Consider the following 72,089-nt stretch of genomic DNA (forward strand, 5'->3'; position numbering starts at 1 on the left):
CTAGAGAGAAGAGCAACACCATCCCAGGAGGGATGAATACCATCTCTTTTCAACAGGTCAGGTCTGCCCCAAAAACTTTTCCAATTGTTTATGAATTCTATATTATTTTGCGGACAGGAAGGGGGCCAGAGCAAATTACAGTGCCTGACATCGTACTTGCGAGTTCACACACCTCTTTAACATTAATTTTGGTGATCTCCGACTGGCAAAGTCGAACATCATTAGTGCCGACGTGAATAATAATCTTAGAGAATTTACGATTAGCATAAGCCAGCACTTTTAAATTTGCTTTGATGTCAGGCGCTCTGGCTCCCGGCAAACATGTGACTATGGTGGCTGGTGTCTCTATTTTCACGTTCCATGTAATAGAATCGCCAATAACTAGGGCACATTCAACAGGATTCACAGTGGGTGTTTCACTGAGAGGGGAGAATCTATTTGTTGTGGTAATCGGAACAGAAGAGCGGTGTTTTGTCCTGCGACTACAGTGTCTCACGGTCACCCAGTTGCCCTGCTGCACGGGCTCTACAGCCGGAATCAAACAATGTACAGAGTTCGCTAAGCTAGTCGCATCCAAAGCAGTATCTAAAGCCCTTGCATTCTTACAATTAACCTTGATTAAAGTTTGGATGCGAGTCTCTAGTTCTGAAATCATCTTCCGCAGCCTGACTGTCTCCCTGCATTTATCACATGTAAATCCTTCATTGCTGACAGAGAAGGCTTTACTATAGCCTACATGTGACACGAAGTGTAAGTGACAATAACAGGAGAGGACATGACTCACCGTGTTTGTTGACTTATCCTACTCACCACAGTTGTTTGATAGACTTGTAAAGTTGCGAAAAAAAGACGGCAAGCACGGATGGCAGGTTAACAGGCTAGCGAGATACTAGTGTGTTGTGCTAGCGATAACGATTTAGATAAAAGCTAGCGATGTCAGATTAATGTGATAGGCAATAATATATGTTGATGAGTAAGTTAAATTTAGCCTTAGCTAAATATATAGTTCGCTTTAATTAAATTATAATATAGTTAGTATATTATAGTTTAGCTTTACTTAGTTGTATGTTTTAGATGCCGTCAATAAATAGATATTCCACATTTCAATGTTTATGCAAACTTAGAAATGCAAGTGTGCTAGAACCTCACTTAACATGATTATCTATAAATAAATAAAGCATAAAATAGATTTTTTTTTTGGTAAATGGTGATAGTCATTCTCCTCCTGCTGCCTTGAGATTGAAATAAAATGATAATAGATGACAGACTCTTGAAACAGTGGAAGTTTACACAAAGTCCAGGACATTTTCATAATTTCTGTGATGTTGATGTTTTGTTTATATGTGGCAAATATATGTGTTGAACTGAACTAATACACATGATCCACAGATCCAGGAGAAACTGAAGTCAGTGTGGCAAGTATTATGTGATGATGATGTTGTGTATATGTGGCATTATGTGTTGAACTGAACTAACAGACGTGATCCACAGATCCAGCTGATACAGCATCAGAAACTGAAGTCTGTGTGACTGCTGGATCATTATACAGAGGTACGACACGTTCATTTATACTGACAGCTTTATAACATTAAACTATCAGTCAGTCTGTAAATGCTTCATCAATAACTGTTGATAGTTGAATACCCTTGACTTCAGTCATGTACAGTTTCTCTTCTTCCTCTCATGTTTCCTGCAGTGATTGTGAGTATTGTTGAGATCGCAGTGTTTGCTGCTCCTACTGTGATTCTTCTTCAGATCATCTGTGTAAGAAGAGCTGGTGAGTATTGAGCCGCACACAATCTGATGATTCACACTCATCTGATCTGGAACAATCTGCAATCATGATAAAAACACATACGAGAAGTCAGTCAATGCTTTTATTTTGCAGGGAGGAAGGACTCGAAGCACCCATTGGAAATAGAGATGCTGACAATATTAGAATAAAATACTGATGAGTTTAGAGCCAATCTGCAGCAATATTTACAATAGCAAAAACTTACAGAGAATTTTTTTGTTTTATTTTCTTCTCAGAAAACGGGAAAAACTCTGAGCACCCTGAAGAAATAGTGACTATCAAGTTTAGATTAAAATATTTATGCAAATAGCAAGCAAGATTTATTTTCATTTATATGAATGAATGAGGCATTTCATTTATATGGGTTTTATGGATATATTTGCCTACAGTATTCCAGTTCATTTTCTTGTGCTTCATATGTAAACTGTTTTACATATATTATTAAATACGGTTAAGGACAGACTCAGACTGTATAGAGATGTTCTGTATACAGAACATCTATATGTTCTGTGTGATGGAACTGGTTTGGTGATTCTTGTATCTTGTCTGTTCATTTCTTTTTTAGCATCTTTTTTTTTTTCATTTTGATTAATTGATTTTAATTTTCTTAATAAAACCTCTGCAGTTGTTTAATATGTCTCCTTTTCTGAGATGTTTGTTACAAATATGGTTATTCTCTAGTCTGGCTATCACCAGACCAAGCTCAATCTTTTAAGATTGAACATTAGTCTGGAGAGTCTGCTCTGTATTTCTACTGCACAAGAGGCGTGATCAACAGGCATAGTTCAAATGACTCTGTACGCAATTGGATAGTCGTTCAACCAATCAGACCAACGATCCAGGTGACGTACTTTGCAGCAAAAACTCCAGGCAGGAAACGTGTCAACAAAGTGTTGGTTTGTAGCATTGATCAACGGTTTGCAGCATGTTTCTTTCCTAAGAGTGGGCTTTAAAGCTTATTTGTTAAATGTAACAAATAGTTATGTGTCTGATTGTCTCAATCATTACAGAAGAATGTACAGGTTTCCAGCCTGAGCTGCAGGGTGAAATCAAATCGCCGGCAGATTGGGCTGGGTTTACCCAGTCTAGTGATTCCCCTTAATAAGCTTGTAATGTATCGTAACATAGAATAGTAAGTGTGAATATTAATCGGTCAAGTGTTGCAGAAAAAGAAGCATCTTCAGCCATTTCTTGAAGATGGCTAAAGCCTCATCGGCTCAGGTTGAGTTCGGCAGGTCATTCCTCCAGCAGGAACAGTCCAGGTGAAGGTCAGTGAAAGTGATTCTGCGTCTCTTTGGGATGTTGGCACCACAAGATGCCGTTCACATGCAGAACACAAGCTTCTGGAAAACACGTAGGTCTGAAGTAGTGAGTTTTGGTATAGGAGTGCAGAGCCAGTGGTTGTTCTGTAGGCAAACATCAGTGCCATGAATTTGATGCGGGCTGCGATTGGCAAACAGTTCAAGTTTATGAGGACATGCGTCTCTTCGGCTCGATAAAGACACTCTTGCTGCAGCATCTTGATCAGTTGCAGAGTGATGCTGGAAGGAGAGAGTATTACAATAGTCCAGTCTGGATAGACCAAGAGCTTGGACAAGGAGTTGTGTAGTTCCGATAGGAAGGGTCTGATCCTCCGAATGTTGTATAAGGCAAATCTGCAGGACCGGGCAGTTCTAGCAATGTGGTCTGTTAAGTTCAACTGATCATCAATCACAACTCCAAGGTTCCTGGCTGTCCTGAATGGAGTTATGGTTGATGAATAAGCTGAATGGAGAAGTTATGTTGAAGTGTTGGGTTGGCCGAGACCACAAGCAGTTCTGAAGGTCCTTCATCCAGCAAGAAATTTCTGTAAGGTGAGCAGTGAGCGGTACCAGAACTGAGCCTTGAGGCACTCCAGTAACAAGATGATAACAGAGATGGGATAAACCATGTTTCTGAATGACAGATCCTAGTGATGACATGTAGATGGAGAAGAGAAGCGGTCCCAGCATTGAGCCCTGAGGTACTCCAGTAGCTAGATGTTGGGTCTTAGACTCCTCACCCCTCCACAACACCCTGAAGGACCCACTGAGAGGTAAGACCTGAATCATTGAGCGCTGTTCCTGAAATACCCTTCGTCTTTATGTTTGACAGGAGGATCTGGTGGTTAACTGTGTCAAAAGCAGTAGACAGATCCAGCAAGATGAGTACTGATGATTTGTAAGCTGCTCTTGCCAGTCTCAGAGGTTCAATAAATGAGAGCAGAGCAGTTTCAGTTGAATGACGCTTTTGAAACCAGACTGGCTGTTGTCCAAGAGGTTATTAACCCTCTGAGGTCTGAGCTGTTTTCTGGGCCCTGGAGGTGCTCTGACATGCTCTGACATTTCTGGTTATTTCTGTTACTTGTGACATTTTCATGGCTAAAGTCTAATTACACTGTATTCAGCACAAACTCTGCTACAATAATATATCAACAGCATGTATGTAAAAGTTTGTAGTTTTGAGATTATGACATTTATGCGTGGTTTGTGAAAATACAAAAAAAAATTCTCACTGAAATAAGGCTATGAAACCCATACTGATTATTTCTTCACAAGACTTTTGAAAATTGTATCACATAGCCTAGAATATTTGCTCTAAAACTATGTGAAAATCACCCTGACTGCTCATTCAGATAAGACAATATATTGATTTAAAAATTTTACGACGTGTTTTGTGTGAAAAAGCCTTATGCGAGAGCTCATTAATATGTAAGCTTTTCTCACCTGAGAAAGACAAAGACCCTCCCCTAATGGCCCTATTAGGAGCTATCAGGCCCTGTAATTCTGAGCAACCTTGCACAATACTGTAAATGAGGAGATTTAAAAAAGAATGGCTTTTAAATTGTTTGGATTTATTTACAACACAACATAGTCCAAAGATACACACAGCAAATGCCAAAAAAACACTTATTGAAAACAATGATCCAAAGACAGAGACCTTTGTGCCATTCCTAAAAACATTGTACATACCTTTCATTTCGAAGGTGTTTGATTTTCACTTTACCATGTTCATGTTCACTGAAGTCCTCAGTGGCATCTGGGCCCTGAAAAAAAAAAAGTGAACATACTGACATCAAGAGAAAGGCCTGCACGATTTTGGGAATAAATTTTAGATTTTTCTGGTTAAAATTGCTTTTTAAAATTCACAGAATACACACACACACACACACACAAATGTTTCCAACAATATATAATATAATGAACAGTGAACACCAGGTTTGTTGTGCCTTGTAGGCATAAGCTATGCGCAGTGCTGGATAAAATATGATACATTCAAACGTGATCACGATCCAAAATATGATACATTCAAACGCGATCGCGCTGCAAAATATGATACATTCAAACGCGATCGCGCTGCAAAATATGATACATTCAAACGCGATCACAATCCAAAATATGATACATTCAAACGCGATCGCGCTCAAATATAAAACATTATGGTTACCATATACATATCTACGTTTGAGCAGATATCCACAAACACAGTAACAGTAAACACGGGTCTAAATATTATAATATTCACCATATATCTAGCAACAGTTCAACTGCAATGTGAAATTTATGCAACAATAGCAAACTAATATGTAAGTATATAATTTCTTACCTTATCTTTCTTGTCTTCAAATCGGGTTCTTCTTCTTCTGATGTAAATCCAATGTAAGCTCAGGCACGTCTTTCAAACTCGACGAAAAGTGAAGTGAAGTGTTTTAGTGTTTTGTTGTTGAGGTAATGAGGGCGATCGCGTTCCATGTGGAGATTTGCATGTGAATATCTTTTGCGCGAGTAGGCGTGGTAAATTAAAAAATAATTAGGAAGCGTTTGAGAAGCTGGACATCTTGTTGGTTTTATACAAATTACTTAAACAGAGAATATTTGTTTTCGTTTTGAATCCGATCATTTAAAAGTACACACTTAAATGTTTATAAAGGTGTATGGCTCATAAATGTGTGACAAGTATTCGCTGAGTTTTGTTTCAGTTTATAGACGTGCTCAAGAAAAAAAAGTTCACCGCGACGGAGAGGCAGAACGCACACCCTGTCTATTTTCTTTATTTTACAAAAGCACAATGTTTTGATTTGATTGTAAGTGGACACATACAAAAGTAGAAATATCACAGATTCTTTTTTTATATTTCTTTTTTCTGTATGACCATAAATGACGAAGAAATTTAAGTTTATAGTGCTACAATGTGGAGAAAATCCAGCAAAACGCGCCCGCGCGTTTGTCGACCTCAGAGGGTTAAGTGTAAGAAAGGTAGATAGATCGTCGAAAACGACTCGTTTAAGTGTTTTAGCAATGAATGGAAGAAGGGATACCGGTCTGTAATTCCCTAGAATTGCTAGAACCCTAATAGCAGTGGGGTTACCCGAGTCTGCTTAACCCCCTGGGGTCGGCGGTCGCCAGCTCGCTTTTTTTCTTAGTGCAAAAGAGACTCAAAATACTCCGTTGATTTTGATCTTACATACAAGTCTTATACATCATTCAATTCAACTGGTAAATGTTTTATTTGTATACACTCATAATAAAAACAAAATGTTGTCTTTTTCATAAAATTAAGAAAATAAACATGATGCGCGTTCTGCCATCTCTCTCAATGTGAAGTTCATTCTGAAACGCGACAGAAAATGATCTGTAATTCAGTGAATGCTAGTCACACTTACATGAGACATATATGTCTTTACAAAGCTTGAAGTCTCTATTTTTAAATTATGTAAATTATATCAAAAACAAATATTCTCTGTTTAAGTAATCCATATGAAAGCAACGACAATTTCTCAAAAGCATCCTCATTAACTCTAATGTGACCACACCCACGTGTGCACGAGCAATTGACATGCAAATTGTCCACGTGAAGGAACGCAGACCTGTAAACGCCCTCATTGCCTCTAAATAAAGCATTAGACTTACTCAGTCCTCTGATTTTCATTGAGTTTTGAAGACACGTGTTTGTCCTGTGCTTTTCTGTTTACCTTGGATTTACCTCAGAAGAATTAGAAGAACGCGATTTGCAGATGAGAAAGATTTTTAAAGTAAGACATTTCCACCCATAATAGTAAGCATGTTATTGTTGTATAAACTTTACATTGTAGCAACTAGTCAAACTGGTGGCAGACTATGAAACATGAAGCCTAATGTCATACATGTATATAAATTTAGCATTGAAAGGTATAAATTTGTATACATGTACGACACAAGGATGTTTTTATGTACAATAATAGAACAAAGCATGATATAAAAGTAGGCTAGTATGAGTGTTTACTCTAATATGGTAAATATTATAATGTTTAGACCTGTGTTTACTGTTAAATACTGTGTTTGTGGATATCTGCTCAAATGTAGATATGTATAATGTGGTAACAATAATGTTTCATAGTTTGGAGCGGCTCGATCGCTTCAGTAAATGTTCTCTGCACGCGCTGTGAGTTTGAGTCAGTCGCGCTGCGCGTTTGAAAAGCAAAACACGCCAAATATTAGGCTTCATGTTTTTACTCAACACTGTTTTTACTTTTGTTTTTACTTTTTTTTACAGGGACCAGATGCCCCTGATGAGTCCTGCTGACTTCAACATTCACATGAGTCTCTGTACATAAACATGGTACAATGAAAAATCAAACATCTTGGAAATGACAGGTATGTACTATGTTTCAGGAATGGCACAAAGGTGTTTAACTATTCAAGTCTCTGTCTTTAGATCAGTGTGTTCAATAATGTGCTTTTTTGTCCTTTGTTGTGTATCTTTGGGTTATGTTGTGTTGTAAATAAATCCAAATTATCAAAAAGCCATTCTTTTTTAAATCTCCTCATTCTTTTTGTGCAAGGTTCCTCATAGTGATAGGGCCTGATAGCACCTGATAGGGCCATTAGGGGAGGGTCTTTGTCTTTCTCAGTATTCATAATGATTCACACCTCTTACATAAAGCTTTCTTACACAAAACACGTCTTACAAATGTTAAATCAATATATTGTTTTATCTGAATGAGTACGCAGGATAAAGTTTTGGAGCAAATATTCTAGGCTACGTGATACAATTTTCAAAAGTCTTGTGAAGAAATAATCAGTATGGGTTTCATGACCTAATTTCAGTGACAATTTTTTTTAGTTTTTTTTAAAAACCATGCATAAATGTCATTATCTCAAAACTACAACCTTTTACATACATGCTGTTGACATATGCTCACTCTTCCACAGTTCATACACTATACAAACTTTGAGATCATGTATCCCATAAAGCATCGACAAGGAGCCCTTAGAATGTAACACGGCCTTTTCCTACAAAGTAGCGAATTTGTATTTTTGTTTCACAAGAAAATTTTCACAATTGTTGCCCTTACTTGCTGCTGCACTATTTGTGTCTGGTGTTCATGTTTAGATTGAATTTTTATATTTTATACATAGTATACATTATATATATATATATATATATATATATACATACATATATATATACACACATATATATATATATATATATATATATATATATATATATATATATACATACACTCACCTAAAGGATTATTAGGAACACCTGTTCAATTTCTCATTAATGCAATTATCTAATCAACCAATCACATGGCAGTTGCTTCAATGCATTTAGGGATGTGGTCCTGGTCAAGACAATCTCCTGAACTCCAAACTGAATGTCAGAATGGGAAAGAAAGGTGATTTAACCCTCTGGGGACCAAGGTGTTTTTGGGGCCCTTGAGATGTTCTGACATGCCTTGACATTTGTGCTTTTTTCAGTTATTTATAAACATGTTAATGGCAAAGGTGTAAATTCACTCTATATAGCACAAACAGGGCTACCATAATATGCGAGCAACTTGTATGTAGATGTTTGTATTTTTAAGAGAATAATGTTTATGCGTGGTTATTGGAAAAAATTAAAATGAAAGTTGCTGAATTAAGACCACAAAACACATATTAAATATGTGTCCACAAGACTTTTGACTAATGGATGTTGTCCCTTTGAGTTCTAGCTTCAAAATTATGTGAAAATAGTCTTGCTTTATCGTTCACAAAAAAAAATACATTGATTTAAATGGTGTAAAACAGGTTTTGCTTGGAAAGCCAATATGCGAGGGGGAGGAGTAGTTTACACCCACTCTGCATAATGACTCTGCCTAATGAGCCATTCTTTCAGGTGTGACACTGACTGAGCCACAATGCAAGGACAAAAGATGTATTTAGAAGAAGACTTATATTGACCATTTAAGATTTCGCTTACATCTCTCTTGTAAATATGTTTTGCTATTTTATTAAAAATGTTACAATTACAACAATAATTACAATTTCAACAATATTTCAAGTGTACTCTTTCTTTGTAAAAAAGAAAAAGAAAAAAGATTATAGGCCTACATTTTATCATATGTATTCATTAGTTTGAATATAGCCAACATTGGAACATCTAACATCTTAGTCTATGACTTTATTTTTGACAAATATATATATATATATATATATATATATATATATATATATATATATATATATATATATAACGTTAGATATGAGCAGAAATTGCTAAACAAAAGCTTATTTGATGTGGCAGTATATTCTACAGTAGCCTAAAAACTGTACCCAAATCTAGTCAACAAGTGACTGACTGTAACGTTGTTTTTATGAAATATTAGGGCATATAAATGCTAATTTGCAGTTTAATACGTTGCTTATACAAATACATTTTATTTCAACATATTCCAGTCGATTTTTACTCATCTCAGTAGGCTATAGCAAAGCAGTTTATTCTTTCACACACAGACGCGCGATTTATATTTAGGCTAAACAGTCTTTACAAATATGTACCCTTCATTCATCTCACAGAAAGGCGAGTCATATTATAGAAATGCGATTCATCTTTTTGCGGTTTGCATAGGCCTACACTAACGTTATTCCATAACGTTAATCCACACTTGAGAAAAGAAAACAGCCTACCTCACTCCTCAGCGGGATCTGCTCCTCATATCAGGAGATATTGCTCCTCATATCAGCACTGTTCTGAGGAATCTTTTCTCCATAAGGTAGGCTATATTATGCCTCACTCGATCGCGACGCGCTTTGTTTACAGCTGATGTGGGCGTTTCACAGATCTTCAATAGTTCTCAGAATTTGCGTTTGAATAGCACGCGCTCTCCGGGGAGTGGTCACATTACTGTGAATGAGCTCGTAATGAGCTCGACTGGAGTCGCTCTCTTTTTATACAGATTACAGAAGCTGAGAATATTTGTTTTTTATATAAGTTACTTCATTTAACAGATGCGATCTCAAGCTTTATGCCCGTGGGTCTGTTTGCCTGTTTGACTGAATTTTCGCGGAGTTATAGATCATTTTCGAACGCGTTTCAAATGGGAGTTTACTGACAGAGAGAAGGCAGAAATCGCATCATGTTAATTTTTCTTTATTTGTCAAAAAGCAAAACACTTTATTTTTATTGTGAGTATACAGAAAAAAAATAGAAACTGAACAGGATCGATTGATGTATTACACGAAAATGAAAGATCAAAATTAACAGAGCATTTAGTGTTTATTTTCATTGCTAAAAAAAAAAAACGAGCAAAACGCGCGGGCGCGTTTTTGGTCCCCAGAGGGTTAAGCAATTTTGAGCGTGGCATGGTTGTTGGTGCCAGACGGGCCGTTCTGAGTATTTCACAATCTGCTCAGTTACTGGGATTTTCACGCACAATCATTTCTAAGGTTTACAAAGAATGGTGTGAAAAGGGAAAAACATCCAGTATGCGGCAGTCCTGTGGGCGAAAATGCCTTGTTGATGCTAGAGGTCAGAGGAGAATGGGCTGACTGATTCAAGCTGATAGAAGAGCAACTTTGACTGAAATAACCACTCGTTACAACCGAGGTATGCAGCAAAGCATTTGTGAAGCCACAACACGCACAACCTTGAGGCGGATGGGCTACAACAGCAGAAGACCCCACCGGGTACCACTCATCTCCACTACAAATAGGAAAAAGAGGCTACAATTTGCATGAGCTCACCAAAATTGGACCGTTGAAGACTGGAAAAATGTTGCCTGGTCTGATGAGTCTCGATTTCTGTTGAGACATTCAGATGGTAGAGTCAGAATTTGGCGTAAACAGAATGAGAACATGGATCCATCATGCCTTGTTACCACTGTGCAGGCTGGTGGTGGTGGTGTAATGGTGTGGGGGATGTTTTCTTGGCACACTTTAGGCCCCTTAGTGCCAATTGGGCATCGTTTAAATGCCACGGCCTACCTGAGCATTGTTTCTGACCATGTCCATCCCTTTATGACCACCATGTACCCATCCTCTGATGGCTACTTCCAGCAGGATAATGCACCATGTCACAAAGCTCGAATCATTTCAAATTGGTTTCTTGAACATGTCAATGAGTTCACTGTACTAAAATGGCCCCCACAGTCACCAGATCAAGAAAGGCTTGGAATGTAAAAATCCAGAAAATCACATTGTATGATTTTTAAGTAATTAATTTGCATTTTATTGCATGACATAAGTATTTGATGCATCAGAAAAGCAGAACTTAATACTTGGTATAGAAACTTTTGTTTGCAATTACAGAGATCGTACGTTTCCTGTAGTTCTTGACCAGGTTTGACTGCAGCAGGGATTTTGGCCCACTCCTCCATACAGACCTTCTCCAGATCCTTCAGGTTTCGGGGCTGTCGCTGGGCAATACGGACTTTCAGCTCCCTCCAAAGATTTTCTATTGGGTTCAGGTCTGGAGACTGGCTAGGCCACTCCAGGACCTTGAGATGCTTCTTACGGAGCCACTCCTTAGTTGCCCTGGCTGTGTGTTTCGGGTCGTTGTCATGCTGGAAGACCCAGCCACGACCCATCTTCAATGCTCTTACTGAGGGAAGGAGGTTGTTGGCCAAGATCTCGCGATACATGGCCCCATCCATGCACCAATACGGTGCAGTCGTCCTGTCCCCTTTGCAGAAAAGCATCCCCAAAGAATGATGTTTCCATCTCCATGCTTCACGGTTGGGATGGTGTTCTTGGGGTTGTACTCATCCTTCTTCTTCCTCCAAACACGGCAAGTGGAGTTTAGACCAAAAAGCTCTATTTTTGTCTCATCAGACCACATGACCTTCTCCCATTCCTCCTCTGGATCATCCAGATGGTCATTGGCAAACTTCAGACGGGCCTGGACATGCGCTGGCTTGAGCAGGGGGACCTTGCGTGCGCTGCAGGATTTTAATCCATGATGGCGTAGTGTGTTACTAATGGTTTTCTTTGAGACTGTGGTCCCAGCTCTCTTCAGGTCATTGACCAGGTCCTGCCGTGTAGTTCTGGGCTGATCCCTCACCTTCCTCATGATCATTGATGCCCCACAAGGTGAGATCTTGCGTGGTGCCCCAGACCGAGGGAGATTGACCGTCATCTTGAACTTATTCCATTTTCTAATAATTGCGCCAACAGTTGTTGCCTTCTCACCAAACTGCTTGCCTATTGTCCTGTAGCCCATCCAGCCTTGTGCAGGCCTACAATTTTATCCCTGATGTCCTTACACAGCTCTCTGGTCTTGGCCATTGTGGAGAGGTTGGAGTCTGTTTGTTTGATTGAGTGTGTGGACAGGTGTCTTTTATACAGGTAATGAGTTCAAACAGCTGCAGTTAATACAGGTAATGAGTGGAGAAAAACTAACAGGTCTGTGAGAGCTGGAATTCTTACTGGTTGGTAGGTGATCAAATACTTATGTCATGCAATAAAATGCAAATTAATTATTTAAAAATCATACAATGTGATTTTCTGGATTTTTGTTTTAGATTCCGTCTCTCACAGTTGAAGTGTACCTATGATAAAAATTACAGACCTCTCGCTTGCTTTGTAAGTAGGAAAACCTGCAAAATCGGCAGTGTATCAAAAACTTGTTCTCCCCACTGTATGTGTGAGCTGAGCAAAAATCTGGTGTTGTCTTCTGCAAAACATGCTCTGCTTTTTTGTAAAATAGTCTAATAATCCTGGCATCAAAGATCTCTGAGAAGTGATTTTTCACAAAAGAGAAACCATAAGAAGAGCAGATATGAAAGATCACCAACTCACATGACCAATGTTAGAACCAGCAGAAGGGCAGTCTTTACATCCGTTCCCATCAGTCTAAACTGGGTTCAGAGATGACCACTGCTCTGTTGTGGTCAAACTGTGAGTTCTCACACTCAGCAGTAACATTTTCCCAGACCTCAACAGTGAGAGCACAGCTATGAAAACACTACGGCAATCATGTAATGTCATACTAAGACCACAGCCCACAGACACCTCGCTCAATTAAAACCAGACAAAAGGTTACGCATAGAGTATAAATACAATACACAGAATAACAAAGGGAAAGGAAATATTATATGTGAAAAATACAATCCTTCATATATTGTCTTAAACAGGGTTTAGAAGGAAACAGTACAGACTTGTTTTTCGTTGCATTGAAATGACTGGTGTAGTCCCGAACAAATGACTCTGAAAAACAGAGATTCTGATTATTGGACAAAAAACTTCCTCATGTAATAATCTAGAATACTGTCTAACACTTGATGGAAGTCTTTGTCGTCAGTTAGGAACCTGGGTGTGCTCTTTGATACCAATCTTTCATTTCATCTAGTATCTGTAAAACCGCATTCTTCCATCTTAAAAATATATCTAAATTACGACATGTACTTTCAATGACAAATGCAGAAAAGTTAGTTCATGCATTCATGACATCAAGGCTAGATTATTGCAATGCTCTTATGGGTGGTTGCCCTGCATGCTTATTAAACAAACTACAGCTGGTCCAAAACGCAGCAGCTCGAGTTCTTACCAGAACCAGTAAGTATGACCATATTAGCCCAGTTCTGTCTGTTCTTGGATCTTGTCTGTTCATTCCTGGTTTTAGCATCTTTTTTCATTTTGAATGATTGCTATAATTTTCTTAATACAACCTCTGCAGTTGTGTTTAATAAGTCTCCTTTCCCGAGATGTTTGTTACGAATATGTTAATTCCCCTTCATGAGCTGGTAATGTATCTGTAAGTCCACTGAACCGAGTTGTAGTTGAGAAGCCGCTTCAATAACCGAGAGCTAGATATTGGGTCTTAAACACCTCACAACACCCTGAAGGACCCACTGAGAGGTCAGACTTGAAGCACTGTTCCTGAGATGCTCTTCTTGGTGGTTAACTGTAAGCAGCAGACAGATCCAGCAAGAGGAGAACTGAGGATTCGGAGGCTCCTCTTGCCAGTCTCAGAGCTTCAATAACCGAGAGCAGGGCCGTCTCAGTTTAGTGGCGCTTCTGAAGCCAGACTGGTTGTTGTCCAGGAGGATGTTCTGTGTGAGAAATGTAGATAGTTGGTCGAAAACGACTCGTTCAAGTGTTTTAGCAAAGTGGTCCAGAAGTTCAGGGAGGCTGAAGTTAAATCAGTGGTGCTTGAGAAATACATCCCAGATCTTCCAGAGCATTTGTAGTGTTGATAAAGGAGTCTGGATCTGATATATTTCTCAAGGCTGGAGAGAGTAAAGCAGAACGTTATAATCCATGTGTAGAAACTCCCTGAAGACAGTTAATATCTGCTTTACAGACGCTCATGTGCAAATGCAGGTTTATTTGACCAAGCTGATGCTAATAATTACTTTACAATACTTTTAAAATCTGTTTTATAATTCAGGAGTCATGGATAGTGGAAACATTTTCAGTAATGAAACAATTTTATCACTAATAATTGCAAGAGTTTACTTCTAGAGTTTAATGGCATGCAGGAAACTGCTAAACTAAAGAAGTGAAAGTAACAGTAATGATAAGAATAGCTTATAAACTGTGGGACCTAAAGTGAAGAGTAGTGTAGGGTTAGAATAAGAATAGCCTGTAAGGGTGGATTTCCTGCAGGGGTTCAGTCTGCAAGACTGCCGAATGACTAAAGATACGTTGTCAGCAAGATAGTAGAAAACTGCACATTTCTTGTCTATTCCACCCACTGCCACTTATACCAACGACGGAAATAAGCGCAGTTACAATAGCTTAATATGTGGGAGAGCGTTGCTGTAGAGAGGGATGATATTGTATTGCAATATGAAGCACTACAAAGTCAATACCAAATCAAAACTAATTAGCACATTATTTGTAATTGAAAAGGTTTAATGACAAAATATGGTTATGGTTACACTAAAAATAGTTACAAAATATATGTATGAGATGATTATAACTTGTACCACTAATTGTACCCAGCATATATGAAATATGTAACCAGTGAGAGAGTGTGTAGAGAGAGAGAGAGAGAGTGTGTGTAGAGAGAGAGTAGAGAGAGAGAGAGTGTGTGTAGAGAGAGAGAGAGAGAGAGAGAGAGAGAGAGTAGAGAGTAAGAGGAAAGAGGAGGTAAAGAGAGAGAGAGAGAGAGTGTGTAGAGAGAGAGAGCAAGAGGAGAGAGAGAGAGAGAGAGAGAGAGAGAGAGAGAGAGAGAGACCCAAGAAAGGGACCCAGAGAAGAAGAGAGACAGAGCAACAGTTGCAATCTTATTTTATCCTTTTCCTGACCATGTGACTTTAAAGCTGCGATTAATAAACTATTTAAATGTACATTCATACATCTTAAATATTTCTATGTTCTGTATCACTGTGTTGTGTTTGTTTCCTTTTTCTGTTTAGAAGATAACTGTAAAATCTCTTTTGTAAAAGCTTTACAAGGCATAACTAGTCCTCACTTTAGATGAGCTCACAAAAAAAGTTAAAGCTGCAGTCGGCAAGTCTGGCAGATTGGGTCGACTTAGCCAAAATTTTGAATGTTTACAAATGTGTACATGTTTCTCATGCCCCTCCCCACTACCAGCACCCTCCCATCGAGGTCCCATGCGTTTTGCACACCTGATTTTCTGTGAACGCGTCCGTCTCTTCAGCATCGATCAACACCATGGACTCGGAGGTACTGTGACAGGCATCTGCTAAATGACTAAATATAAATGATTGGCTCGCCATGTCCAAACCACAGACAGAGCATCCACGGCAGGGACAGATCAGGATTCAATAGGGCAAAGCAAGAAAAACAAAAAACCCGGCCTTGCAGAAACAAAGCCAAAAATAATCATTATCCGGCTGTTTAATAATCTGTTTAAATTAAATAAAGTGTCAGTTTCATCACTTTTGATTTGGCCTTAATCCAGATAGTTTAATTCTTCTTTCATGTGTATTTCTAACTTTTTCCTGTTCGTCTCGATCTCTCTTTCCGTTGGCTTCGATTACCCTTAAAGCGAGACTTCTGAGGATATTTTTCTCTAAAATAATATATTTTCAACATTACGTAACATTGCCTAAGAGAGTGTGTAGAGAGAGAGAGAGAGAGAGAGAGAGAGTGTGTGTAGAGAGTAAGAGGAGGTAGAGAGAGAGAGAGAGTGTGTAGAGAGTAAGAGGAGGTAAAGAGAGAGAGAGAGTGTGTTGAGAGTAAGAGGAAAGAGGAGGTAAAGAGAGAGAGAGTTTGTAGAGAGAGTGTGTTGAGAGTAAGAGGAAAGAGGAGGTAAAGAGAGAGAGAGAGAGAGAGAGAGACCCAAGAAAGGGACCCAGAGAAGAAGAGAGACAGAGCAACAGTTGCAATCTTGTTTTATCTTTCCCTGACCATGTGACTTTAACCCAAATGAGAGACGTTCAAACTGGCCAATCAGATAATTACATCTCCCCCCACCGCACTAAACGTGGGACAGTTCATCGACCCCGAAGTACACACATCTTGGCCTACAGGCCTTGATCACTATCAGCCCCTCTGTGCCTTTAGGAACTACAAATGCTCCTTGTGGGAGAAAGAGGGGTGGAAAACAGTAAAGCAAATGTCTTTGTTCATTTCAGATATCTTGGATTATTTTCAGTCCTACACTGAATATCCGATTCAATCACTCCGCAGAAGTAGCAGTGCTTCGCCTTCTGAGAATATAGTTCCCAGTGTGTGTACGGTTAGAAGAGGCTGTGTCTCATGTGACCTTGTTATTTGAACACGCTGTGACTATACAAATCACAACATGTAAATAGGAAAATGTTGGCGTTATTTTGTCACTTATTGGGAGCAGTCGGGACATTTATTATTTTATTTTTACAGATCGGGCTCGGGTCGGACTCGGGCTCATTTAGCTTCTCTCCTTTCATCATGCTCATAATATACGTGCAGAGCACAGGCTACTGTATGAAATATTGTTATATTGATAATATTATAAATATGCAAGGCAATATGCGATTATGCGAGTGCAGTGCATCAGGTGACGGTTGACCATGCAGAGCATCAGGGAGAAGTTGGAGCGTGGGGAGTTACTAAAAGTTCCCAATGCTTCAGGAAAAGCTGCATTTTGAAAGAGTTTTGATTTGATTACCACAACAAACAATGAGCCTGAAGCCTTCAACAGTGGATGCTGTTCTTCTTCTTCACAACACTCGCGAATAAACAGCGAATGATGACCAACGTACATGCAGCCGACTCAGTTCAACAGAGTTTTATTTATTATATTTTTAGTATTATTTAACGTTAGCCAGTTGGTGAAGAGTTCTTTGAAACCTTGTTCTTCAGTAAAGTTACTTAACATCAAAGAAAGGTCGGCCATAAATCTTTATTTACTGCTGGATCACATTTGGCTGTATAATATTCTCCACCGCATGCTTATGCTTCTCTGTAATGGACAGTCTGTATTAATATTTGTGGCCATAATTGTTGGTGGTGGTAGTTATGTTTGAGGCCTATAATAAAATTGTACCTCTTAGTAGCGTGCGTGTGTGTGTGTGTGTGTGCGTGTGTGTGTGTGTGTGTGTGCGTGCGTGCGTGTAGCAGAGACAGCGCGCGTCAGAGAGAGCTTACAGTGATATTGATGTTGGTCTCGGGTCGGGTCGGGCTGATAAATTGCAGACGTCGTCTGGGTTAGGGCTTGAGGAAACTTGAGTTGGATTGAGTTTGTGTGTGTGTGTGTGTGTGTGTGTATGAGTGTGAGTGTTTGCCACATTGAGAATGTTGTACAGGATCACCCCTTCATTTGTGTGTATGTATGATATGTATTGTTTAAAAAAAAAAAAAAAAAATGCTCTGAATTACAGTTTTCCCCTTTCATTCCTATGGGTGCCCATTTCTGTCCACAAAGGCGAGATAAAGGAGGTTTTTTTCACCCACTTAACATTGTAGAATCGAGTCAATTTTTCTTGTGTGTGTTCAGGTGGCAAATTTTGGAAAAGTAGCCAAGTCCGCTCAGTAGCCAAGACCGCTCAGATTAAGGAAAGTATTTTTTTTAAATAAAATAAAAATATTTTGCTCACATTTGTCCCCAATATGGTTTTAATTGGACATTTTTTGGACAAAAATCCCGTACACATCCACACACTTGAGATGCACAGAGATGATCAGATACAGGACATTTCTGATTACACACACTAGATGTGTTCAGAGATTTCCAGTATACCAGCAATTGCTGATGTTGTAATGTTTAAATCCTGGTAAGCATGAGGCCAAGAAACTTCAAAGTTCTTATAGATTTATTAAAATCCTAAAGCAATCCAACAGTGCCAGATGTTACATAATGGTCAGCATGTACAACACACTTCAACTCTTACTCTACACCTTTTATAGGCAACAACATGTGGACTACAGCGCCATCTCCTGACTAATACACAAACACTACATTCCCCCATTACTTAAAACTGTTATGCTCAGCTCATGAATGCTGTAGAATACAGTCCTAGTTATGGTTTCTTGTAAAAGACACTTAGGAGGTTTTGGTCAAGTAAAAGCAAGTAGAAATATAACTGTAAAAAACAACAACAAAAAAACAGAAGTTTACATTTATTTTAAGCACTTTACTTGCAGTGTAAACAAGCAAAACGGCCCACAGTGTTAGTGTTTCTAGTAAACAGCTATATTAGAATAACACACACACATCAATGTCTTTTACCTGGCATTCGTATAGAACATTTCATTTCTATTATTCAAATGAGTTAAATGGTTATTAGGCTGCATAGATTAGCTGAGCCGGAACCGAGAACACTTCCTATAACACCCGATGTACTCGCTACATAATAAGAAGAATGGCGTCTACGCTAATGTTAGTCTTTCTGTTTATTCTGAGGTTTACTGAAGTCAACCGGATCCGGGCCGTATCTAGATCAGATGGTGGACCTGTACTTGTACCTAAAATGTGCATTTGCCCGTTTCTTATATTCAAATAAGGGACCATGTTTATGTCTATACTCAGCCCAAGCTTTAAAAGCCCTTCTAGCCTCCGCATGAAACTCTTCCACATATTCATTCACACCTGGCTTGGCTTTGTTCCTCTTGGTCTTGTACAGAGTCCTGCTTGAGGCCCGAAGGGACTCCACAATACTATCATACAAGGAAAACAACTCAATACCATGTTGCGTGTTCTTACAGTTAAAATCACAGCAGCGGTTTTAGTAAGTCGATATTACTCAACAACGTGTCAGACTGAACACAGTATACTTTAAGATCCTCCTCAGTCTAGTGAGACCAGTCTATTTTCCCTACACGCATATCTTTACTCACAGACAAAAGAGTAGGTAAATTGCCAAGATTTATAGATAAAGAAAAAGTAGTGGCAAATTCATAATTACTCCTCATGGCCTCTAAGGAGTCATGAGCATCAGCTGTGCAGATACAGTGATCTAACCATGAAGTGTGTGCCTCGACTCACTGGTGGAAGTGTAGCTATTATCAGCTAAATGCACTTTACTACAAAAACATGACACAGGCCAACCTGTTGAGATATTCATCTTCATTCTGGGAACTCTCATGGGGTGTATAGATGTTCAGGATGATGAATGTTTTTCCATCATAACTGAACTCAATTCCTACAGCCCAGTCAACATCCAGTCTGACCACATTAACTAGCTGATCAAATTTGTTGTACCATAGTACGTCAACGCCGCCAGGTATTCTGCCATGAACTAATCCAGCGCTCAAGTCAGTGGCAGATTCACCCGTCCCATAGAAGTCTTTATGTGGAGAGTTCAGTCTTGCCAAATCCTGCATAGCTAAAAGTCTCTGGAACACCCAGTACATCACATGTCTCCAAAAGTTTAACACCTTAAAGCGGCGTGATTTACTTCGGTTTATCAGCTGCTGCTCTCATGTAGAGCTGCCATAGTTCTCGCTCTCGCTGAACTTAAAGTGTTGGGTTGTGCCCTGCTCTCGCCTAATTCTGGACAGTTGAAACAAAATAATCTTTTTGTTAATTACATTTGGAACTCCATTACGTGTTTGGTAATCCGGTTTAAAGTGTGTAACCCAAAGCTAACACTGACAAACAGGTACAAATATTCTATCTATCTATCTATCTATCTATCTATCTATCTATCTATCTATCTATCTATCTATCTATCACTAGCCTGATGTGCTGTTTTTGCAGGATCTGGGGCCTGTTTCAGGGTCACAGCAACCATTTCACAATCACTGCCAGCAGCCATATCACCCTGTAGCCCAAGACTGGCCTCCCACTGAAGCTAAGCAGGGCTGAGTCTGGTCAGTACCTGGATGGGAGACTCCTGGGAAAACCAGGTTGCTGCTGGAAGAGGTGTTAGTGAGGCCACCAGGGGGTGCTCACCCTGTGGTCTGTGTGGGTCCTAACGCCCCAGTGTAGTGACGGGGACACTATACTGTCAAAGAGCACCATCCTTCGGATGAGATGTAAAACCGAGGTCTTGACTCTCTGTGGTCATTAAAAATCCCATGGCACTTCTGGTAAAGAGTAGGGGTGTAACCCGGTGTCCTGGACACATTCCCTCCAATCGCCCTGCCAATCATGGCCTCCTAATAATCCCCATCCACTGAACTGGCTCTATCACTCTCTCTCTCCACTATAGCTGGTGTGTGGTGAGCGCACTGGTGCCGTTGTACTGGTGGTGTTGAGGAGAGATCCCTGATATGACTGTGAAGCGCTTTGGGTGTACAGTAGTACATATGAGAGCGCTATATAAATGCCTCATTCATTCATTTCCTCCACACTCTGGGGTTTGGTGTGGGTATGCCTTACTGCAGGCACCTTGATTACATACAGAGATCACAGTTATTAAAACGCTTCAAACATTAATCTTGTTTTCAGAATAGACCATGCTCTGAATGCTATGTACTGAGAGCTAACAACTTTTACATTTGCAATGAGCAAACTTATTTACATTCCAAATAGTGAGATCTTGGGGACTGACACAGATATACATTATTAGTCATTAGTGGCAAGTTTTGAAGCTGACGTATGATGACGTCATTAATTAGGAGCTGCTGAAATGTAAGCTTTCCCTTTCTCCCTCTGTAGCTGTCATGTTTCCATCAGGAGTTATCTCCAGTTATTTTAACATCCTCCTTATTCCATCTCCCGAGGTGAAGACACAGAGAATGAATCTACAAACAACAACGGTCAGCACTTAATCACAAGAGTGGATTGTTGTTAAAGTACTTCAGGCTGTGATGTTGCTGGTGTTGTGGCACTGCATCTTCATGTGAAGGTCAGCATCCTTCAGCTCGTCACACAGCTCTTGTAATTCCTCCACAGTCTTACAGGGTTCCTCTGTGAGATGAGACACAGAAGAGCTCGGCTGGCTCGTGTTCTGCTTTCTGATCGCTGATGTGATGTTTTCCTGGAGTTCGTCCAGTTTCACTGCGATTCTCCTCTCCAGATTCTCAAATAACTTGTATATTTCTGTCCAGAATTTGTTTTGGAACATTAATGACATTACTAACTACAGCAGTGAGAAAAAATTAACACAAACGTCTGTTTGGGAGACAATTAATAAAACGATAATTATGATGAAATTAAAGAGTTACCATCTCGAAGAGATTGTGGATCATCAGTAGCGGAGTGGCATTCGGGAGAGTCGGGACGTTTCCCGGTGGGCCGGTAGTGTTTCGAGGCTGCGAGGGCCGGTCTGATAATAGTTCTACATCACCAGGTCTTAGCAACAGCATCCGGCGGCCTGGTGTGCGGCCGCTGCCCGCTGGACAAACTGGGCAGCCTCTGCTCAACCCGGACGGCAGGCCGCAGATCCTCTTATTTCAGGAGAAACACAGGCTAATCAGAAAGCACTCGCGAACTGCAGGTACAACCATGTCTAGGGTTTTCACAAATATAGGGGGATCAGTGAGCGGCCCCTCCTCAAATGGCGTAGCCCGTCGGCCTATGATGTAAAGCCATCGAACACCTCTTTTTTTCCTCGTCATGTTTTGGAAGTCTAACGTTAACAGCAGGGCCGGCCCTGACCAATTTGCTGCCCTAGGCAAGATTTTACCTGGTGCCCCATGCATCACAGCCCATTTCACCCCGTCATTGTGTTCATGATTATTTAGCTTATATATATATATATATATATACACATTACAGCCTAAACACAAATGGCAAGAGCATTACATCTAGCATTCAAGTCAAGTCACCTTTTATATATATAGCGCTTTTTATAATACAGATTATTTCAAGGCAGCTTTACAGTGATAACAGGAAAATAACGCAAAAAAGTTTGCTTCTCCTGTATAGCAGATCTAGAAGAAAATAGTGTCATAGTCCAGCTTAAGTAAGTTCAGTGATGGTTTATTTTTGTTGTAAATAAGTTATTAATTTAGTTCATTTGAATATAGCCACTCTTGATAAAACAGTGATGTCATCGTCCAAATGTCATTCATGCACAAACTATTCATGGAGCACAAGCAAAAGTGTTTGTTTTCCAGTTGATGGTAGCAATCTTCCACTAAACTATGGCACGTTTCATGTTTTCACCATGAATGAAACTGAGAAATGTCTTCTTTAAATGTGAATTTTACATAAAACATTGCTATTTTAATAAACCTGTATATAAATATCATTACTAATTTTGGCAAAAAAAAACAAAAGAAAAAAAAACAAAGCCATATATCCCCCCTAAAACTGCACAAAGAGTAAAACATTAATTAAAAAAGTGATAGTAGGCCTAAATGCGTCTAAAAAACTGACATGATTGTTACAAAATCACACTGTCTGCGGCCTCTGGAGAACTCAGAACAACTGCTAGCATAAAGTTTAAAGGGACACTCCACCCATTAGCATTAAGCTTTGCATTGTTAGAAACCCAGTCATACTGTTGAATGGTCGTGCAACATTTTCTCATTTTCCCCTGAGACGGGAGAAATCCGTTATTTACCTCTTACACTTCCTTCTACAATGACGCAAAAATCGTCATTTTGCGTCATTGTAGGAGGAAGTGTAAGAGGGGGGGATTTCTGTTGAGACTACAGACACTCGTTCCTCATCTTTCCCAGGGGGCGGGACCCGCTCACGCTACAGACCTATTACAGATCAGTGGGTGGGACTTTACTCTCTGAAACTGAAAGCAATATCCTCCATCTTGTTTGAAGCTAAGCTAACAGGCGCTGTGGAGACAGATGTACAGTTATGACAATAGCGGAGGAGAGTGCTCAATATGATATAGAAGAAGAGGATTTCGGAAGTCTGATGCTTGAATCAGGTGTTTGTGGCTACCTTTACAAGCCGCATTATAGCGAAGAGCAGCCGAGGCAGAAGACCTGCCTGCCGCGGACGAGGAGCCCGGACTGGCTCGAGTTAGGGCGGACTGGTGGCGCCGGTGATCTCACTATGCAACTACGAACACAGAGATAGAGTCCGTCTGCGGCAAAGAATTTCAACGATGACAATTTCTCCTGGACGAAATCTCTGAATCAGACGAGGACACGGACGTTTGTGTTGTGAACTATCCTAGTTTCGCACCGCATATGTTCTGACTGAACATCCCGGTACCATGCAATAATTCACCTTTTCGAAAGAAATACAAACGAGGAGTAATGCACTAATGAGTTCGCCAACTAACAAGACATTTTGTGTGAAATGAATTTCAAGCTCTGGTGGTAGCTAGCCTTGTAGACAGAAGAGTGATTTCTCTTATAGGCAGATATGCGCTTTCTGGATTAGTGGGAGTGGCTTGCGGAGCTGTGCAATGTGGTGCATTGTGGGAGTTGTTGTCTTTCATACAAATGCGTCCTGAAGTTATTTTTTGTCTTTCCTCGGTCACGAAGGCACCAAATTCAAAATTTATTTTACATTTCGACTACATATATGACCCACTTTAAATTAAAAACAATGTTCAAATGGGTGGAATGCCCCTTTAAGGTAAAATAATTGCCATTAAATTATAGTATCTTACTACTATGCAATTAGATAAACTGTTCATTTATTCCATCCCTTTACCTCTGTCTTTATCCCCTTTTATCCTCTTCTCTTCTTTTTGGTACTGTATCTATCACATATGCTGCGTTTGCAGTGACTGATCCGCGGCTGTACCACAAACACATACTCACTATTTTTATTTCAAATACAGAAGTTTATTTATTTAAAAAAAAGTTTTTGTCAGCATTGTGATTCTCTTTGTACACATATACACTCTTTAATGGACGTGTGCACGTTTAAACACAATTTAAACAACGTAGGGCTATTATTCCATGCATTACTTCTACTTATATTAAGTTGCTCAAGCAAGTGGTCAAATATTTAACCGTGTACTTATATTAAAATCGCAAACATTTTAAATTAAAACTTAAAATTGACAGAAACAGCCGACTCTCATGCCTTTTCTTTTGCATTTAAATTTTAATACAATAAATCTTGCATGTCACAAAGAACTTGTTTTTCCACCTCCACGAATGAGACGAGTGTTGTTCATAATGTCGCCTTGTTGAGGTAAATTGTAGTTTGCATGCAGGTGCGCAAATTTTCCCATCAAGTTTGTTTTTATAAATCACAACTTATGCGTCGGAAGCGGCGTACGCACATTTTCAGCCCCGTTTTGTGCGTACGCCACGTTTATAAATGAGGCCCCAGGAGCGGTGCGTATACAGCAGTGCAGAGATCGTTCCCACACCGAGTCTATTTCTGCTGTGCTGCAAACGCTGAATTAAAGTGACAGTGCATGGTTCGTGGTCAAACACAGATTGACCTGAAAATGTAGTAATTTCACCATAAATGTATTTAATTAAATACTACTATTTTTCACAGTCATCTTTTTACTTTAAGACCGGGGTAAAGCAAGGAAAACTCTGACCCATGCGTACGAACGTTTTGGAGATGGAGCAGTTTGGCGACACCGATGGTGAGCTGGAGTTAAGCGTCTTTTTGTTCACTTTTAGACAGAAAATCTAAAGAAATACAAGATAATACAAATATAATTTCACTCACCAAGCCTGTCACTTGAAGCAAATATCCATCCCTTCTTAAATGTCTGCGCCAGCGAGCGCGTTGGGCCGTTTAGTGAAACTGACGCAAATAACAGTTTAAATAAATAAAATAATGATTTAAACTATGTTTTACTTCTGATATAAACATTTAGATTAAATATGCCATTCAAATTAATGGAGAACACTTAAACATGAAATCATTACTGAGAAGTTACAACATTTTTTATATTCAAATTCAATCAATAGAAATATTTGTTGTGGATGCGAACACTTTTTGAACACTTTTCCTGTAGCGTGCTGTGTTTTAATGTTTTAACCACAGAGATAATTGCTTATCATGATAATACAAGATTGTCTGAGAAAATAGTTTCGTGCAAATAATGCCCAAGTCCTATCTGTTTCCATTAAAAATATAAATCAATTAAAAATACTATTCGGCCAGTGGAAAAGATGAAATGTATTTTACACTATTTATTTATGTATTCAAAAACAAGACAAGGATAGGCAAGTACATGATTTTTATTAATGTAATGTGTCTTGTACCGTTAAACGTTATCACGTGGATGAATAATCATATGCAAATGATATGCAGATGAGGATATGCATAGTAAAACTAGGCGTTGTAAGCTCCATATATAGCTATTTCTGGGTGGAGAGCATGTGCGCACAATCTTCCGCTGACTGGGATTTATAAAGTGAATTCTGCGCAGGTTCTGGCGTACGAACGGTTTTATAAGTCTCAATATTTTTTTGCGTACGTCATTTTTGGCTTTCAGGCGCACGTACACTTTTAGTAAGGTTCCTACGCACAGTTTTATAAATGAGACCCCTGGAACGGATCTCTGCACTGCTGTATACGCACCGCTCCTGGAACGGATCGCCGGACCGCATCCGCGCGCAGTGTGAAAGCTCTGACCTGATAACATGGGTACGGAAAATATACGCACCGCATACACACTGCAAACAGAGTATGTGTGAAAGGGGCGTTACTCTGTGTTTATCATTTATTCTAAATACTGTGTGTTACTGTTATCTGTTTGTTTTTATTTAGTTTTTCTTTCATTCTTCCAATTTTAAAAGATACAATTCATGCAAAAGAACAAACAAATAGAAAAACACACTTACCTTTTCATTAATTAGCTGCATTCCAGTGGTCTGAGTGGTTCATTGTTTATATTCTTTTCTTACGATCGTCTTTGCTAATTTTTGCTTTAGTGAGTCGTTAATATTAATTAATATTCAATTAATATTATAAAATAAAAGTAAAAATTTCAAGAAATTCCAAATGTTATAAATGCATGAATGTTATATGTATATTTTATAAACACGTATAATAAATAAATGTTGCTTGCCCACTAGAGGGAGACACAACATAAGGATGGAAACTATGAATGGCATTAATCACATTGATCTAGTTCATTTTTATAACTTATGGTATACTGACAGAATTGTTTTATACAATTAGTGTACATAGAATCTGTGAAATGCTTATGTATTATTAAATGTTATAACACATATATACACATATGTTATATTTATAAGTATTTATGGTGCACTTATTATAAATGTTGTAAATACTGATTTATTTTTTCACACCGGTAAAGGATTCACACAGGTAAAGTAATCAACAGGTTTATTTGCAGAAGTATGTGATCGCAGCGATGGAAGCAGGAGAGTAACTGATGAATACAGTGTTCAGGATAGATGTCTGTTCTGAAATGGAGATCGAGGCAATGACTGAAGACGGATGAAGGAAGCAGATGACTGAAGACAAGTTGTTCAGGTAGGTATCGTGCAGGTAAGGAGTCAGGTAAGTGCATGCAGGTGAGGGCCAGAGAGGATGATGGGAAATGTAGTGAGGAGGTGGTGACTAGCTGGTGACCGTGACAAAGTGCACCATAAGTGAGTAAAAACCCTCACCATCTTGAGGGTCTTGTCCTTTCAAATCAGGCCTCCTCTGCGCAGCTGCTGTCACCACATCTGTCCCATCTGTCCCATCAAAAGCTTTACATAACTCTAATCAAAGGCTTGCAACTGTCTTGCTTCTTGTAGTTCAATACTAGTACTAGCACAATATTTACTGCTGGTGATTAGTAAATGCAAGTCTGCATACAGAATGCAGTTCACTATTTGATGCAAGATTAAAAGCCACCATAAAAATGTCCTTAAGGCAATCCTTTACAGTCTCAATGTATTTTTATTGTAAAATGAATGACAGATTTTTAAAAAAAGAAAACGAAAAAAGCTAAATATATATTAACTTTTTAATCAAAATAAATTAACATCATCTCAAAACAATAAAAAAATTAAACTTAACTGCACATATATGCCAACAACAAAATAAAGTTGACGTGTAAAACGGAATTTCCACATCAGGGTTATTATAGCGCTACAAAACAGATCCAGTGATCACTAAATCAATAGGTTTTGACGTCTGGAATGATGGGAATAATAAAGTCTGTATCTACAGATGTCATTTAACAGCCAAAATTCAGTCTAAATGAATGCATCAAACTGGATTATTTTAATATTGTCTGTGAAGCCCTGTTCACACCGCCAGCGATTTTGTCGCTGCATGTCGCTAGTCTCTGTACAGTGAAGTCGCTTGTGGGTGTTCCTAGTGCTGTCGCTCTAATGTTATTGGTAGACTGCATGTCTGAGCATATTTATAGAAAATACAATCACAAGTGTTATATAAAACTAAGATATGATCAGTGTTCAAATTGTGTCAAAGCTCTTGGGGGGTCCCCCCCCCCAAAAAACAACAACAACAAAAAAAAAACTTAATAATATACATATTTTCATTTATTTATTTCATATAATACTATAATTTCATTTACTTAACTTTTAGTGTTTCAGAACATGTTTTTGCAGCTGAGCATTAACCATGTGCATAATTGATGAACAAAGACTTTTCTCCACCCAAAATCTATGTAATAATCCGGGTTTTTCCTGGCTCAAAATGAGGCGTAGGTGCTAAAATCCCGATCATGTATTTTAATAAAATCACTACAGTCTGGAGGCAAGACTGCCAATATTAAAATGAAAAGCCAAACGTGAAAAAGAAAGTACAAATACAGTTTTTACAATGCTCTTTAGTAACGCTCACGCAATAATAGTGACACAATTCAAATACAAATGTAAATTTTCGTTTTCATTTTAATTCCTCTTTTATTTCACAGTTTTCGTTTTCATTTTCAAAGACAACCTGCATGCAAATTCTATGTTAATGAGTGGGTGTGGCTTATTCTAGTAACGGCGCTAGAGGCACGCCTTCTGTAAAGCGAAGTCGTCGACGTCCCGTGTGCATGAGTTGAATGTGTGAAACGAAATTATTTAAATAATGTAGTAATCGAGACGACGAGATATGGCGAAATCTGTTGATGTTAGACTCAGACTAGACCATAATCGACGATGAGGTTCATTCATGTATTAGGCTGTTTTGGAAATTCAACTATTTGGGTGTACAAAGGTCTTAGTAACACAATTTCTACAACAATTATAGCCAGACATTAATACCCGCTGGCTTTAACCGAGAACCTCGGACAATGTTTCATATTCGCGTCGTGCCTAACAACGCCCTTCAGCCGTGACTTATTCAGATACAGCACTAGCCTGTATCAGTCCGCTGTTTAACTGTTAGGCTACGTGTCTTTTGGTTATTTTAAGTTTGTGTACAAAAATAATCACAATGCTGATTTTCATTTCCAGTAACAACTTCTGGATGAGACCGAGAAAGCGAGTGTACCTGCATTTACAGTAGGCTAGATATTTCCTTCAGGTCAGTCCTATATTCATAATAAAAAATCCGTTTGAATACCCGGTGTGATATCTTGTACTTTTAACAGTTAATAGGGGTTGTCCGTGGCTATAGTCATGTCAGTTGCGTCTTTCTTCTCCGTGATCACAAGTTTGAGTCATTTCAAAAGTCTTCTCTACTGACTGACTGACTCACTCATTAAGACAGTCTTTGTCTCCATCTAATGGAGAAATAATGTAACTTCTTCTGTTGCAAATGGTCAGGGACTATTTTTTTTTCTCCAGCGGAAGGAATTGGCTTTTAGTGATTCATTTTACTTCATGAAAGTTGCATATATACATATGTTTCGGGATTAATATTTGTATTGCGTGGTAACCGTTTTATAAAAGCAATAAGGTAGGCTACTCTAGGCTAGTGTTGTATCTGAATAAGTCACGGCTGAAGGGCGTTGTTAGGCACGACGCGAATGAAACATTGGCCGAGGTTCTCGGTTAAAGCCAGTGGGTATTAATGTCTGGCTATAATTGTTGTAGAAATTGTGTTACTAAGACTTCTGTACACCCAAATAGTTGAATTTCCAAAACAGCCTAATACATGAATGAACCTCATCGTTGTTGTACCTCCTCCAGAGACACAGAGAGTATCTGAAGATGCTGATGGAGCGCCGCCAGGCTCTGGGTGAGATTCACGTGTGTGTGAGGTCAGAGGTCATGTGACATGTCTATATGTGTGTGTGTGTGTGTCAAGGCCTGAGTTGTGTTTTGGGGAATTCCCCTTAGGTTATTCTCATGGGGGGATTTATTTATTACATTTATCTCACCTCATGTTTGCTCTCTCGATGTGTTTTTACAGTGGGGTAATGTTGTTGTTTAGAGTTAACACAACACGAGGAAGCTCGATTTCAATCTTTACATTGAAAAAAGAAGCAAAAATAAATACAATAGAATAAAGTGAAAAATAAAGAGAAATACAAAGTAAAGTGTTTGTGTTGGTCTAACACTGGTATTCAGAAATACTACAGAAACTGAATAAAGTCATCAGATGTAAGATTACACTGGATAGTCTTTTAGTCCTGACTAAATGAAGTGCAGATTAATCCTGGGGTCGACACCATGACGCTCGCCAGCTGTGTTTGTAGTACTGATACTGGCATAATGACATACAATAAATGTGTAAAACTGAAAACTACACGATTGAGGGAGCGGCTACACAAATAAACAGTGTAGCTGACTTACAGATTCAGTTAACATCCACAAATGAATAAGTGTGATGATTCAGGGAGCAGCTACACCGTGAACTATATATATATAATTATTTTGTTACACTTACTGATGTTCAACAAAATACTTAAGAAACATGCATTCAGTCCCTCAGAAAAACTGGCAATATTCAAGCCCTGTGTGTGTGTGTTTAGACGAGGCCGACGAGCTGGAGGACGTGATCACGGCCACGACAGAGAGCGTTCAGTACGATCATCCCAACCACACCGTCACCGTGACGACCATCAGCGACCTCGACCTATCAGCCGGCAGAATGCTGGATCCGCCGAGAGCAGAGCAGGACGGCGAGGAGAAGACGACAGCCCTCCCCAAGGTCGCCTGAAACCCCCTGCTGTCCAAGAAGTATGATCACTGTCATCATTCACTCACTCACACACACACACACACACACACACACACACACACACACACACGACAGCCCTCCCCAAGGTCGCCTGAAACCCCCTGCTGTCCAAGAAGTATGATCACTGTCATCATTCACTCACACACACACACACACACCAGAAGGGGGTTCAGATTTTGTTGTAAAGCTATTTGAATGAGTCAGTGATTCAGCTGAGTCAGTGATTCAGATGAGTCAGATTTGTCGTGTGTGTGATTCTGCAGGATCCAGAGCCTCACGGCGTCACTCAACAGCCTCACTAAACAGAAGAGCAGCAAGCGAAGGTCCAAGAAGGAAATGAGGCGCAGAAACCGCCAGAGCGACAGGAAGTCGTCATCAGCGCAAGACAACAAGCTCCGTCAGGGCAGAAGCACCAAAGCTCAGAGACGCAGACAGACGGGCCGGAACGAGCGGCACCAGGACTGAGGAGCGGCAGACTCGTGGAGCGACTGATGCGACACCCTCATGAACTCTCGCCGCTCTTTGTGTGTGTGTGTGTGTGTGTGTGTGTGTGTGTGTGTGTGTGTTTACATGTTGATGCTTTAAAACGGACATTAAAAAAAGAAACCTTTCATTCTACAGTGTCAAACTCTCATTCCCACATTAGGCAAGTTCACAACCATAACCATAACTGTAACGATAACTAACTATAACTGTAATAACTATAAAACTCAGTTATCTCGACTGTGAGTGTGTTGTGTGGTAGTTTTAGTCGTTGTATAGTCCTGTGCTGTGTAGGCTAGCAGGCTAAACTACATTTGGGCTAGAAAGCTAACACTATTATCATCAAAGATAGAGACAGAGACCGTGTTTACTGTGAACATGTAACGAAATGTAGTGAGACTATTTAGGGCTGCTTTTAGTATACTATACATTCTGTGTGTGATCTCTACAGTTTCTAGTCGAATGATTTTAACTTGTTACTTCGTGTGTGACATGTAATGTGTATCGACATTAGAAAACGCACTGTGTTTAGTTGAAGACGCAAAAAAACTGTGGGAAAGCCTCAGGGACACCTGTGAGAGAAGAAGGAGAGAGGAAAAGAAAAGTGGACATTAGCACACTCCCCTTCAGACTCTCTGTTCTGTAAGATCGGGTGCACCCAAAACCTTCTTTTCTGTCTTTTAAAGAAAATGAAAAGCTCGTCTTCACTGGATGATGATGATGATGATGATGATGAAGTGTCCATGTTTTCTCAGCTGTCGGCGTGAAAGTTTTGTAATGTTGAAGCTCTGAACGTCATGTATTTGTGTTAGCTGGGTTTGACGCGAACTATTCGCTTTTTCGTTTTGCTTTTTCGTAACGCGTCCGGTGTGAAAGGGCCTTAACTATAATAGCCTTCGATAACCGTAACCGTAACCGAATTTTTTTATAACTCATCCGTTTAAATTATATTAAGCCTTAAAGTTCTGCATAATTAAGGGTGTGTCCACTTTAGAGTGACAGGTGGATTCCCGCTGCTGTGGTCATTAGTCATCATTAGCCGTTTGTCTGCTTTCTGTTAGCCGTCAGTGACGGCACCTCTACTGTTCTCTCTGTATATGTTACTCCTGGGAACTATCATGAGTAGATTTGGTGTGTCTTACCACTGCTACGTGGATGACATCCAAATCTACATACCCATAAAACACAAAGATAGCCAAGCATTTGAGAGATTAGATGCATGTCTTCATCAACTTAAACTGTGGCTTACAAATAGGTTCATGCTATTGAACGATGATAAAACCCAAATCATTCTATTTGGTTCAAATGAGTTCTCTAACAGTAAATGTACTGACCTAGGGACTCACACCACACCTCACAACCAATGTTAAAAAAATGGGTTTTTATCTTGATAGCAGTCTTAAATTAAACAAACAAATTAACAGCACAGTTAGCGCTAGTTTAGCATTTTTAAGTAGAGACAGCTTCGAGACAGTCGAACTTTCGAGAATGCTTTCGAATTTCCACACAACTGGACTACTGTAACTCACTATATGTCGGGCTTCCTCTGTCTGCAATCTCTCGTATTCAAATGGTCCAAAACTCGGCTGACCGTTTGCTCACCGGCAACCGTACACGTGATCATATTACCCCAATTATGCGCTCTCTACGCTGGCTGCCAGTTCGATATCGAATTGTAAAATCTTAACTTTCACCAACAAAGCTTGTTGTAATCAAGCCCCTAAATATCTCTCTGATTTAATCGTCAATCACAACCCACCCAGATCACTTAGGTCAAGAGATTAACATCTTCTGTCTGTCCCTCGATCTCGCTTACGATGCAGAGGTGATGGAGCTTTTGCAGTGGCTGGCCCTCAGTTGTGGAATAACAGGAGCGCTAGAGGGCGCTTGACTTTAAAACGTAACTATAGGTGGTAATAAGCTGTTATTACTGTAATAAGCACATACGACCTTCTCTATTAAAGCTGCAGTGGGGAACATTTAGAAAACGTTGACTTAGCCTGAAAATTTGAACAAGCACAGCTTACAGGTCACTCGCTCTCTGCTGCTCTACAGCCCTCCCTCCACAGCTCCTCCCCCACAACGGAGCCTGCCGTGAACACGCAGGCTAGTAAACATGCAGGGCCACTGATGACGGCGGATAAATAGTTATCGCACATTCACTGGTAGGGACGAAACATCAACAATATGCTTTACATTGACTATGGCCTGCCCATACTTTGACTACAAACTTGGTCCTCAAATCATTACGTATTTTGCAATACATGTAATGTAACTTCATAACGTTGCACTCTTTCTAAAAGTTATAAATAGCTAGTAAGATAAAATCACACACCGTAAACTAAGCTCCAACACTAATTTTCTAAATACAATAATACACTATGCCTACCAAAACACTGCAAACATGTCTCAAAATCAAATAACATAGCCGTCCAACAGGAAGATTTAGTCAATCATAGCACAATGTCATAAAAACACTAACATCAGATGGAATTACAGAAACTGCATTATTGTCTTCGTGTCAGGTATGCCCTTATACAACAGACAGTATATTGTATTGATCATAGATTGTGTTTTGCACTGCAGTTTCTTTTGAAGCCTCTCTACATTTTTGTTTTGTTGGGTTTACTGTAGGTCTTTTGCTGCAGAAATTCAATAAAAAAAGACCCATCTCAGAGTGCTTTATAGAATGTACGGTTACAGTATACCATATGGTCATGCGATTGAAAGAACCTCAACACCTGAGTGTGTTTCCTAGATGGGAATCAGCTGTGATTTATATTATTGCATAATTCAATCAGCTGTTTCTCAGTAACAATAGGATAAAATACAGGGGATATATTTGTGTTTCAATTCACAATATAAACAGCTGTTTACCTTGACTTTAGCCTGTAAGGTTAGGTTTAGAACATGGTGTTATCTGTTCTGACATACAGTGTTAAAGCATTGGTAAATTTGGCAGTACAAATCCATTGTTTTGGTCTTGTTTGAGCTTGTGTGTAAAAGAAGTTCAAGCATTTTAAATTTGTGTTAATTGTATGCATTTTGTGTTAAAGCAACACGAAATGTGTTAATAGTATAGCTTACATAGACGGATGTAGTGCTAACTAACCGTGTTAAGAGTTTTGGAAAATTGTTAAAAGTATTGAAAAATCTGTCATAGCAATCGTAAAAAACTGCAAATAACAGTCCAATTGCATGTGTAATATAGGCTTGTCAGGCTTGGTACATCAGAGTCTGTAGAAATGGTTTCTTGAAAAGGAAGAACTGTCAGCTATTCACTTATGTTTGATGAATATCTGCTATAAGAAGTGGTGTCAAGCATGAATGTCGCTATAAGAAGTGGTGTCAAGCATGAACGTCAAGTGGAATTGTACAATAAGAATGAATGAGTCACAAATGAGCCACCAAATGAAGAGAAGAGGAATCTATAGCAGTACTTCTTTTAATAAACACAAAACACTGGAGAACACATTGTGCAATGCAAGACAAAGAACTGAATAAACTGAGTGCTATATATAAACAGACAAACAAAGGGAGCTAAATGAAACACAGGTGAACTTAATTAGTGACTAACAGACTATCATGGTTAACTTGTAGCTCAACATGAGTTCCTATAAGAGCAGCCAAAAGGAACATTCTCTCAACCCCAGGTCAGGACTGCACACGGATTAAGCGTTGTAGTATTTTTGTGACTGCAATATTCAGGCTCCACACGGATTGAGGACAACTTTTCAGCTGTACGGTAGTGCACCTTTGCTGTTTTAGGCTTGTTTTTTTTTTTTCTCCATTCCATTTTCTCCATCAACTGACTTGATTTAGTACAACTAAAAAAAAGTTTAGTTTAAGCAAAAGTATAGATATTGTCTTTTATTTTACCTGTCCTTGTGAAAAATATCAGAATCAAAAAATCTTAACTTTATATTTAATATTGAATAACATGTAGGCTACAACAGATCAAATTAAGTGTACTTTAAAGCACAACAAAAAGATTTTTAAAACCTAATGTACTTTAAAGTAAAACTCTTAGTTTGGCATTACTTTTTTTTTTTTTTTTTTTTTTAAAGTGTACATGTACTTAATGTCACTCCTGCCAGCAGAAGCCCTATCATGGCCACCAGAGGGCACTTCTCCCTAGACCTTTTCCATTTCCATAAACCTTTGCCTGGACTCATTTTAGTGTGATTACATCCACCTGTATGTCATTGGTTTGTATCATAGGCACTTTGGCTGGCAGGTGTGACGCTTATGAAAGTGTACGTGTGTACACTTAAGTGGCTTTTTATAATTCATCAGTGTTATTATCTGCAAGTGGACCTACAGGGTTTTTTTTATTATTATTATTATTATTCTTATTATTATTGTACTTTCAAGATACTACAGGTACACATCCAATACCAATAAGCGCATTTTTTATTTTATTATTTTCACAAGGGTACATAGCAATTCAAAAATTATAGAGTTTTCTAGACAGCAACATGGTGTCGGCCCACATCTGGTACACATGGATTACACGCGTGCTGTCTGGGTTCTTGTATGGTTTTCCGTTGCAAACTAATCTGGTTGTGCTATTTTACCTAATGCAACTTCCATTCTCAAAGTTCCCTGCAACAAAGCTTTGACCTTTTATCAAAAATATTACATTCTTAAACCAAATGGCATGATTTCACTGAATCCACTCTTCATTGTAGGCTTTAAAGATCAACATGGAGAAAATCATCCTAATATTCCCTCTGATATTGCTGGTGCTGCATATACAAGGAGGAGAGTTCCACAACGAGGAGTGTTTGCCTGCCGAAGCTCCACAGCCGGAAGTCGTGGAGTTTGACAACACAATCTATGCCACTAGTGAAGTAACTCCCAGCTCCAATTTGCCACGTAACCAGCCAAAGATCTTTGGGCAAATCCTCTTCAAGCAGGTCTTCCCCAATGGAGATTTAGAAGTGAAAATCAACCTCCGTGGTTTGCCTGCCATCGATCGTCAAGAGCGTGCCATGCACATCCATCAGTATGGAGACCTCAGTCAAGGCTGCATCACTGTTGGTCCTCATTATAATCCAAACGGCGTTGACCACCCTCATCATCCTGGAGACCTGGGCAACTTTGCTTCCGAGAAAGGAGTTATAAGGCAGTTCCTGACGCTTCCAGACGCCAAGCTCTTTGGGCCTTATTCCATTCTGGGACGTGCGGTGGCGGTTCATGAGAAGGAGGATGATCTGGGAACGGGTTCAGATGAGGAGAGTAAACTCAGTGGGAATGCTGGACCGATAATTGCTCTCGGTGTGATTGGTATTACTACTCCAAGTCTGTGGCAGAAGACTGAAGTGCCCCCCAAGAAAATATGTGGAGGAAGGCACTGAGAGTCAAAGATGAGGGAGTCGGATATGGTGGAAGGGCAGATTCAAATAGGATAATCATGATTTTCCTTGTGTATTCTTTGTATGTGTCCTACATTAAAGTATATTTCATAACCTGAACATTCCCATGTTTTTTTTTTCTTGGTCTTTTCAGAGGCTTTTTGGCCATAGCTTCCAATAGTAAATGCACTCTTAAAAATAAATGTAGGGTGAATGCAGGCAAAGTGGGCCGTTTAGTTTGATTTACTGTGCTCAATGGGTTAACACTTTAAGAGCATGACAATGGTCTTTAATTAAAGATACACTATTTCTTTAAATGATACAATGGTTTTGTTTGATGCAATATGACACTGGAGGATGTGGCTACATCTCAAGGGAGGACACCCTTATTGTTGAAGGTAGACATAACCTCTGACATACGATTTTATTTTCTAAATTATAAGGTTTCTCGCTAAATGTCAATAAATGGGTATATTATTCTGACCGTTTGTTACTACAGTTAACAGGGAATCAAAATGTAAGGTGTTTAAAGCTACAATATGTAAGATTTATTAAATTTTTTTTTTTTAAATAACCAAAAATCACTTGCAAAGTGTGATATATTTCCTGCAGTTGTGTACTTCCAGTATCCCAAAAGTTCCCAAAGTTTTTTAATTTCAGAGAAATTCCAATTTTAAATTAAAGCTGCAAGCAGCATTTATCGGGGTTCAAGCATTTAAGGCCTTTAAGCACAAATGCATAAAAAGACATTAAGTTTTATTTGGCAACCATTTAACCACTGACATCATACATGGAAAAGACCATTTCCAGCCAATTTAACATGGGAAATATATGGTTTTCAAAGCTTTTTAACAGTTATAGCGCCACCTATGGTCTGATCTCCATAAAATTGTGCATGCTTGTTTACAATGTTATTTCACATATGCTCACCAATTTTCGTGAAGTTCTGAGTTTTCGTTTAGGATTTAAAGGCTTTCGAGTTCATTTTCTAAACGACCCTGTTATAGCCATCCAAATGCAAAAGTTCTACTTTTTTTTGATAATTATTGATCTAGAGAGTCCAGAGAATTGTTCTAGACTGGTTTGGTTGCAAGTTCGCAAAAGTAGGTTTTTGACATAATCGTGAATATTCAATATAATATACACAAACCGTCTAGGAGTTATGAGCAATTTCATACTTTTGCTTGCTGTAGCGCCACCTATTGGCCAATCGGGGACATACTTTGATAGGTTCACCCCAAATTGAGGACTACCATTTGGCCAAGTTTCAAGACTCCAGCGTTTACGGTTTGGGCTGCACGATCAGTTTTAAGGCGGAATAATCATAATAAAAACCCTAACAATTACAATAGGGTTTTAGCACTTCGTGCTTGAACCCCTAATAATGGCTCGTCCATGTTCACTTGTCGCCTGTCAATGACGTAATATCCGCGTTATCCCTGGTTTCCGCTCGTACTGCCATAGTAACCATGGCGACAACTGCGTTACGTCTAGCGGCACGCTCATGGAGTTGTTTCGTTCAAACATTATGGACCATGGCAAGCAGACTTTGGGACAAAAGGAGAACTAAAACGAGGATCAATATCGGCGTGGTGTTTTCGAGATGCCGCAAACTTCGATTTGACAGAGACGTCTTGCATGTACTTTATCAGACAGTTGAGCAAATGTACATAAAACTAATCAATGTCATATAGCTCAGATGAAATGTTAGAATATGATCAGTATGTTATTCTAATGTTCATCTAGCTTACTGCTAGTCTCATACAGACAAACAAACGCATAGAATAACATTATAACTTTCAACACACTCAAATGCAGTTTAGTGTGATAGTGCAGACCAAGTGAAACAGCGCTGCGTTACCTCACAAGTTTAATTCGCCAAATAAACTGACTTGTTAACCCTTTTCCACCAAGGCAGTGCTGGTGCTGGTTCACGGCTAGAGCCTAGTTTCAAATGGGTTCTTTGTTTTTCGACACCCAGAGCACCAGCTCTGAACCAGGAAAAGTGGTTCTTAAGTAGCACCAAAACATTGCTGGTCTAGAAGTAAGACCAACAAGACGAACAGAAACTTGTGACCGCCATTTTTCAAATAGCAGCTAATCGAGCTAATAGCAGCTTGATTGTAATCTCCGTCTATGCAAGTTACGGCGAGCTGCACAAACACGTTGGATTCGCCGTGTTTGGATGCCGATGTAGGTTCGCAAAGCCATGAGCATCAATAGTAACGCAACGACCTCCATTGTTGATGGAAGGCTTGTTCGAGATGCATCGGAGCGGCACGGACCGATCGGAGCTGCGGGAGTGTCTGGAGAGCAAACGAGTCCTTGTGCTTTTGGATTGCTTTCGCAGTGCTTTGATGTCATGAGCCGATCGGTCTGCGAGAAGCCGAACCATCTCGAACAAGCCTGGTGTGTTTGTGTGTGGCGCTGCCACGCTAGCGTTGCTGGGCAACATGAGATGTATACAGTGACCTTGTGGAAAGGCAAACCGGATCTTAGAGAGCTCGTCAGACGAACCAACTCCGGACTGGCAATACTGTAGCTCTGGCTCTGAACTGGCACCTGGTTCATGCTGGTGGAAAAGGGGTATGTGTGAGTATTAATTCAGCACTTGCGGGTAGATCAGTAGAATGAAATGTCCTTATTCCTTTATATCCGCGGGACTCGCATGTGGCTCTGATATCTGTCTCTCATTGGCAATCGCGACCTGCTTCATACCACAGTCATGTTAAAAACATCAATGTACTCACTCACCCATAAACATTATTAGATCCATCGGCATGACGACAAGTTCCATAATTCCGCTTATGCGTCATCAACCTACACCTTTGTTATTGTAAGAGGTTAGCAAGCCTGGTTAGTACCTGGATGGGAGACCTCCTGAGAAAACCAGGTTGCTGCTGGAAGAGGTGTTAGTGAGGCCAGCAGGGGGTGCTCACCCGTGGTCTATGTGGGACCTAACGCTCCAGTGTAGTGATCGGGACACTATACTGTCAAAGAGCACCATCCTTCCAATGAGACGTTAAACCGAGGTCCTGACTCTCTGTTGTCATTAAAAATCCCAGGATGTCCTTCGAAAAAGAGTAGGGGTGTAACCCCGGCATCCTGGCCAAATTTGCCCCTTGGCCTCTGTCCATCATGGCCTCCTAATCATCCCCATATACTGATTGGCTTCATCACTGTCTCCTCTCCACCATTAAGATGGTGTGTGGTGGGCGTTCTGGCCCAATATGGCTGCCGTCGCATCATCCAGGTGGATGCTGCACATTGGTGGTGGTTGAGGATATTCCCCCTTCCATGTAAAGCGCTTTGATTACCCAGAAAAGCGCTATATAAATGTAACGAATTATTATTATTATTATTATTAAAATGTAGATGCAGAATATAACGCTTTAAAATATGGACACAATTTAAGTTCATCTACAGTGTTTAGAGAAAACAGACAGAAAAAAAGTTTTACAATATGGTTACCATTTAAAATGTTCCTCTTATTGAATTTTTGTTAGCCTATTTGTTGTTGCATGTGTTGTAGTTCCATTTGTAATATGTTGTAGAGTTCATTAAGATATCTGAAATTCAAATTTCATACAATTTCATGTCAACACAACATGTTCTAGTTGTTTTGAACTTTACACATGCATTGAGTGAACTGATGAGTATTACTCATCATAGCCTATCTATGTGCTTTTGGGTCTGTTAAATATGCTGTGGAATATGTTTGTGTGATGTGTTAATAAATCATGTGTTTTTAAGATCCAGGATCATTTTTGATAAATTAGGGATGGGTCACATTACCTGAAAAGAAATTTGTCTGGAGTGCATGATCTCAAAATGTTTATTGGTATATACCTTGCAAATAACACATATCAACTGTATTCAAAATGAAATATTAAAGTCGGACCTTAAAGTTAACAAAAGTAATAAAAAGAAAGAAACATCTAGGTACTGTATCTAAATGACAAGTGTCCCACCTTACCTGCATTCAATCTACTAAAAGGGGATTTTAACATCGATGCCATAGAAGAATCATTCCCTCAGAAATTTTTACTTCTGCCTTCAAAGACAAGTACAGTTTTTTACAATCGCTATGACAATTTTTTCAATACTTTTAACAAATTTCCTAAACTCTTAACGCACCAACACACCTACAACACACAATTGGCAAAACAGTTCATTTCATGCTCAAAATCACACACCGTAAACTAAGCTCCAACACTAATTTTCTAAATACTGTAGCGTGGCCACATAAGAGGAAGTTGTTAAATAAGGGTAGTGCCATTTAAGTAAGTATGTTGTGGCATTTTAATGTATTACCTTGTATGCTTTCCTCTTTACACTGTTTATGCCTTACTATCGTGTATTGGGAACCTCCATATTGTTCACGCGAGATCTGCTCGTGACGTTTCGTCACGTGTGGTCCTGTCATGTAAACAGGAAATGACTATGAGTTTGGCCATAAAAGGAACCGGTATGCCGGTCGTCGGGAGAAGCGTCTTCTCATCCCCTAACCTGTTGGAGTGCATGTGGATTATACCGTGAGGGTCTGTCCTGGAAGCGCCGGGTCGCCGTTCCTCCGTGGAGTAATTTAGTTGGCTCGCGGCCAGGATTACTTGATCGGAGGACAGAAGACAGTCATCACGTTCATTGATCACGCTCACGGACTTGACATTCTCACCGGTGAGGCTGATCCTAACATTGTATATACACGCTGGACTATATGACTTTTCGCACGCACGCACACACACACACTCACACAGTTACAACAGGTTGTATATATTGGTGTTGTATATGGTATTATGGTATAGGTTGTTTATATTCTGTGAAGTTGTAAATACAAGCAGGTTGTTTGCTAAACATATCTCGTGGTGTTATTGGTTGTCTCTGGCAAATTAGTAATTGGTATACTGAACAGGCAACGGGAACAGGCGGTCCTAATTATTTTGTAACTCGGCTGTATTGTACAGTGTGAGTGTTACATAGTGGTGGCCCGTACGGGGACGTACTGTTTCTTTGTGTGTATTGTTGTCTTGTATAACCATAATTATGGAGAGAGATACCAATGTGAATGATGAGAGAATTATTCAGAATGTAAATGATGAAGACACCCATACTCATACTGTAAATACAGTTAACTCTGATTATATACCAGAATCAAGAAGGGGTTCGAATGTGACACCAGATGCAGATTTCACTGCAGGTCCATTCGTAACTAGACGTAATCCTACCGGAGAAATAACATCTATGCTCAGTTCGTTGTATATTTCTGATGATGAGGATAAATCTGATGATGATGATGATGAAAATGGTGTGGTGAATGGAAATGTTGTCCAAACAATGCAAACTGAGGTTGATAAACTCAAAGTGGATTTATTGGCTCTTAGTGCAAAAGTACAGACAAATGAACATGACTTTAAACAGTCAGTAGAAAGTTCACTTAATAGGGAAACTAGTTTCCGTGAGGCAGTGGACACTGGCTTGGCAGATTTGGAAGATTATGTCCGCAGATCACTGGAAAAGTTGGAGAGAGCTGTCGCTGATTGTTTCCTGAGGAGAGATGCAAGATTGGAGAGTCAAATGAAAAAACTGCGATTCACTAGTACCCCTTCTGTATTTAGATTACAGCCCTACACTCCAGTTACTTCCATATCCTCTGTTCATGATGATAGAACTGCCTTGTCTGCAGCTAGAGTTAAATGTCCCACTTCCCAGACAGCCAATGCTACTTATGACATAGCTCCTGTATGTAATCCTCTACCTAATGTGCCTACTCCTCCAGTTGTTCCCAGTATCTCGTCCTTCTGCGGGCGGCCCCCGATTCGGCTGGAGTTTCCGTCGTTTGGCGAGTCTGGTGAGACTGCGGATGTGCTCAACTTCATCGAACAGTGCGAGAACTATCTCGACATCAGGCCCCTTCCCAGTGTGGAACTGGTCGGCACCCTGAGCACGGTTCTGAAAGGACCTGCTCTGAGCTGGTGGAAGGCAGAGAGGAACAAGGTAACAGATTGGCAATCTTTCAAAGAGGCGTTTATGGATGCGTTTCTACCAGATGATTACCTCGCAGAGGTGGAAGATAAGCTACGGTCTCTGGTTCAGCAGCCACGTCAACGCCTAAGAGATTTTGCCTATGATTACCGAGCCCTCTGTCTTAAATGGAAGGCCGACATGACAGAGGAGGAGATGGTGAGCCGCATCCTTAACAACATCAACCCCAGGGTCGCGGGCTGTTTGAGAGGGATGGTGAAAACTGTGGAACAGCTGGTGAAAGTGGGTTCTATGGTGGAGAAAGACTGGATGGGAGCAAAGGATTACTGGCAGAAAGTAGACAGTCAGAATGGTAAAGACAAAGCCAATAAAAAACCACCTGAACGTCATACCTCCAAAAGTCTGGCTGGATTATCCATAGCACAACCCCAACCGATAACCTCCCTTCTCTTGGTTCCAGTTACTATAAAAGGTAAAGAAGTGAAGGCAGTGTTGGATACAGGGAGCACGTACACCCTGATTCAGGAGCACCTATGGAGACAGTTAGGAGGGGATACTTCAGCTGACCCGGCGGGCTCTCCTCAACGGTTTATCATGGCCGATGGAAAAGTACACCAGGCTATTAACCAGAAAACCGTTTGTTATAAGTGGCAAGATAAAGTATGTAGAGTGGATACATATATAATGAAGGATGCTCACCTGGCATTTCCCATGATAGCTGGCTTGGACTTCCTAAGAGCAGCTGAAGCCATCGTGGATGTAGGCCAAGGGAGATACGGTCTGAAAATGGGGAAAGGGTATGTATACCATCCTTTCCTTACAGCCCTTATAAATCCGGGGTTGTCTACAAGTCCGAATGGGGAAAGAGCAGGGACTAATGCTACAGTGACGCTCTATTACGCCTTACCTCCCACATGGAATCCACCACTCCATACCCTACCCCCGGAAGGGGCTCCCAGCTGGGACTCCGACAATCCAGAGGAATTACAGAAGCTAATGGACACTTGGCCTCATACCACCTCCCAGGCCCTGGGAAAGACATCTGTGGAAAAACACAGAATCCTCTTATCTGAGGAAATGCCTATAAAATCCAGAGCTTATAGAGTCTCACCTTTCAAGAAAAGGATTATTGATGATCAGGTAGAACAAATGCTACAAGACCACATCATCGAACCATCCTTTTCTCCTTGGTCCTCCCCTGTAGTCCTTGTCCCCAAACCTGATGGTTCTTACAGGTTCTGCGTGGACTATAGGAGACTCAATAGTAAGACCATCCCTGACGCTTATCCCATGCCTCTAATACATGACATCTTGGAATCCATGGAAGGCGCCTCCTGGTTCACTACATTGGATTTGCAGTCAGGATACTGGCAGGTGGAAATGGAGGAAAGGAGCAAAGATAAAACAGCCTTCATCACCTCCCAGGGGCTATTCCAATTCCGCTCCATGCCATATGGTCTCAGGAATGCCGCTGCCACCTTCCAGAGGCTGATGGAGAAGGTCCTAGCAGAATTGAGAGGGAAATTTTGCTTTGTATACATTGATGACATTATAATCTATTCGAAATCATTAAACGAACACGTGCGACACCTGAACACCATTCTGCAAAGACTCAACCAGGCATCGCTAACCTTGAACATGAAGAAGTGTCACTTCTTCAAAAAACAGTTAAAGTTCCTTGGCCACATCGTCTCAGAGAAAGGAGTGGAGGTCGATCCTGAAAAAACCAAGGCTGTGGCCGACTATCCTCCTCCCAAAGACCTTAAAGCCCTACAACGCTTCTTGGGGTTGGCAGGATGGTACCACAAGTTCATTCCCCATTTTGCCGACATCACTGCTCCATTAAATCACCTGAAGAAGAAAGGAGTACAATGGGAATGGACACCTGAATGTCAATCCAGCCTTGAGAACATCAAACAAATATTACAAGACCCACCTGTATTGATACAACCGGACCTCAATCAACCTTTCCAGGTACATACTGATGCCAGTGATGTGGGCCTAGGAGCCATTATCACCCAGCAAACTCCAGAGGGGGAGAGAGTAATCGCTTATGCCTCAAGAACATTACGAGGACCTGAGGTAAACTATTCAACGTCGGAAAAGGAGTGTCTGGCTGTAGTCTGGGCGGTGGAAAAGTGGAGGCATTATCTGGAAGGGAGACAGTTTGACATTTACAGCGATCATGCTGCTTTGACCTGGGCCTTCAATAGCCCTAAGACATCTTCTCGGCTGACTCGGTGGACTCTTAGGCTACAACAATTCATCTTCCAAGTACATCACAGGAAAGGATGTCTCAATCTGGGTCCTGATGCCTTGTCACGGGTCTGCGAGTCTAAGGATGGAGAAAGTGCACTCTGTCTAGCCATAACAACCTATAAGTGTGCATCAGACATTCCTAACACGCTGGCGGAAATCTCTCAGGCACAAAGTGTTGACAATACCATTTCGCTCCTGCAGGTGGGACCTAAAAACAGAAAGGTACAGGATCAACAGATTACCTTCGAGGTCCACCAAGGGGTGTTGTATCGCCGGGTACCTGTAAAGAGTAATGGAGACAAATTCCAATTGGTGGTTCCGCAGGCATTAATACCTGGTTTTCTACATTACTTTCATGATAACCCGCTGGGAGGACATCTGGGCCGACTAAAAACCCTTCTGAGGCTCCTAGAGGTGGCGTGGTGGCCCACGGTCCGAAAAGATGTCTGGCAATATGTAAAAGGATGTGAGATCTGTCAAAAATATAAACACAATAACACCAAACCCAGTGGCTTTCTACAGCATACACAAGTAACAGAACCGGGACACACCTTGGGTATGGATTTTATGGGACCTTTCCCTATCAGCAAGAAACAGAATACCTACCTTCTTGTAATAGTCGACTATTACACCAAATGGGTAGAGTTGTTCCCGCTTCGAGATAGTAAGACTCAGAAGATCGTCAAAATTCTCAGGGAAGAAATCTTTACCCGGTGGGGGGTGCCTAAATACCTTGTATCCGACCGAGGAGCACAATTCACATCCAATGTACTGGCAGAGTTGTGCAAATCCTGGGGAAGCATCCAGAAACTCACCACCAGCTATCACCCGCAAACGAACCTGACTGAGAGAATAAACAGAACAGTAAAGACAATGATTGCGTCATATGTGGGACAATGTCATCAAACATGGGACCAGTGGTTACCTGAGCTAAGATTTGCTATCAACACGGCACACCAAGAAACCACAGGTAGAGCTCCTGCTGAATTAATGTTGGGCAGACAGCTTTACGGGCCCCTGGAGAGGTTAATACTCAAACCACCCACTCCTGACCAAGCCTCGTATAGTCTGGTGGAACGACAGAACATCATGGCTGAGGAGGTAAAACACCGAGTAGGTGTGCGGCAAGCTAGACAAGTTAGATATTACAATGCCCGACGAAAGGATGCGCAATTTCAGTCGGGAGATCTAGTCTGGATTAAAACTCACCCTCTCTCATCTGCCTCGAATAAATACTCTGCCAAGCTAGCGCCCAAGTGGGAGGGTCCAGCTGAAATAATAAAAAGGATGGGGCCAATAAATTATACTGTGAGTTGGGGCATTCCACTTAAAACAGACAATGTAAATGTGGTGAACTTAAAACGCTGGTACGGACGTTCTCCTCCTATGCCGAAGGCCGGGGGGGGGGGATCTATGTAGCGTGGCCACATAAGAGGAAGTTGTTAAATAAGGGTAGTGCCATTTAACTAAGTATGTTGTGGCATTTTAATGTATTACCTTGTATGCTTTCCTCTTTACACTGTTTATGCCTTACTATCGTGTATTGGGAACCTCCATATTGTTCACGCGAGATCTGCTCGTGACGTTTCGTCACGTGTGGTCCTGTCATGTAAACAGGAAATGTCTATGAGTTTGGCCATAAAAGGAACCGGTATGCCGGTCGTCGGGAGAAGCGTCTTCTCATCCCCTAACCTGTTGGAGTGCATGTGGATTATACCGTGAGGGTCTGTCCTGGAAGCGCCGGGTCGGCGTTCCTCCGTGGAGTATTTTAGTTGGCTCGCGGCCAGGATTACTTGATCGGAGGACAGAAGACAGTCATCACGTTCATTGATCACGCTCACGGACTTGACATTCTCACCGGTGAGGCTGATCCTAACATTGTATATACACGCTGGACTATATGACTTTTCGCACGCACGCACACACACACACTCACACAGTTACAACTGGTTGTATATATTGGTGTTGTATATGGTATTATGGTATAGGTTGTTTATATTCTGTGAAGTTGTAAATACAAGCAGGTTGTTTGCTAAACATATCTCGTGGTGTTATTGGTTGTCTCTGGCAAATTAGTAATTGGTATACTGAACAGGCAACGGGAACAGGCGGTCCTAATTATTTTGTAACTCGGCTGTATTGTACAGTGTGAGTGTTACAATACAATAATACACTATGCCTACCAAAACACTGCAAACATGTCTCAAAATCAAATAACATAGCCGTCCAACAGGAAGATTTAGTCAATCATAGCACAATGTCATAAAAACACTAACATCAGATGGAATTACAGAAACTGCATTATTGTATACGTGTCAGGTATGCCCTTATACAACAGACAGTATATTGTATTGATCATAGATTGTGTTTTGCACTGCAGTTTCTTTTGAAGCCTCTCTACATTTTTGTTTTATTGGGTTTACTGTAGGTCTTTTGCTGCAGAAATTCAATAAAAAAAGACCCATCTCAGAGTGCTTTATAGAATGTACGGATACAGTATACCATATGGTCATACGATTGAAAGAACCTCAACACCTGAGTGTGTTTCCTAGATGGGAATCAGCTGTGATTTATATTATTGCATAATTCAATCAGCTGTTTCTCAGTAACAATAGGATAAAATACAGGGGATATATTTGTGTTTCAATTCACAATATAAACAGCTGTTTACCTTGACTTTAGCCTGTAAGGTTAGGTTTAGAACATGGTGTTATCTGTTCTGACATACAGTGTTAAAGCATTGGTAAATTTGGCAGTACAAATCCATTGTTTTGGTCTTGTTTGAGCTTGTGTGTAAAAGAAGTTCAAGCATTTTAAATTTGTGTTAATTGTATGCATTTTGTGTTAAAGCAACACGAAATGTGTTAATAGTATAGCTTACATAGACGGATGTAGTGCTAACTAACCGTGTTAAGAGTTTTGGAAAATTGTTAAAAGTATTGAAAAATCTGTCATAGCAATCGTAAAAAACTGCAAATAACAGTCCAATTGCATGTGTAATATAGGCTTGTCAGGCTTGGTACATCAGAGTCTGTAGAAATGGTTTCTTGAAAAGGAAGAACTGTCAGCTATTCACTTATGTTTGATGAATATCTGCTATAAGAAGTGGTGTCAAGCATGAACGTCAAGTGGAATTGTACAATAAGAATGAATGAGTCACAAATGAGCCACCAAATGAAGAGAAGAGGAATCTATAGCAGTACTTCTTTTAATAAACACAAAACACTGGAGAACACATTGTGCAATGCAAGACAAAGAACTGAATAAACTGAGTGCTATATATAAACAGGCAAACAAAGGGAGCTAAATGAAACACAGGTGAACTTAATTAGTGACTAACAGACTATCATGGTTAACTTGTAGCTCAACATGAGTTCCTATAAGAGCAGCCAAAAGGAACATTCTCTCAACCCCAGGTCAGGACTGCACACGGATTAAGCGTTGTAGTGTTTTTGTGACTGCAATATTCAGGCTCCACACGGATTGAGGACAACTTTTCAGCTGTACGGTAGTGCACCTTTGCTGTTTTAGGCTTTTTTTTTTTTTCTCCATTCCATTTTCTCCATCAACTGACTTGATTTAGTACAACTAAAAAAAAGTTTAGTTTAAGCAAAAGTATAGATATTGTCTTTTATTTTACCTGTCCTTGTGAAAAATATCAGAATCAAAAAATCTTAACTTTATATTTAATATTGAATAACATGTAGGCTACAACAGATCAAATTAAGTGTACTTTAAAGCACAACAAAAAGATTTTTAAAACCTAATGTACTTTAAAGTAAAACTCTTAGTTTGGCATTACTTTTTTTTTCTTTTTTTTTTTTAAAGTGTACATCAGGGATAGGCAACTCCGGTCCTGGAGGGCCACTGTCCTGCAGAGTTTAGCTTCAGCCCTGATTAAAAACTCACCTGCCTGTATCTATCTAGTAATCCTGAAAACACTGATTGCCTTGTTCAGGTGTGTTTAATTAGGGTTGGAGCTAAACTCTGCAGGACAGTGGCCCTCCAGGACCGGAGTTGCCTATCCCTGGTGTACATGTACTTAATGTCACTCCTGCCAGCAGAAGCCCTATCATGGCCACCAGAGGGCACTTCTCCCTAGACCTTTTCCATTTCCATAAACCTTTGCCTGGACTCATTTTAGTGTGATTACATCCACCTGTATGTCATTGGTTTGTAACATAGGCACTTTGGCTGGCAGGTGTGACGCTTATGAAAGTGTACGTTTGTACACTTAAGTGGCTTTTTATAATTCATCAGTGTTATTATCTGCAAGTGGACCTAAAGGGTTTTTTTTATTATTATTATTATTATTCTTATTATTATTGTACTTTCAAGATACTACAGGTACACATCCAATACCAATAAGCGCATTTTTTATTTTATTATTTTCACAAGGGTACATAGCAATTCAAAAATTATAGAGTTTTCTAGACAGCAACATGGTGTCGGCCCACATCTGGTACACATGGATTACACGCGTGCTGTCTGGGTTCTTGTATGGTTTTCCGTTGCAAACTAATCTGGTTGTGCTATTTTACCTAATGCAACTTCCATTCTCAAAGTTCCCTGCAACAAAGCTTTGACCTTTTATCAAAAATATTACATTCTTAAACCAAATGGCATGATTTCACTGAATCCACTCTTCATTGTAGGCTTTAAAGATCAACATGGAGAAAATCATCCTAATATTCCCTCTGATATTGCTGGTGCTGCATATACAAGGAGGAGAGTTCCACAACGAGGAGTGTTTGCCTACCGAAGCTCCACAGCCGGAAGTCGTGGAGTTTGACAACACAATCTATGCCACTAGTGAAGTAACTCCCAGCTCCAATTTGCCACGTAACCAGCCAAAGATCTTTGGGCAAATCCTCTTCAAGCAGGTCTTCCCCAATGGAGATTTAGAAGTGAAAATCAACCTCCGTGGTTTGCCTGCCATCGATCGTCAAGAGCGTGCCATGCACATCCATCAGTATGGAGACCTCAGTCAAGGCTGCATCACTGTTGGTCCTCATTATAATCCAAACGGCGTTGACCACCCTCATCATCCTGGAGACCTGGGCAACTTTGCTTCCGAGAAAGGAGTTATAAGGCAGTTCCTGACGCTTCCAGACGCCAAGCTCTTTGGGCCTTATTCCATTCTGGGACGTGCGGTGGCGGTTCATGAGAAGGAGGATGATCTGGGAACGGGTTCAGATGAGGAGAGTAAACTCAGTGGGAATGCTGGACCGATAATTGCTCTCGGTGTGATTGGTATTACTACTCCAAGTCTGTGGCAGAAGACTGAAGTGCCCCCCAAGAAAATATGTGGAGGAAGGCACTGAGAGTCAAAGATGAGGGAGTCGGATATGGTGGAAGGGCAGATTCAAATAGGATAATCATGATTTTCCTTGTGTATTCTTTGTATGTGTCCTACATTAAAGTATATTTCATAACCTGAACATTCCCATGTTTTTTTTTTCTTGGTCTTTTCAGAGGCTTTTTGGCCATAGCTTCCAATAGTAAATGCACTCTTAAAAATAAATGTAGGGTGAATGCAGGCAAAGTGGGCCGTTTAGTTTGATTTACTGTGCTCAATGGGTTAACACTTTAAGAGCATGACAATGGTCTTTAATTAAAGATACACTATTTCTTTAAATGATACAATGGTTTTGTTTGATGCAATATGACACTGGAGGATGTGGCTACATCTCAAGGGAGGACACCCTTATTGTTGAAGGTAGACATAACCTCTGACATACGATTTTATTTTCTAAATTATAAGGTTTCTCGCTAAATGTCAATAAATGGGTATATTATTCTGACCGTTTGTTACTACAGTTAACAGGGAATCAAAATGTAAGGTGTTTAAAGCTACAATATGTAAGATTTATTAAATTTTTTTTTTTTAAATAACCAAAAATCACTTGCAAAGTGTGATATATTTCCTGCAGTTGTGTACTTCCAGTATCCCAAAAGTTCCCAAAGTTTTTTAATTTCAGAGAAATTCCAATTTTAAATTAAAGCTGCAAGCAGCATTTATCGGGGTTCAAGCATTTAAGGCCTTTAAGCACAAATGCATAAAAAGACATTAAGTTTTATTTGGCAACCATTTAACCACTGACATCATACATGGAAAAGACCATTTCCAGCCAATTTAACATGGGAAATATATGGTTTTCAAAGCTTTTTAACAGTTATAGCGCCACCTATGGTCTGATCTCCATAAAATTGTGCATGCTTGTTTACAATGTTATTTCACATATGCTCACCAATTTTCGTGAAGTTCTGAGTTTTCGTTTAGGATTTAAAGGCTTTCGAGTTCATTTTCTAAATGACCCTGTTATAGCCATCCAAATGCAAAAGTTCAACTTTTTTTTGATAATTATTGATCTAGAGAGTCCAGAGAATTGTTCTAGACTGGTTTGGTTGCAAGTTCGCAAAAGTAGGTTTTTGACATAATCGTGAATATTCAATATAATATACACAAACCGTCTAGGAGTTATGAGCAATTTCATACTTTTGCTTGCTGTAGCGCCACCTATTGGCCAATCGGGGACATACTTTGATAGGTTCACCCCAAATTGAGGACTACCATTTGGCCAAGTTTCAAGACTCCAGCGTTTACGGTTTGGGCTGCACGATCAGTTTTAAGGCGGAATAATCATAATAAAAACCCTAACAATTACAATAGGGTTTTAGCACTTCGTGCTTGAACCCCTAATAATGGCTCGTCCATGTTCACTTGTCGCCTGTCAATGACGTAATATCCGCGTTATCCCTGGTTTCCGCTCGTACTGCAATAGTAACCATGGCGACAACTGCGTTACGTCTAGCGGCACGCTCATGGAGTTGTTTCGTTCAAACATTATGGACCATGGCAAGCAGACTTTGGGACAAAAGGAGAACTAAAACGAGGATCAATATCGGCGTGGTGTTTTCGAGATGCCGCAAACTTCGATTTGACAGAGACGTCTTGCATGTACTTTATCAGACAGTTGAGCAAATGTACATAAAACTAATCAATGTCATATAGCTCAACATGATGAAATGTTAGAATATGATCAGTATGTTATTCTAATGTTCATCTAGCTTACTGCTAGTCTCATACAGACAAACAAACGCATAGAATAACATTATAACTTTCAACACACTCAAATGCAGTTTAGTGTGATAGTGCAGACCAAGTGAAACAGCGCTGCGTTACCTCACAAGTTTAATTCGCCAAATAAACTGACTTGTTAACCCTTTTCCACCAAGGCAGTGCTGGTGCTGGTTCACGGCTAGAGCCTAGTTTCAAATGGGTTCTTTGTTTTTCGACACCCAGAGCACCAGCTCTGAACCAGGAAAAGTGGTTCTTAAGTAGCACCAAAACATTGCTGGTCTAGAAGTAAGACCAACAAGACGAACAGAAACTTGTGACCGCCATTTTTCAAATAGCAGCTAATCGAGCTAATAGCAGCTTGATTGTAATCTCCGTCTATGCAAGTTACGGCGAGCTGCACAAACACGTTGGATTCGCTGTGTTTGGATGCCGATGTAGGTTCGCAAAGCCATGAGCATCAATAGTAACGCAACGACTTCCATTGTTGATGGAAGGCTTGTTCGAGATGCATCGGAGCGGCACGGACCGATCGGAGCAGCGGGAGTGTTTGGAGAGCAAACGAGTCCTTGTGCTTTTGGATTGCTTTCGCAGTGCTTTGATGTCATGAGCCGATCGGTCTGCGAGAAGCCGAACCATCTCGAACAAGCCTGGTGTGTTTGTGTTTGGCGCTGCCACGCTAGCGCTGCTGGGCAACATGAGATGTATACAGTGACCTTGTGGAAAGGCAAACCGGATCTTAGAGAGCTCGTCAGACGAACCAACTCCGGACTGGCAATACTGTAGCTCTAGCTCTGAACTGGCACCTGGTTCATGCTGGTGGAAAAGGGGTATGTGTGAGTATTAATTCAGCACTTGCGGGTAGATCAGTAGAATGAAATGTCCTTATTCCTTTATATCCGCGGGACTCGCATGTGGCTCTGATATCTGTCTCTCATTGGCAATCGCGACCTGCTTCATACCACAGTCATGTTAAAAACATCAATGTACTCACTCACCCATAAACATTATTAGATCCATCGGCATGACGACAAGTTCCATAATTCCGCTTATGCGTCATCAACCTACACCTTTGTTATTGTAAGAGGTTAGCAAGCCTGGTTAGTACCTGGATGGGAGACCTCCTGAGAAAACCAGGTTGCTGCTGGAAGAGGTGTTAGTGAGGCCAGCAGGGGGTGCTCACCCGTGGTCTATGTGGGACCTAACGCTCCAGTGTAGTGATCGGGACACTATACTGTCAAAGAGCACCATCCTTCCAATGAGACGTTAAACCGAGGTCCTGACTCTCTGTGGTCATTAAAAATCCCAGGATGTCCTTCGAAAAAGAGTAGGGGTGTAACCCCGGCATCCTGGCCAAATTTGCCCCTTGGCCTCTGTCCATCATGGCCTCCTAATCATCCCCATATACTGATTGGCTTCATCACTGTCTCCTCTCCACCATTAAGCTGGTGTGTGGTGGGCGTTCTGGCCCAATATGGCTGCCGTCGCATCATCCAGGTGGATGCTGCACATTGGTGGTGGTTGAGGATATTCCCCCTTCCATGTAAAGCGCTTTGATTACCCAGAAAAGCGCTATATAAATGTAACGAATTATTATTATTATTATTAAAATGTAGATGCAGAATATAACGCTTTAAAATATGGACACAATTTAAGTTCATCTACAGTGTTTAGAGAAAACAGACAGAAAAAAAGTTTTACAATATGGTTACCATTTAAAATGTTCCTCTTATTGAATTTTTGTTAGCCTATTTGTTGTTGCATGTGTTGTAGTTCCATTTGTAATATGTTGTAGAGTTCATTAAGATATCTGAAATTCAAATTTCATAAAATTTCATGTCAACACAACATGTTCTAGTTGTTTTGAACTTTACACATGCATTGAGTGAACTGATGAGTATTACTCATCATAGCCTATCTATGTGCTTTTGGGTCTGTTAAATATGCTGTGGAATATGTTTGTGTGATGTGTTAATAAATCATGTGTTTTTAAGATCCAGGATCATTTTTGATAAATTAGGGATGGGTCACATTACCTAAAAAAGAAATTTGTCTGGAGTGCATGATCTCAAAATGTTTATTGGTATATACCTTGCAAATAACACATATCAACTGTATTCAAAATGAAATATTAAAGTCGGACCTTAAAGTTAACAAAAGTAATAAAAAGAAAGAAACATCTAGGTACTGTATCTAAATGACAAGTGTCCCACCTTACCTGCATTCAGTCTACTAAAAGGGGATTTTAACATCGATGCCATAGAAGAATCATTCCCTCAGAAATTTTTACTTCTGTCTTCAAAGACAAGTACAGTTTTTTACAATCGCTATGACAATTTTTTCAATACTTTTAACAAATTTCCTAAACTCTTAACGCACCAACACACCTACAACACACAATTGGCAAAACAGTTCATTTCATGCTCAAAATCACACACCGTAAACTAAGCTCCAACACTAATTTTCTAAATACAATAATACACTATGCCTACCAAAACACTGCAAACATGTCTCAAAATCAAATAACATAGCCGTCCAACAGGAAGATTTAGTCAATCATAGCACAATGTCATAAAAACACTAACATCAGATGGAATTACAGAAACTGCATTATTGTCTTCGTGTCAGGTATGCCCTTATACAACAGACAGTATATTGTATTGATCATAGATTGTGTTTTGCACTGCAGTTTCTTTTGAAGCCTCTCTACATTTTTGTTTTATTGGGTTTACTGTAGGTCTTTTGCTGCAGAAATTCAATAAAAAAAGACCCATCTCAGAGTGCTTTATAGAATGTACGGTTACAGTATACCATATGGTCATGCGATTGAAAGAACCTCAACACCTGAGTGTGTTTCCTAGATGGGAATCAGCTGTGATTTATATTATTGCATAATTCAATCAGCTGTTTCTCAGTAACAATAGGATAAAATACAGGGGATATATTTGTGTTTCAATTCACAATATAAACAGCTGTTTACCTTGACTTTAGCCTGTAAGGTTAGGTTTAGAACATGGTGTTATCTGTTCTGACATACAGTGTTAAAGCATTGGTAAATTTGGCAGTACAAATCCATTGTTTTGGTCTTGTTTGAGCTTGTGTGTAAAAGAAGTTCAAGCATTTTAAATTTGTGTTAATTGTATGCATTTTGTGTTAAAGCAACACGAAATGTGTTAATAGTATAGCTTACATAGACGGATGTAGTGCTAACTAACCGTGTTAAGAGTTTTGGAAAATTGTTAAAAGTATTGAAAAATCTGTCATAGCAATCGTAAAAAACTGCAAATAACAGTCCAATTGCATGTGTAATATAGGCTTGTCAGGCTTGGTACATCAGAGTCTGTAGAAATGGTTTCTTGAAAAGGAAGAACTGTCAGCTATTCACTTATGTTTGATGAATATCTGCTATAAGAAGTGGTGTCAAGCATGAACGTCAAGTGGAATTGTACACTAAGAATGAATGAGTCACAAATGAGCCACCAAATGAAGAGAAGAGGAATCTATAGCAGTACTTCTTTTAATAAACACAAAACACTGGAGAACACATTGTGCAATGCAAGACAAAGAACTGAATAAACTGAGTGCTATATATAAACAGGCAAACAAAGGGAGCTAAATGAAACACAGGTGAACTTAATTAGTGACTAACAGACTATCATGGTTAACTTGTAGCTCAACATGAGTTCCTATAAGAGCAGCCAAAAGGAACATTCTCTCAACCCCAGGTCAGGACTGCACATGGATTAAGCGTTGTAGTATTTTTGTGACTGCAATATTCAGGCTCCACACGGATTGAGGACAACTTTTCAGCTGTACGGTAGTGCACCTTTGCTGTTCTAGGCTTGTTTTTTTTTTCTCCATTCCATTTTCTCCATCAACTGACTTGATTTAGTACAACTAAAAAAAAGTTTAGTTTAAGCAAAAGTATAGATATTGTCTTTTATTTTACCTGTCCTTGTGAAAAATATCAGAATCAAAAAATCTTAACTTTATATTTAATATTGAATAACATGTAGGCTACAACAGATCAAATTAAGTGTACTTTAAAGCACAACAAAAAGATTTTTAAAACCTAATGTACTTTAAAGTAAAACTCTTAGTTCTTAGTTTTTTTTTAAAGTGTACATGTACTTAATGTCACTCCTGCCAGCAGAAGCCCTATCATGGCCACCAGAGGGCACTTCTCCCTAGACCTTTTCCATTTCCATAAACCTTTGCCTGGACTCATTTTAGTGTGATTACATCCACCTGTATGTCATTGGTTTGTATCATAGGCACTTTGGCTGGCAGGTGTGACGCTTATGAAAGTGTACGTGTGTACACTTAAGTGGCTTTTTATAATTCATCAGTGTTATTATCTGCAAGTGGACCTACAGGTTTTTTTATTATTATTATTATTATTATTATTATTATTATTATTATTATTATTATTATTATTATTATTATTATTATTGTACTTTCAAGATACTACAGGTACACATCCAATACCAATAAGCGCATTTTTTATTTTATTATTTTCACAAGGGTACATAGCAATTCAAAAATTATAGAGTTTTCTAGACAGCAACATGGTGTCGGCCCACATCTGGTACACATGGATTACACACGGCCCAGATGTGGGCCGGATCTGGTTGCTGTCTGGGTTCTTGTATGGTTTTCCGTTGCAAACTAATCTGGTTGTGCTATTTTACCTAATGCAACTTCCATTCTCAAAGTTCCCTGCAACAAAGCTTTGACCTTTTATCAAAAATATTACATTCTTAAACCAAATGGCATGATTTCACTGAATCCACTCTTCATTGTAGGCTTTAAAGATCAACATGGAGAAAATCATCCTAATATTCCCTCTGATATTGCTGGTGCTGCATATACAAGGAGGAGAGTTCCACAACGAGGAGTGTTTGCCTGCCGAAGCTCCACAGCCGGAAGTCGTGGAGTTTGACAACACAATCTATGCCACTAGTGAAGTAACTCCCAGCTCCAATTTGCCACGTAACCAGCCAAAGATCTTTGGGCAAATCCTCTTCAAGCAGGTCTTCCCCAATGGAGATTTAGAAGTGAAAATCAACCTCCGTGGTTTGCCTGCCATCGATCGTCAAGTGCGTGCCATGCACATCCATCAGTATGGAGACCTCAGTCAAGGCTGCATCACTGTTGGTCCTCATTATAATCCAAACGGCGTTGACCACCCTCATCATCCTGGAGACCTGGGCAACTTTGCTTCCGAGAAAGGAGTTATAAGGCAGTTCCTGACGCTTCCAGACGCCAAGCTCTTTGGGCCTTATTCCATTCTGGGACGTGCGGTGGCGGTTCATGAGAAGGAGGATGATCTGGGAACGGGTTCAGATGAGGAGAGTAAACTCAGTGGGAATGCTGGACCGATAATTGCTCTCGGTGTGATTGGTATTACTACTCCAAGTCTGTGGCAGAAGACTGAAGTGCCCCCCAAGAAAATATGTGGAGGAAGGCACTGAGAGTCAAAGATGAGGGAGTCGGATATGGTGGAAGGGCAGATTCAAATAGGATAATCATGATTTTCCTTGTGTATTCTTTGTATGTGTCCTACATTAAAGTATATTTCATAACCTGAACATTCCCATGTTTTTTTTTTCTTGGTCTTTTCAGAGGCTTTTTGGCCATAGCTTCCAATAGTAAATGCACTCTTAAAAATAAATGTAGGGTGAATGCAGGCAAAGTGGGCCGTTTAGTTTGATTTACTGTGCTCAATGGGTTAACACTTTAAGAGCATGACAATGGTCTTTAATTAAAGATACACTATTTCTTTAAATGATACAATGGTTTTGGTTGATGCAATATGACACTGGAGGATGTGGCTACATCTCAAGGGAGGACACCCTTATTGTTGAAGGTAGACATAACCTCTGACATACGATTTTATTTTCTAAATAATTAGGTTTCTCGCTAAATGTAAATGGGTATATTATTCTGACAGTTTATTACTACAGTTAACAGGGAATCAAAATGTAAGGTGTTTAAAGCTACAATATGTAAGATTCATTTATTTTATTTTTTTATAAAATAACCAAAAATCACTTGCAGTGTGATATATTTCCTGCAGTTGTGTACTTCCAGTATCCCCAAAGTTTTCTATCCAAATATTATAGCTATCCAAATGCAAAAGTTCAACGCACACAGTTTTGAGATAAATAATCAGTCAGCAATAAATAAAGCAATTGTGAGCGATAAAAGTAAAGGCAGGTATCTCACAGTAAATGCTTATGCCCTGAGAAAAAAACATTTTGAAGAGACTCTGAGGAGTGTGTGCATCAGCAGGACTCAGCTGTGGTCCAGGTTCCTGTGCAGGCAGGAATCCCAGAGTCTGTGGAACCATATCAATGTCAGTCTCTGTTTTCCATGATAGAGTAGACTGCTTGTTGCTTGTCTGAATGTTTGTCTTGGCCCTCTTTGCAACAGGTGTCTGATGATCACCATCATCTTTATAGCTGTAAAACAAACAAACAACTGTGAGCATGTTTATTACACAAAATACAACAACTGTATTTCAATCACTAAAAGTAATAGTGCCCAGATATTGAAAAGATATGGATGGATTTTTATTTTTTTTGCAAAGCCATACAGACACATAATATTTGTATGGACTATGTAAAATCGGAATATGTAAACAGAATTATACTAATATCTGAAAGAAAGGGAATAAGTGTACTTACTTTTCAGTTGTTCTCAAAACTGAACGACACCTGTCGTGTGCCCTCCCAGTGCGAGTTGCAGGTGAAGGTGAGAGTGATGCTACCACATTCCTAAAACAATTATAATATTAATAAAGGTTTAACAAAGTACTATGCCAGCACATGCATAACTGATGGGCAATCAGCATGTTGATAAAACAACAAAAATAAGCTATTTTATGTTAACATTACCAATCACTAATTGTAATATTGTGCATATGTGACCCCTAGGGGGCCTTTTTAAATCAATCACAAGTGGATAACCAACAATCTAAATTTTAGATGTTTACAAGCAGGCTATCCCAATGAAGGGAAATGAAAGGAGAGAGAGGGACTGGAGTATTATAAAAATATAAACAGTTTATTTTATTTTTCTCAAATAGGACATACACATGAAAAACAGACCTTAGGCCTCTGGGCAACAAATTCATGAACGGGGACAACAAAGTGCAAAATCAAGGTGTTTGAATAAATAGCACTCAATAAAAATTCAGCAAGACTCAAACACAGAATAAATAGGGCACATCACAAATCACATGCACAAAAAAAATAGTTTACACTCAGCAAACAAGTGGACACACAATACAATTGTTACCCCCCCTTTATTCCTTCGCTTTATTCCGTCTGGTTTTTACTCGTACATTCCCAGGCCAAACTATAATACAGACATGGCGAGTCAACATGACTACATACATATGAACAAACATCCGTGATGAAAATGTACACACGTGAGGGAGAAAGGAAGCCAGTGAACTTACATTCTCAGCACAACAAACAGCACTCGGCAAACTTTGTAGTGGTCACTCTAAACCCGTAACTAATATAAACAGAACATGAATCAATGAGAGTTCATTACGGCCAGTGCCTAAAGAAAAAAACTGAACGCTGCTCACGAGTAAAAGCAGAGAACTTACATTTTCGTTGAAACGAGCAGACACAATTCATAGCCAGTGAGAGCTCGTAAAGACAGGAAGCTGGATGTAACCACGGCACTGAATAACCGCACAAACGCCAGATCACGCTACAAAACAATGCAATAGTCTGAATCAAAATCAGATCCATGCCAACCATGTTTTCACAAGGAGGCTAAAATACATTTAAGCATGAACTCACATCAACTCGTACAACCAACCAAGAGTCCAAGGAACCAAGAGTCTGTAGCAAAACAGTAATGAGAGAGACCGCCAGCTTGCTGGATTTAAAGGTGCAGCGCCAAATGACCACCACCTGATTCAATCAAGGCACAATTCCCACTGCCTACGTCCTACCCGCTACACATACATGACACCACAATTTTTGCAAAGCCACACAGGCACATGTACATTTGTATCATCACGAAGTATATAAACAAAATTGAACTAACATCTGTAAAATAGTGGGTAAATATGTACTTACTCTTTCTGATTTCTGTCTGTGTTGCTGCGTGCCCACTTAGTGCGAGTTGCAGTGAGAGGTGAGAGTGAGCAACCTACATTCCTTTCAAAAAAAGTTAAAAACTATTATTATAATATATTTTACTATTCCAGCACATGCACAACTGATGGGCATTATCATGCTGATAACACATTAGCCTATGTAACATTATCAAACAATCTCCAAAAATAAATAATAAAGTCATACAGGCTCATATTGTATTATCTAAGTATATAAACAAAATTGAACTAACATGGTAAGTATGTACTTACTCTTTCTGATTTTCGACTGTGTTGCTGCGCGGAGTGCGCGCCCTCCGAGCTGCAGGTGAAGGTGATGCAGCTACATTCCTTTTTTAAAAAAAGTTGAAAACTATTATTACATAAATACTTCATTGCATTACATAAGTATAGTACCATTAGTCTATATGAATAACTGATGCGAATAATTGTAGACACGTGCTGTATGCCTAGATATTGCGTGTCAATGGGCCATTACCGGAGATAGCACAACGCAAACATTAACACATTTGCAATTCATCAGCTGGGCATATTTACACATTTCAGCACATTTACACACATTTGCAACAGATATTTGCAAGCACTCTTCGTTGATGATAATAAGGCAGCATAAACGCTATAGTCAAAATATAATCTAAACATAATATTTTTTTAATTAATTTCCAAATTCTAACTTTCATACATACTAGGCCAGTGGTTCTCAACTCCAGTCCTCGGGACCCACTGCTCTGCACATTTTGTATGTCTCCCTTATTTAACACACCTGAATCAGATCATCAGCTCGTTAAGAGAGACTCCATGAACTGAACTGAGTGTGTCAGATAAGAGAGACATACAAAATGTGCAGAGCAGTGGGTCCCGAGGACTCGAGTTGAGAACCACTGTACTAGGCCTATGATCTAAACCAGTGGTTCCCAAACCTGTCCTGCCGGCACCCCAACACTGCACATTTTCTTTGTCTCCCTAATCAAACACACCTGATTCAACTCATCAGCTCATTAACCCATGTGATAATGAATTTAAAAAGACTTACTCATCCGAAATGTTATCCACGGCTGGATCAAGTCACTCTTCAAAATGCAAACGTTCGTCGTCAGAGTCCCGCTCTTCTTCTGAGGAAAATTCGAACTCTTCGTCACTATCCAGGACGAGCTGAAGGGCTTCCTCACCGGTGTATCGTGTCATCTTCCAAGCGCGCAGGAAAGTGAATGAATGAAACTTGCTGGTTTTAAGACATTTGCCTGGGCGTATTTTAAGTCTATGTTGCTGCTATGTGAAAAAAATCCAGCAAAACGCGCGGGCGCGTTTCTCGACCCCAGCTGAGGGGTTTTCTGGGCCCTGGAGGTGTTCTGACATGCTCTGACATTTGTGCTTTTTTCAGTTATTTATAAACATGTTAATGACAAAGGTGTAAATTCACTCTATATAACACAAACAGGGCTACCATAATATGTGATTATCAAGCATGTATATGTTTGAATTTTTAAGAGAATAATGTTTATGTGTGGTTATTGAAAAAAATTAAAATGAAAGTTGCTGAAATAAGACCACAAAACACATGGCTAATGGATGTTGTCGCTTCGAGTTCTGGCTTCAAAATGATGTGAAAATCATCCTGCCTAATCGTTCACATGAAACAATACATTGATTTAAACGTTGTAAAACAGTTTTTTTGTCAGAAGAGGTTTATGCATGGGAGTGGTAATGGCCTATCAATATTAATGAGATTCAGACCAGGGGTGTGACATAGACACCCCCCAATGACTAATGGCCCATCGCAGCCTGAACAAAGAAGTAGAGGAGGTTTTGTTTTTCAATCTGTTTTATTGTAATTCCTCTATGTGGAGGAACATAATGTTCTAAATTTGCTCTAAGCAAATCAAATGTGAGCAAAATAAAAAAAATAATCAGTCTGCTATAAACAAAGCAATTGTGAGCGATAAATAAAAGTAATTTGTACAATCCGACCCCCCAAACATGAAAAGAGCTGAAAGAAGTTAAAGAGAAAACAAATAACGCACACTATAACCTTCTAAACAATTATATGTTATAAATTATATGCGATTTTTAATACTGTAGCCTACTATTCCCGGAAGCAACCTCCGAGTGGCCCAGCCCATGGTCCCGTGTCGTCAAAAACGCATACGTAAATTCGAAATAGTGCGCGCAGAAGCAAATGCGCAAAACCGTTTTGTAAAATGATATATGAATTATTTTTATTTTATCATATGTCATTTTAAAAAAAAAGGACATTTTACAAACCTACGTTTTGCGCATGTGCTCCTGCAGAACACAGCAATCAGAGGAGGATGCGCTGAAAACTGTAATGCTGTTCTCTTCCTTCATAACACGTACTGAGAAGGTTTGAGTTGCAGTGGAATTTGTGACTGTTTCACCTGTTCAACCACATCTAAGTTTCGTAATTAGTAAGTCCGTGCTTTTTCTCTTTTTTTTTTCTTATGTGCTGAAGGGCCGCTGTGCCTTGGTGAAACGGTGTTTGTAGCCTACGTGAAGAGCTCTTTTCCAAAACGCCATAAACCTAAAAAGCTGCCTCAAAGATCCACCAAAAGTAATGATTATGAATATGTAAAATATTGCAATAAGACATTTTAATTGTTTATTAACTGCTGGCAAAGATGAAGTTGACGATAGGCTATTGACTCGCGATCTTCGCAGTAGGCTAGTGAACGCACCGGAGAAATGCACATTTATTAGGCTACATAGTTTTTTGTTTTGGATGGTTTTGTTTAGAACCAGCTTTCTGTAAAAATATTTCACATTTTTTAGACCTGTGAGGCGAGTAGGCTATGGTCTGGTTCATGATGATCTCCAGTTCAAGCACCTTATGTTGTGATTGCTAGCCTATATTTACTTTTTATGTATTAAATCCAGGAAATTTGTTAATGAAAATAATATTAAAATTAAGATACAATTAATACAAAACGAAATTCGTTTTAAAGAAAGGATTTGTGCTTTCTGTTTTGAGGTCTCTGTGAAAGTTTGAAAGTCTTTTAGTGCTGCTTTCATGGAGAACTGTCACGTAATATTGTTTTTTCCTCATAAATGCGAACACGTGTCAACTAATGCAAGTAAATTTAAAAAGACTTACTCATCCGAAATATTATCCACGGCTGGATCAAGTCGCTCAACGTTCGTCGCTCAAAATACAAACGTTCGTCGTCAGAGTCCCGCTCTTCTTCTGAGGAAAATTTGAACTCGCGTCATCTTCCAACAGTGCAGGAAAGTGAATGAATGAAACTTGCTGGTTTTAAGGCATTTCAGGGGGCGTTTACCTTATTTTGCATAGATCACCTCAGCACATTATCTTATGAATAGCGCGCTTTTTTATTTATTTTTATTTTATTTTATTTATATGACCACAAATGACGGATTTTTTTAAGTTTATGTTGCTGCTATGTGAAAAAAACCCAGCAAAACGCGCCGGCGCGTTTGTCGACCTAATGGGTTAAAAGAGTGAAGTGAACTTTTGAACAAAAAAAATGGACTGGGGCGTACTCGTCCAGCCACTCGAGATCTAACCCCTCCCCACGGCACGATTTATGACTCACCCCACAGTGAAATTTGACCTCCTGATCAACGGGGATGTTCTGCAGAGCCTTAAATAAAACCACTTCCTGGTCTTCTCTGTTAACAACCATTTTCCAGCAGAATGGCTTTATATTGGCCGACTTGGAGGAATGATTGATGCGGCGGCCAGACGTGTCTGCTAGTGGGTGACAGCTGCAAGGGAAGGTCTGGGCATCAATGCACAGGCCTTTCTCCCCGGATTTAAAAAGGTACCCTGCCTCTTCCTGCAGATCCTCCATCATAGCTCTCCCCTCAGATGCTGTGATGATGACCTTGCCGTGGTAATCACAGACAATGTCACCACTAAAAAAAGTTTCTGGTCGCAAACACTTCTGTAATTAGGAAAACATTACATTTCGAGTTACTGAATATACTTTGCATGTAGACAAACGTTTTAGGATTTAATTCTAGTTCTTGGTGCAGTTAATGGCTGTTAAAAGGTACAATTTACATTTTTGTATTGTCTTGTCTTAAAAATAACTGAAAGGTTTTCTTACCGAAACCTTTGGGAGGACCACAATCTTTGATAGCAAGACCTGTCCAGGCCTGCTCAGCCACACAGTGCTGCACATAAGGGTCGGTTTCGACCTTCTGCTTGGTGGACGGCTTCCACATCTTTACTACCTCCTCTGCTTTGGGGCAATTGGTCGTCCACCCCTCCTGACCAATCACCCTTGCCACTTTTGCGGCTGAAGGCCTCCGCAGACTGAAGTAACCTGAAAGACAGAATGACAAGACTTTACTCATGCAAGTCATTTGTCACAGTGAATCAATGTCGAATTAATGGGTGCCAATGCTGTATTGATAGATTTGGAGACTTACCGAGAAGATAGTCTTTCCTTTGAGCATATTGTGAAAGCCGGCACTTATCATAGAGCGCTCTGTCTCCAGAAAAGCCAGATTCACTGCGCTGCCTCTAATTTCTTGTGATTTGAATCCGATTTGGATTGAATATCAATTAATTTCGATAAATATTAGGTACAGATACATGTTAATTTTTCTCAAGAAAAAAAAATATCTCACCTAATGCTGTAAATATAATGCCCTGTCAGCTTTTATTATTATTAAAGGTTAAAACAACTCAACTGAAATATAATAGGGTTTTTATTATAATGCTATAATATTTTAACGATATATGTAAAAAAATAAATAAAAATAAATATGTAATATAGTGCACATATGTAGCAAAATACTCCTCTAGCTAATTTGTCAAGCCAACTAGCGTGCTATGGTAATTAATGTTCCTGAGGTAAATGTAACGTCACGTGTACGTTATAGTGTTCTCCAGCTGTTATTGAGCTCTTCCGCGGGTGAAAAACACTGACTGATCGATATTATGTATGTGTCACATTCACCGTCTGTCTTTTCTGCACTACATTCCCCAGGATCCTCTTTGGCGCACCTGCACTCATTCTCTCAGGAATACTAATTACACACACCTGTTCACCATCAGCAACCTCATCAACAAGCACTTAGCCTCAGTTCAGGGTCAAGCCTCCAACAGGAACAGACCATGATCCGTTGTCTCCTGAGCCTCTGATGCATCAAGATTCCGAGACGTAACGTATACTCACCTGAAACACTAACCTCTGTGTCATTGTTCTGCCGTCTCCAGAAATCCTGTTCAATTCCATGTTGCCTGTGACCCTGTGTTCTCCCGAGTTTCCAGTGTTTCCTCCGAGCTTGCTTGCTGTCGACTGCATCTGAAAGAGAAAAGACAAGTATTAATGAACTGTGACTGCTTGATATCAACAAACCTGAAGTGAACGCGCTTACCTGCTGTTGTTGTGGCAAATTCAAAGTTCTTTTTGGTTCAGGTCTCAAAGAAGTTTCTCGGAGTCGAGGTTCCAGGTCAGAAGAATTTACTTCATTGTACAAAACAACAAAGGAGAAGCCAGCTGGACATCTGACGTTATAATATTCATCATTCATTTTTATACCTTTTTCATATCAACAAGTCTCCAATGGGTACCCTCAGACCTATCTTTTTTCTTCTGTTACGCCTGATGACCTTGGCACAGTTAGACATGTCTTCTCTATTGGTCAAACCTCACACAATGGTGCTCTGTTTCATACAGTATTTTTGACACTTTGCTTTGCTGATGCAAGCAGGTTATTTTCCATTCTCTCATCCTTTCTCAGACCCATTTTGTCATGCTTGTCATTTTCATTACATCATACTTGGACATGAATCAAGGAAAATTCTCCAACATATCCCCCCTTTGGGACTAATCCTAGTCCCACCTTTATTTCTGTCCCAGAATGTATCTACATGAATAAGCTTCTCTCTGTCATCTACCAATCATGGCCAAAATGGATTTTTACGGGTTTTTAAACCACCAGTTGAGTCTGCCCTTACTGGTCCGGCAATTGGCGACCGCGCTTGTAATTAATTTCTCTGTTTACCCCATGGAAACATCTACCAGTAGTCTTATGCACGTACTTCACTTTTGATTCATAAAAAACTTTAAAATATTAAAAGTACTCTGTTATAAGAGTAAAATGATTAGTAGTGATAAAAATAGTAAAAACATTCTTAACTTTTCCCTTTATATCTGGTTGCATTACCTCGTACCACGGGCAATGACCTGCTTCAAACCTTGTATCGTCCCCTCTCATTCACATATTCATATTTGTGACAGTTAGTGTGATTATATGTAAAAATATTCTCAGTAAGATTATAAGTTCAAAAAGAAAACACTCAGGAAAGGGGTCCTTTATAAAAAATCAAAGAAACAATTAAAACTCCTCTAACTAACTCCCTGCTCTACTCATGTTCTAATGATCTGTCTAATTTTACCCCAAAAATAAAATACACAGTGTTACTACCTCCCTCTCTATCATAAACAGAATCAAACTGTTGGAAATCAAAAGTAACAAGGTACCCCATTCCTTACTCCTTCACCAGAACTCCTTACAGGAAGTCATCTAGCTCGTCCAGTCCTGGCCCAATTTGGTGCACTCTTGTGTTTGTGCACCCGATGTCAACTCCCGATGGCTTGACTGACACATTAATCATCTGTTTGGCGGCCACTTTAGCTAGCATGGATCTGAGAAAAGGCACAACACAGCAGAACAGCAAAAGAAAGACAACAACAGCCACAGCTATTATTATTCCCACCTTAATGAACCATTCTTTCCAAGACCCAAACACAGAATCAAACCAGTATCCAACGTCTCTGTCTTTCCCCGCATTTTCAGCAACTTCTTGTCTCAGATCCTTCAGCTTCCTCATGGCCCTAGTAAAAGCTCCATCAGGGGCTGTATTATTCGGAATAAAGGTACAACAGTCAGTTCCAAACATCACACATACCCCTCCTTTTTCTGCCAATAGCCAATTCAGAGCTTGTCTGTTTTGCCATGTCATTTTGCTGGTATATTTTAGTTGATGGCCTAAGGCATCCATTGCTTGATCTGTGTAGTTGATAAATCTCTGCTGATTATAGTAAATATAGTTGATCCACTCTAGATTCTTATTTGGTAATATCCATACAAGTATTGACTCCCACCCTGCTGTTATCTCATTTCTTGCTTTATATTCATGGGGTATTCCCCTTGGTTGTCCAATTGAGTCTATTGTTACTTTTGGGTCTGGGACATAGGCTCTTTTAACTCTGTGTTTTTGTCTATCAAGTTCCTCCAATGTTCCTGTGTCATTAGGATCCCAGTCTACAATTCCCACCTCCTGGGCTAATCTTACTCTGACACAAAGTCCCTTCCAGTCTACCAGGGTGGCTCTCAACCTCTTTCCTCCACACAACCAGAAATAGTCAGCTATTGCTTCAGTTTGATTTTCTAATGGTCCTATCAGAGGAAAAGTCAAGGTGGCATTTTCACAATTCTCTTGAACAGTCGTTATTGTCATATTATTGTTCACTGTTGCTGTGGCATATATGATGCTAAAGGACTTGTACACATTCGGGTCATAATACATTTCTTTGTCTAGATGCCATATTATGGCACATTTGCCTCGGAATGTCCCCATATCTCGTTGGCCTATAGTTTTGTTAAAGCATTCATATTCCAATGATCTGTCTAGTATGTAGTTGGTTGGGGTTTCTCGTTTGGTTGGGTCTATTCTCACATCAAGCTTTTTGCATTCACTCCCCCACCCTCTCTGATTTGTAATAGTGATTCCCCAACATTGCTAAACATTCCGCTGGGCAGTACGGAGTTATTCGTCCAGCTCGACGGCCACAAAATCGTGAACCAAATCTAGCACAGTGCACCTGGTCATATTGGTTTGGTACTATCGTTAGCTTTTTCAAAGGAGAGGGTGAACATAACACGCATGTGCTCCTTTTTGCCTGTTTTACTGTATACTCTGCCCACCTGTACCATTCATTGTGATAAGCAGTGTCCAATAATTTCTCTTTTCTTAATTCCGTTTCAAAATAATACTCGGTTTGTGTGTATTTCTCATGAGTGGCCATATCCCACTTCAGGGACCTTTTTACATTGTGTTTGCTTGTTTTGTTACCTCGTGTTGGTTTACTCATGTTATGGTAACTCATCCCATTCAACGTTGGAGAAGTCGATGTCAGGGAGATCAATGTTGGGGAAATCAATGTCCTGGAGGTCGAGTACATTGATCTCTTCTTGTTGGTGTGGTTCACTGGTGGAAAGTCCTGCTTCAGCAGACTGCCCTTCTGGAGGCCCTGTGCCTGAGGCAATTGCTGCAGCAGAAATATCACTGCTAGGATCAGTATCAGGACCTCTCTCACCTTCATGGCCTGAGTCCTTCGGAGAGGATACACCATCCTGCATCTGCATTTCATCTCTTGGCTCAGCGTACTCAGCTTCCCTAGAATAAGGTTCAGTAACATTATTATCCTCCCCTTCAGTTCTCCATTCCCCATGGGCATTTTGAGCTATTCCCTCTTGGTTTCCCTCTGATCTATCTGTTTCCTCTTCTTGTCTCCTATTCCTTAGTCTTGGGACCCTGGTGCAATGGTTCAAATGATACCACGTTGTGCTGCCCTCTACCTGTACTGCTGTTGGAGTTGCTCTTATTACAGTATAAGGTCCTTCTCGCCTGGGTTCATTCCATTTTCTCCTAAAAATTCTTACATACACCTGGTCTCCAGGAACTACTGGACAGGGAACTTCCTCTTCTTCTCTTTGTCCCCTGTTATGCTCCTGCAAATGAATAGCTTCATGAATAGCAGTCAATTGTCTCATATACGCTCTTAGTTCCATTTGCAATTGTTCTAAAGATGGTCCTTCATATGGACCCCTCAAATGAGGTGCAGGCATTGGTCGTCCTGTTAGCATCTCGTGTGGAGTCAAGTGAGTGATTCTGCTGGTCTGCATTCTGTAGCTCATTAGTGCAAGCGGTAATGCATCTACCCAGTTCAGCTTAGTGTCAATGCAAATTTTGTTGATTTTGGCCTTAATAATTCCGTTCAAACGTTCCACCGTACTTTGTGATTGTGGATTATAAATAGAACCGAATCTTTGTTTTATTCTTAGCTTTTAAATAACTGCCTTTACTGTCTTTTGGATAAAAGCAGATCCATTGTCGGAACTTATCTGAGATGGAATGCCAAACCTTGGTATGACTTCTCTGGTTAGGAACTTAATCACAGTTTGTGCTCCTTGATCTGCTGAAGGTTCTGCCTCCACCCATCTACTAAATCTGTCTACAATGACTAACATATACCTTTTTCCCCTTACTGATTTTATCATATCCACATAATCCATTACCAGATGTTTAAAGGGTCCTTCTGGAACTGGGATGGAGCCTATCGGAGTTGCGATTCCTTTTCTGACATTATTTTTTACACAAATTTCACATTCACTTATGAATTCATCTACCCTCGCTTGTAAGTACGGGGACCAGAATCCTTGTCTTTTTATCCTTCTTATAATCTCCCCCCTTGCGCAATGGTCAACACCATGCGCATCTGCAATTAAAATGTTCAGCAATGGGTTGGGGGCTATCATATGGCCTTCATGTGATCTCCATATATTGTTAGCGTCTCTTGTCGCTCCCCTTTGCTGCCATAAAGTTACTTCAGATGAAGAGGCTCTGGATTGCATCTGAGCTATACTATCTAAGGTAGGCAGGGGCTGTATCAGAACAGATGGGGCCATGACTGCTAACTGACATCCTGAAGCCTGTTTAGCTTTTAGATCAGCCTCATTGTTACCTTTAATCACAAAGTCATTGCCTTTTTTATGCGCTTGGCACTTGATTATGGCCAATTTGGTTGGAAACATCATAGCTGTGATTAGTTTAGTAATTTGGTCCCTATGTTGAATTGGGGTGCCATCACTCTTTTTGAACCCTTTTTGTTTCCATACTGCACCAAAAAGATGGCACACACCATGGGCATATGCTGAATCAGTATAAATGTTGGCCATTTTATTCTTAGCCAATAGGCAGGCTTCAGTAAGTGCTTTTAGTTCGGCCAATTGTGCCGAGCATGGTTGTTCACAATGCTGCATCACAACTGAACTGAAATCATCCCCATCTCTTTGTACAACAGCAAAACCAGCATGATTTCCTAAATGGTCTCTAAAACACGAGCCATCCACAAAGTAGTCCACGTCTGCATCAACAATTGGTGTTGATTCCAAATCTGGTCTCAGACGAGTAAAAGCCAGAGAGGCAGAAACACAGTCATGAGGTGTTCCCTCCCCGTCTAGCGGGACAAAATTAGCTGGGTTTACTGTGGCACATTTCTTTATTGTAACATCAGGATATGTTAGTAAATTGGAGTATGTCAAACATCTAGCTTGAGTTAAAACAAAGCGTCCTTGTTCTATTAATTCAGCAACTTTATGATGAGTGTATATTATGACTGGATAACCCATGGTGACAGCAGAGGCTTTATCATAAGCAAAATATACAGCAGCTAAACCTTGTTGATAGCATGGGGGGTAGCCTTGAGCTACCTCGTCTAATTTGGTGCTATAGTATGCGATAGGTTGTTTTTTCCTACCACTACATGTTTCCTGCATCAAAACAGCAGAAGCAAAACCATCCTTTCTGTGTGCGACATACAAGTGGAAATCTTTATCATATTGAGGTGTTGCTAATGCTGGGGCAGTTTGCAATTCTTCCTTTAATGAGTCAAACGCTATCAGTGCCTCAGAATCCCACTTCAATTGCACTCTAAGATTTTGATTACCTGCTTGTTTCATTAAACCACGTAATGGGGCCGTTTTTATGGCATAATCCTCTATCCAATCAGCACTAAACCCCATCATCCCCAAAAATGTCATCATTTGTCCCACAGTTTGGGGCTGTGGTGCTTTACTTATTCCCTCTAATTGATTTGGTGATATCGCCTTTGTCTGGTGTGAAATTAATCGTCCCAAATATTCTACTTGAGGCAGGCAATACTGTAATTTCTCTTTTGAGGCCTTATGGCCTCCCTCTGCTAATTTAGTCAGCACTTTGATTGAATCCCGATGGCACTGTTCTAGCGTTTTTGAGCATATTAACAAATCATCAACATACTGTATCAATGTGCTATCCAGTCTCAATTCTTCCAAATCTAATTTCAGAATCTGATTGAAAATATGGGGGGAATGTTTAAATCCTTGGGGGATCCTAGTGTACGTATATTGTTTACCTCGATAACTGAAGGAAAAAAGATGTCTGCTTTCGTCCGCTAACGGGATGCTGAAAAATGCAGAGCAGAGATCAATCACAGTGAAATAGTGCGCAGCAGGTGGAACATTCGTCAATAGCGTGTGTGGATTTGGAACCTCTGCTGGCCAATCTTCTACTATCTCATTGATTGCCCTTAAATCATGCACTAATCTCCATCTTGACTTACTGGTCTTTTCAACTGGTATAATGGGCATGTTACACTGACTAACAGTTTCAACCAACACTCCAGCCTCTAACAGTCCCTCAATTGTTTTCCTAATTCCTTCTACTGCTTCTCGCTTTAGTGGGTATTGTGGTTTGTTTGGCAGTTGCACTCCTGATTTGACTCTAATCCTAACAGGATTTGCTGACTTCACCAGGCCCACGTCTGTGTCATGACTGGACCACAATTGTGGTGGTACTTTTTGTTCCATATCCAATATCAGGTCCTCTATTTTTAACTTCAATTCATCTTTCTTTTCTGTCTCTACTATCAATTTAGGGATCCCTAACATGTTGGTTGAACATATCATTTTAAGATGCGTCATATCTGGTGCTTGAAAAATGAAAGGGTTTTCAGTGGCTTCCCACTGTTTTTCTGTGGCTTTCAACATCATTGGGCCTAAATCTTTCGCTTGACACCCTTCATTCAGGTATAGAGTAACATGTGGGATTGAATCGTCTACTCTAAAACATGTTTTAGTAAAGTCACATTCTTCAACTTGCAATGCTGCCCCTTCTGGTCCTACGATTATATAATTTGAGTTCAAACATACCTTTTGTCCCCTGGTTTTTTCTAACCAGTCCTTTTCTAATCTCGGGTTTCTAAGGGGGTCATATATCATTGTACAATGAAACTCGGTTCCTGGTGGACTTGGTTTTCTAAGCTGTTCTTTTATATACTTTCCCCATTTTTCAAGTGTTTCTTCTACTCCCTTTTCTATGTTCCCTAACCAAAATATATTTGCTTGTGGTTCCTGCAAGTCACTATCACCCATTACTGTCATTTGTTTTACGCCCGTATCATCTATGTATATTCCTTCAGGAGAGCACCATATCTGTAAGTTCAGTTTGCATATAGCATCCCTACCCAAGAGATTAACTGGAGTTTGTTCTGACACTAGTACGGGAATTTTTATCTCTGAGTCTTTGGTTTTTATGCTGATAGGGGCTGTCATTGGAATTAGCTGCGTTAGTCCCGAGAATCCTACTGTCTTGACAAATTTTCCAGATCTAGGGAGGTGAGAGGCATAACTTGG

At 39.9% G+C, this 72,089-nt stretch overlaps 3 protein-coding genes and 1 pseudogene across 4 annotated transcripts; all 4 read left to right on the top strand.

The window, feature by feature from the left end:
* Positions 1 to 26,772: 26,772 nt before the first annotated feature.
* On the top strand, positions 26,773 to 30,848 carry LOC311082350 (nucleolar protein 12-like; annotated as a pseudogene). Its single transcript, XR_014609559.1, has 4 exons — positions 26,773 to 26,778; positions 29,344 to 29,392; positions 30,129 to 30,336; positions 30,601 to 30,848. The product of XR_014609559.1 is annotated as a nucleolar protein 12-like (transcript).
* A 3,599-nt stretch (positions 30,849 to 34,447) lies between these two features.
* Positions 34,448 to 36,344, top strand: LOC311089419 (uncharacterized protein). The gene is made up of 2 exons (XM_084124098.1): positions 34,448 to 34,560; positions 35,512 to 36,344. The coding sequence occupies exon 2, from the start codon at positions 35,527 to 35,529 to the stop codon at positions 36,178 to 36,180; it is 654 nt and encodes a 217-aa protein (XP_083980224.1). The 5' UTR covers positions 34,448 to 34,560; positions 35,512 to 35,526; the 3' UTR covers positions 36,181 to 36,344.
* Positions 36,345 to 48,953: 12,609 nt separating this feature from the next.
* LOC311089251 (uncharacterized protein) lies at positions 48,954 to 49,910 on the top strand. The gene has a single exon (XM_084123807.1). It carries the CDS (start codon positions 49,089 to 49,091, stop codon positions 49,740 to 49,742), a length of 654 nt encoding a protein of 217 aa, XP_083979933.1. The 5' UTR covers positions 48,954 to 49,088; the 3' UTR covers positions 49,743 to 49,910.
* A 5,327-nt stretch (positions 49,911 to 55,237) lies between these two features.
* On the top strand, positions 55,238 to 57,140 carry LOC311097127 (extracellular superoxide dismutase [Cu-Zn]-like). Its single transcript, XM_084136628.1, has 2 exons — positions 55,238 to 55,311; positions 56,305 to 57,140. The coding sequence occupies exon 2, from the start codon at positions 56,320 to 56,322 to the stop codon at positions 56,971 to 56,973; it is 654 nt and encodes a 217-aa protein (XP_083992754.1). The 5' UTR covers positions 55,238 to 55,311; positions 56,305 to 56,319; the 3' UTR covers positions 56,974 to 57,140.
* The last annotated feature ends 14,949 nt before the right edge of the window (positions 57,141 to 72,089 follow it).

The sequence above is a fragment of the Abramis brama genome, assembly GCF_963993115.1.
Source record: "Abramis brama genome assembly, chromosome: 1".
NCBI lineage: Eukaryota > Metazoa > Chordata > Actinopteri > Cypriniformes > Leuciscidae > Abramis > Abramis brama.

Bases quoted from the DNA above. Each gene is read 5' to 3' on its own strand.
- LOC311089419 (XM_084124098.1), top strand. From the start codon at position 35,527: ATGGAGAAAATCATCCTAATATTCCCTCTGATATTGCTGGTGCTGCAT.
- LOC311089251 (XM_084123807.1), top strand. From the start codon at position 49,089: ATGGAGAAAATCATCCTAATATTCCCTCTGATATTGCTGGTGCTGCAT.
- LOC311097127 (XM_084136628.1), top strand. From the start codon at position 56,320: ATGGAGAAAATCATCCTAATATTCCCTCTGATATTGCTGGTGCTGCAT.